The 61,651-nt window shown below is 28.0% G+C and overlaps 6 protein-coding genes across 10 annotated transcripts; 2 read left to right on the top strand and 4 right to left on the bottom strand.

Moving 5' to 3' along the window:
* Positions 1–6,459: 6,459 nt before the first annotated feature.
* Positions 6,460–8,232, bottom strand: LOC113851144 (protein STAY-GREEN 1, chloroplastic-like). The gene is made up of 4 exons (XM_027481623.1): positions 8,031–8,232; positions 7,726–7,899; positions 6,608–6,673; positions 6,460–6,549 (listed from the first exon to the last, which is right to left on the bottom strand). The coding sequence occupies exons 1-4, from the start codon at positions 8,136–8,138 to the stop codon at positions 6,460–6,462; spliced, it is 438 nt and encodes a 145-aa protein (XP_027337424.1). The 5' UTR covers positions 8,139–8,232.
* Positions 8,233–12,845: 4,613 nt separating this feature from the next.
* On the bottom strand, positions 12,846–22,457 carry LOC113849384 (agamous-like MADS-box protein AGL14). Of its 2 annotated transcripts, none has more exons than XM_027479266.1 (8): positions 21,968–22,457; positions 21,639–21,871; positions 17,796–17,886; positions 15,127–15,188; positions 14,930–15,029; positions 13,605–13,646; positions 13,466–13,507; positions 12,846–13,250 (listed from the first exon to the last, which is right to left on the bottom strand). In XM_027479266.1, exons 2-8 carry the CDS (start codon positions 21,818–21,820, stop codon positions 13,131–13,133), a joined length of 639 nt encoding a protein of 212 aa, XP_027335067.1. In that variant the 5' UTR covers positions 21,821–21,871; positions 21,968–22,457; the 3' UTR covers positions 12,846–13,130. The 2 variants fall into 2 exon arrangements, with proteins under 2 accessions (XP_027335067.1, XP_027335068.1); XM_027479267.1 differs by having other exon boundaries at positions 12,939–13,250; positions 17,796–17,877.
* Positions 22,458–28,813: 6,356 nt separating this feature from the next.
* LOC113849933 (homeobox protein HD1-like) lies at positions 28,814–33,560 on the top strand. Of its 2 annotated transcripts, XM_027480190.1 has the most exons (7): positions 28,814–29,110; positions 29,219–29,339; positions 32,075–32,265; positions 32,377–32,508; positions 33,062–33,198; positions 33,297–33,339; positions 33,524–33,560. In XM_027480190.1, the coding sequence occupies exons 1-6, from the start codon at positions 28,814–28,816 to the stop codon at positions 33,310–33,312; spliced, it is 894 nt and encodes a 297-aa protein (XP_027335991.1). In that variant the 3' UTR covers positions 33,313–33,339; positions 33,524–33,560. The 2 variants fall into 2 exon arrangements, with proteins under 2 accessions (XP_027335991.1, XP_027335990.1); XM_027480189.1 differs by lacking the exon at positions 33,524–33,560 and having other exon boundaries at positions 33,297–33,379.
* Positions 33,561–35,149: 1,589 nt separating this feature from the next.
* Positions 35,150–37,127, top strand: LOC113850199 (bifunctional dTDP-4-dehydrorhamnose 3,5-epimerase/dTDP-4-dehydrorhamnose reductase). Its single transcript, XM_027480617.1, has 2 exons — positions 35,150–35,745; positions 35,845–37,127. The coding sequence occupies exons 1-2, from the start codon at positions 35,293–35,295 to the stop codon at positions 36,292–36,294; spliced, it is 903 nt and encodes a 300-aa protein (XP_027336418.1). The 5' UTR covers positions 35,150–35,292; the 3' UTR covers positions 36,295–37,127.
* Positions 37,128–41,785: 4,658 nt separating this feature from the next.
* On the bottom strand, positions 41,786–43,169 carry LOC113850198 (transcription factor TCP9-like). The gene has a single exon (XM_027480616.1). It carries the CDS (start codon positions 42,991–42,993, stop codon positions 41,992–41,994), a length of 1,002 nt encoding a protein of 333 aa, XP_027336417.1. The 5' UTR covers positions 42,994–43,169; the 3' UTR covers positions 41,786–41,991.
* A 3,425-nt stretch (positions 43,170–46,594) lies between these two features.
* Positions 46,595–52,042, bottom strand: LOC113849108 (hydroxymethylglutaryl-CoA synthase-like). Of its 3 annotated transcripts, none has more exons than XM_027478739.1 (13): positions 51,954–52,042; positions 51,750–51,853; positions 50,938–51,044; positions 49,929–50,061; positions 49,369–49,512; positions 49,020–49,178; positions 48,699–48,772; positions 48,544–48,619; positions 48,367–48,422; positions 48,195–48,282; positions 47,860–48,000; positions 47,616–47,765; positions 46,595–47,020 (listed from the first exon to the last, which is right to left on the bottom strand). In XM_027478739.1, exons 2-13 carry the CDS (start codon positions 51,810–51,812, stop codon positions 46,808–46,810), a joined length of 1,404 nt encoding a protein of 467 aa, XP_027334540.1. In that variant the 5' UTR covers positions 51,813–51,853; positions 51,954–52,042; the 3' UTR covers positions 46,595–46,807. The 3 variants fall into 3 exon arrangements, with proteins under 3 accessions (XP_027334540.1, XP_027334541.1, XP_027334539.1); XM_027478740.1 differs by having other exon boundaries at positions 51,750–51,846; positions 51,954–51,963; XM_027478738.1 differs by lacking the exon at positions 51,954–52,042 and having other exon boundaries at positions 51,750–51,882.
* Between the last annotated feature and the right edge of the window lie 9,609 nt (positions 52,043–61,651).

The raw sequence follows: 61,651 nt of genomic DNA, 5'->3' as shown, positions 1-61,651 counted from the left end.
GATGTTTTATAAGCCATTTTGTTAATTTTATACCAACAAATATTTATATAGTATATATAAATTAATACATAAATTGATGATTTAATTTTTAAATTTTACTTTTATTTGTTGATTTATCTAAATATTTGTCAATTATTATAATTTTAAATATACGTTTACAATTTTTAAAAAAATTTATGACAATTATTTTCAACCAACAACTATATGACACTATAACATTAATATAGTATCAAATAATATATTAATTAAAGTGAAAATTGAAATACATAATTATATAGTACATATAAATTGATAAATAAAATGATAATTTAATTTAAATTGATACTTTTATTTGCTAATTTATATAACTTATTATAATTTTAAATATATATTTATAATTATTTTAATTTAAAAAATAAAACTAACAAATATATGTAAATTTAACTACATTATAACATTTATATAGCGTCAAATAAATTCTTAACTACACTATAAATTAAAATACTTAATTATATATTTCATATAAATTGAATAATAAAATTATAATTTATTTTCTATTTTTATTTGTTTTTCTTTATGTAAATTATTATTATTTATTTTTATTTTTATTATATATTCATGATTCTATTTTTAAATTTTGTTATTTATAAAAATATTTTGAACTAACAAAATTAAATGTAATATAATTTTATATTTTTTATATTAACATTTTTTATTCAACGGTACTGCTTTTATATTTTCTGTTATACTAACTTTATTTTTTCCATGTCTATCATATCTTAATAAAAAAATTGACTGCAATTTGATATTAAATGTTATATTTAATAAATATTATATATTTTAATAATTATAATTATTATTTATTGATTAAATATATATTTTTTAGTATCCTGGATAATATGTAAGCAATCTTAGAATCATTATTTTCCAATAATATTTTAAATAAATTACTTTGGTATGGTTTTTTTTCTAACTATGACTTACTTAAAAATATCATTCTTTCTTTTTAATCATAATAAAAATTTACAGTATATTATGTTAAAAATACAAAATACAATATAAAATTATAATAAAATAAAGTTTTATTATAATAATTAAGTATAAGATTTAACAAAAATAATTTTATTTTTTAATGAATTTATATAACTTATCAATCATTTATATATAACTTAAATTACTTTAACTTATGACAACTTATATTCAAGCACATGATCAATTTAAATATATCAATGTAATTCATTTAAAAATAAAACAATTTATGTATAAGTTAAAAATCGTTTCATTTTACATGATTCATATATTAAAAAAATAATTATATATTTTGTCTTTATAAAAGTGTTACTTTTGAAATAAGTTTTTAAAATTTTTTGTTAGAATTCGGTCACTAACTTATTTAAAATATTAAACTTTTGATTTTGTTATCAATTCCTTTTTATTAAGTAATCATAGATAATGGATATCCAACTTACATTATTAGTGGGTCATTATTATTTTTAAAAATTTTATTATTTAAAATTTATATTTACAAAAAAAAGTCCATAATAATTTTATTATTTAAAAAATTATATTTGCAAAAAAATATATTTCTTTTTTAACTTCTCTACACACCCTTTCAATCACAATTTTCTCTAAAAAAAAAAAAAAAACCCATAATAATTTGTTACATAAAAGATAGCCAAACACATTGGTTCAAATTGGAGAATGTAGGTAGTATTTGTCTGTTAGGTAGTTGTTTTTGTTCGTTGCTCACATCATTTTCTGAATTCCAAGTTTGGGTGGAATATTACCATGTAAATTATTGTTCAAGTCTGTTAAGCCCTGTGTATGTTGGATATTTTCTTTGAAGTGATTAGTGAAGTCTGCTTTTTCTTGAATTAAACGGTGTTGTTCTTCCAAATCTTTAATATCCATAGCTTAATTGCGCCAAGAGGTAGAAATTCTGAGGTTGCATTTTAGCCATGCTAGGATTTTTGAAACTATAATAACAAATGAAACCTTTTCACCAATCACGTCTTGAATCCTGCCACTTATTACATGGAGAATGGAGATATTGCCAATGGCAATGTCGATCCTGAGCAGAGAACTACCCAAAAAAATAATAAAATTGCATTTTGGAGATATGTACTAAGCAACGAAGAAGTTTCCAAACATCTACACTACTTTTGGCTGGAACAATTTGTTCTATGCAATGTATTCTCCTTCCCTCTTATTCTAAGTGGGCTTGAAGAGAAATTTGGATAGAAGAAAGAAGAAAGAGAAGTTGAACAATAATAATATATGACATTAAAAGAAAGGAAACAAAAGGAATAATAAAACTTGGAATAGAAGTCTACACTTGAAGCACAGACTAAAAAGAAGATTATGAATACAAGACACAACTAGGAAAAAAAACTACTTAAACTTGAGGGATGATATCAAGGTAACATAAAGTCTCACAATAATAAGTTACCAACAAATCAAAGGATAAATTAAAAAAGAAGATATTGATTATAAATAACCTAAAACAGTAAATAAGTAGCCTATTTAAACTTGTAGTTTAATTATTCTTTCTTACTTTTGGATCAATTTTATATTCAAAATATTTGTAAACACTAAATTTTAAAAAATAAAAAAGAATAATACAAATACTAAAAGTCATTTGTTTAATAGATATAATATAACATTTTTTTTTATCTTTAGTGATGTGTGGTATAATTGAAAATTAATACATTAATTTCAAATATAAAAAATCTAAGCTAAGGTGCGATGGTATAAAATATAATTTATATTATTAGAACTTTTAATTTAACATGATTTTAAAATTAAATTATTTAATCAAAAGTTATTAAACAATATAAGAGTATAACTTATATTGATATAATTTAATTTAATTTATCTCTTAATTAGTTATTTTAAACAAATAAACTACTTAAATCGGTAATTTAAGAACAGTTATAAAATATAAATAAATCTTAATTGATTTGATATTTAATGAAGTTATATCTAAATTATCTTTATTTAAATTTTATTTCTAATAACTTTTTATTTTTGGTATATGAGTTAGTAAGTCCATTCAATTTTTAAAATAAAAAGAGAAATCTCCTTCAAATTAGTGACCAAAATTCATTTATTTTTCATTAAAATACTAAATGACTTCTTAATTTTTATAGTTTGACTTTGACATTTAAAAGAACTTTTGATGAATAAACAAGGTAAGCTATTGCTATACAATTATACGATAGTTTATTCTATTCTATCTTATTTTTGTATGTTTATTGATTTACAAGATAAAAAATTTATTTAACTGAGTTATAATATCCTATCATTGTAGTTTTAATTTTTATCCTAAAGAGAGAGATGGTTTAGAGAATATCAGCATAGATTTTTATTACATTATTCACATTTTATGCCCTTTATTTTAAGTATTTTGTTAAAAAATTATATGAACATTTTTTAATAAAAAACATTTTAAAAATATTATTTTAACTTTTGAGAAGGTATATTTAAAAAATTATAAAAATATTTAATCATTCTATAAAATAAATTTTTATAATTTTATGTTCTAATTATACTTTATTATTTAAAAATTTTAATTATAAAGAATTGAATAAAATTATAGAAATTTTATATCAAATTATAATATTATTTTTGGTAAAGAGTAACAAAAAATATAAAGATAAATTACAGAATATATAATGTCAAATTTTAATATTACATGTATGTAAAAATATTTTTTAATTTTTAATATATATTTAAAAAATTTAAAATATATTAAAAAATTATATCAACTTTGATGAAAGAGTAATGTTTTCATTTAAATATAATCTATATATTATTATATTATTATTATTATCTTAATAATTAAAAAATAATATAATATTATCTATTTTATTATTATGATAAACATCAAATATAAGATAGGATAAAATTTTATTATTGTTTTATTATATTTTATTAATTAATTTATTTATCATATAATTTCTCATCTTATCATTTTCACCAAAAGATATTTAATATTAATAAAAATATTAAATTATTTTAAAGTAATTTTGAAGCAAATTTTAAAGAATTTATTTTTTATATAATTAAAAGTATTAAATAATAATTAATTTTATAATTAACATAATTTAATTATTTTTACTTATATTTGAGATTAGAAGGTGTATATAATAATTTTTAAATTAATGACATCATTACTAAAAAATAGTAAATTCATAAAAAAGAAAAATATATATCATATAAATAAAATAAAAATTAGATATGAGCTTTGTTTGTTAGTAAAAATTTTTTGCTCAAAACCTGATGAAACGTACGTGGCTTTATGTTAATTAATAATACTTTAGTTCAAAATTTAAAAACAAACTAAATATTTGATAGAAATTACAGGCTTATTTATTTTTTAATATTTTTTAAAAAATAAATTTTTAAAAAAAAATTAAAATTTTTTTTACTGTCACATGAGTACTTATTTTATCTACTGTACAAATAAAATTGATTTTTTTGTTTTTAATAAAAACAAAATTTCATAATTGTAATACATGTTATTTATTTACTAATTTTTATATGATATATAAAAAAATTATAAAATTATCCCACGTATTATGCTGAAAATAAGTTACTTTAAAAATGTTAAATACAAAAGTAATTATTAATAATTATCTTATAAGTATAATATTAATAGGTCGAACTAGTATAACATGCTACGAATCTTATAAATTTTATCAGATAATAATACATGACACAATAATATAATTTTGTTTATGTTAAAGATAAAATTTAATTAAAAAATTAAAAAAATAAATAGATTTAATCTATACCGGCAGATAAAACAGGTGTTTACATAATAAAAAAACTATAGACACAAAGATATATTTTTAAAAAGTATTATTTAAAAAAAAAAAATAAGCCGAAATCACTGATGCATTGTGAAAATCGTTTCTTATTATTTAGAATTTACTTATAATTATTGTCGGTGGCATTCGTACAATCTGTTGGGATTTTTCAAAAGGTTCGCTTTGTTGTCCCAAATTTGATACGACGTGTCGTTGATCATCGGTAGTCATCGTAATCATGAGTGGTTTGCACTTCGCATTTCTGTATGTTTCTTCGATGTTATTAATATTCATCAATTCTTTGTGATCGAACTCCAAGCTTTTAGTATATATATATATATATATAAAATTCAACAAAATGAATTTTAAGATTGCTTTTTATTGTATTATTGATATTATTATTTTTACCAATTAATATAATAATAATAATTAAAAATAAAATTTTAATATACATTATTCAATTAAAATATTTTTATGAAAAACTTTTCAGTACATAATTTTGATATTGGTAAGCGTTACATATGCATTATCAGGTTTTTTTTTATCTTTATATAATATTTAAAAGTAATATATACCAAAATATAAATTTTTAAATAAAATTATAGAAATATGAAAATTTAAAATTAATGCAGTAAAAATATTAAACAACTAAAAAATATATAAATATTTAAAATACTAAAATTCTCCATCGATAATTTTTTTTAAAATTATTAAAAATTGTCATTTGCAATATAAACAAATATTTTTCTAAAATACCAAAAATTACCGTTAATAATATTTGTTTGAAAATTATCATCGGTAATTTTTGAAATTTTGTTATATTCTTTAGTATTTAAAAATTTTTCATATAAAAAAGAAAAAAGAGCTAGCCGTATTATCATTCTTGAACTTTTGACAAAATTACAACAGTATAAGAGCCCAACTGTAATTGTTTGTCCAATCATATATACAAATATGGATTTAATTGAAATATACTGTAATATTATTAAATATTATTAATTTTATGATAAGTAATTTAAAAATTATATTAATTTTATAATTAATTTAAAAATTGTTAACCTTACCCTAAAAGTGAAGATAAATAATTAATAATAGTAAAAATTTATTAAAAAAACATTTTATACTTTAATAATTCAATACAATAAATGTTTTTTTTATTAAAAAAAGTTCTTTATAGAGACTTAAAAAAGCTTAAAAGTGGAGGTTAACAAAACTCTTTAATTAATAATATAAAAATTATTACACTCAGAATTATTACGTTTAACTCTAAAAATATTACTTCTATTTAGTTATTTTTAATCGAATCGATAAGTACGAAACATGGTGATAAAACCAATACAATGCTGCATCTTCTTGTGAAACTTACCAAATGAGATAATTTGATTTTTTGCAGCAATGAAAAATTATTCTGCAGGCATGTAATTAAGAGTCAGGATGAACAGACTGCATTTTAGTTATAATCTTTGAATTAGTGGAAATTGAAACCATCTCTTCAATTAACCCTGCTGAATCTAAGTGGAGAAAGAATCTATAAATTAACTTTAGTTTGATAAAAAGATAACAATTTTAATCAGTGTTGACAAAATATATTATTTCATTATTAATATTTTAATTTTAAAGCATAATTAATTTTATATAATATCTAATCAATGCTTTAGAATACGCATCCTCATGTTGAGGATGAACACGCATCCTTCAGTGGGCCCCAACATTCTTCGAAGAGATTTTCATCGCCTTGAATGAAGAAGGCCTTCAACACCTGTACATGAATTGGTGATTTAGTTTCAATCATTCATTTTCAATTCCAAGTTGCTTACCACTGGAAGTTCCTTGCAGAAGATGACCTCCACTGATATGGCAGTGAACATGGAGACACATTTTTCCTTTCATTTTTCCGCAAAGATGAAAATATAGTTGCAAAGGAAAAGGCTGACTGAAATGGCAAGGAACAATCCTTTTATACTCTAATAATATAATCACTCATTGGACATTTTTTATTAGAAATAACAGAATCAACTATTAAAACAATGAGCTTCTACTTTTCTGCTGAAATAAAAGTAAACTTGTTTTATCCAACATGATAAAATTTAAAGCCCAAATTAGGTCAAGAAATTTATTTTGACAGCTCTATATTTTATTTTTCAAATTTTTTTTTATATCACATCAATCATCATATTTACTATTTTTCTCTTCTATTTTAAAAATACATTACAATTAAGTTCTCTAATATTGTAAAAGTTTGAAATAATTAAAATTTTAAATGAAATTTGTTTAGAATATCACAAGAATAATGCAAATGAATAAATAATAAAATAAATTATAATTTCATATTCATAACATAAATATGTTTTCTAACTTTTTGTAATAAAAATATGAATTATTAATAAGATGGAACGATACTGATTCTTTTAAAAATATTTATTAATAATTAAATAGTAAAAAATACAATTATGTTTTATTGATTTACTTATTAATATTTCAGATGATCAAATTGTTATTGAATTATTTATTACAAAAAAAAAATCCTAGTTATTGGTAATTATTTATTAATAATATTTTTATTGTTTATTTTCTTCTATTATTGTAATATTATCTTAAAATTTTAATCGTCTAAAAGTGAATATTCCCACTTTTTTACTATCCAAAATGTATTCAATTGCAGTGTATGAAAATAGAAACGAGTTTGTATAATTTTTAGAAATAAAAAAGAACTTTATGTATTAAACCAAAATATGAAAAGGGTATTTTTGTCAATTTCAAAAAATGAATTTGAGTTTATCATATTTATAAAATAGAAAAAATTTGTGTATGATTTACAAATTTAAGGAGGCTTAGTTTGTGTAAAAGTACAAAATAAAAGTGATTTAAAAGTAGTTTATTTTATATATATATATATATTTTATGGACAAACATTGAAAAATCATAGAATATATACCTGAGAGTTGTTTATGGTGTGGGAGATGGCAAGAGTGATTTTAGAGGTGATATCACAATGGGTTAGCGTGTAAGTCCTTGGAAGATCTGCAGGGTGTTTCATTTCGCTCACTCCTAAGAATAAAACCTTCAACTTTGATGCTTCAAAGATAGCTGGCCCGAACAACCTTGCAACCTGATCCAACCACACCCACGTAGGTGACAAAAACAAAAACAACATTAACCATTGTTCATTCACAGCACATTCTCTAGTCTCTCCCTAATGTACTTCATTTCTAATTAAAACGGGAGGAAAAGATGACGTACAGGGACAACTGTTTGGTTTTTCTTTCTATGCGTAGAAGGAGAGACATGGTGCCCCAAAAGTGAAAGCTTAAACTTAGAGGGAACGAAAGCAGTTGTTAGAGTAGACATGTTTGATCATCCAAAGTCCAAATAATATGCTGTGGTCCTTCAAAGATGGAATGGTTACTTTGAAGACACCAGAGAAGAGTCTCTAAGCTTGTTGGTGCTACTTTGAAGACACCAAAGAAGAGTCTCACGCGTCAGCTACAATTGCAAAGCGTAAAATGGTAGAGCCACGTTGGAGTGTTTTATAGACGCGTGTAGTAGTGTCTTAACCTTTCCCCAATGATTCCGAATCTCGTTGCCTGTAAATTAGGTATCTCTTTAATTACGTCATTTGAAAGAAACAAAATACAATCAAGCATTTTTAATTAATATTTATTATTTTTATAATATTTAATAAATTTTAGTTAATAATAAAGAGTGTGTTAAAAAATATATACCATTAATATTCTTAATTTAAAAATATTCAACCTATTCACTTTAAAATTTTAAAAATTAAGATTATAATATATTTAAAATTAATTAAAAATATATTTTCCTTATCATAATATTCTCAAAGGTGAAGTAAAAATATATAGTTTTGTTTGTTTCTTTTAAAAATAATTCCTATAATTTTTTTGTTCACTAATGGTAACGGATCGATAAGCTTATTTGTTCTAGCTTTTATAAATATCTTAATAATTTTATCTTTTTATATAAATTCTCCGAATTATTAAATAAAATAATATTAAAGATATTTTATATTTTTCAGATAATATATGAATATACTTTATTTAATACTTGTTTCGAATAATATCATTTTAATGTTTTAGATATCCCTTGGTGTGGTCCATTCGATGAGTATCCCTGAAATTTATTTTGCAAATTGTAAGGAGAAGGTCTTGTGGTCTCCTCGTCGCCGTAGGTGCAAGCAAATACACACAATTTGCATGCCTCCCATGTGCACCAAATCACCAACCGCTTTGTCCTTTTTAAAATATAAAGGATTTTTTTTTAAAATTTAATTAATACTTTTTTTAAGATAAATTATAAAATTAATTTTTTTAAAACTAATTTTTTGTCTGAATGAATATCGCCGCGTGATAAAAGTTTCATTAATAACAAAAGATTATTATTGTTTTTTAAATAAGAAATGCCACCAAAACTGTGAAATAATTTGCCATAAAATTGGTAAAACTAAATCAAAGTTTTGTCATGAGTAAAACAAAATATACAGAAAGATAATACGTACCAATGTTGCAAAAGTATCACCATAGGAAGTGCAATAGTCAACAAAATTTGAAAAAATAAAATAAAATTAAAATAATCAGCTGAGAAGCTTTTGAACACATGACAACATAGTTCGTGTATCACACAACTGTTTCGTTACAACAGTAACAAACTTTGTTGGTTTGATGATACATACCTAAGTAAACAGTAACCTTCTGCGTCCTTTTTTCTCTCCTCTTTCCCTCCTCTCTCTTTTTCATCATCCTGATATTCAATGTTATTTTTCTCTTTATTTATTTATTTATTTTTAAGATTTGTGAAGCACAGAGCTGATTTATGATAATTTTTGTCAATTTTTAAGAATTTATTTAAATTATTAATCATTTTATATATATACTTTTAGATGTTATTTTTGTTTATTATTTTAATTTAAAAAAATAAAAATCTAATTTTATAATTTGTTAACTATCGTATGTTAATAATTACGTGACTTTTTTTTTTGTGAATGTCAATGTTAGAAAGTGTATTATAGCAAAGATTATTAACAAATTTAAATTTTTAAAATTTAATTTAGATTGTATTTATATTTAAGAAATTTATTAAATTAAAAAATAGGTTGTAATATAGTTTATTAATATGTAATTTGTATAATGTTGTAAAAGGTTGTTAGAAAAATTAGAATTTATTGATATATATACATATTGCATAATTTTATTAGTATAGTGTTAAAAATTACTTAATAGTAAAATTATAGGGGGTTAAAAAAATTGTATAACAACAATTAATTATATTTAGTTTAATTGTATTAATTTCTATTGACAGAAATTTATAATTTATTATGCATCGTATGTAAATTTTAAATGTTATTATTTAAGAATAATTTATATTAATAGATTTGTTAATAATTTTATTTTTTAATTAAGATGATGTAGTATTTTTTTGTATGTAAAGTATGTAGACTGATATTTGTATTAATATGATGTTAAAAATAAATATTTTTAAATTAGATAATTATTTGTACGTAATGTATGTATACATCATTTGTTTTATTAATTTTAATATCAAATAAAATATTCATTAAATATATTTTTTAAACAAAAAAAGTAGGAGATATAATTTTTAACTTAAAAATATAAATTTATATGATAAATTTATTTGTATGTCGAGAATATTTGATATAATTAATTGTAATGAAATAATTTATTTATTTTTTGTTAATAATAAAAGAATTTATTTATATGTAAGATAAGTAAATATATAAATTATCACAACCTAAGTTGATATTTGTATAATAATTATGTTAAAAAATTCAATAATAATTTGTATGTAATTTATGTAAATATAAAAATTATTTTAAGTAAGTTGATATTTGTATTAATTATTATGTTAAAAATTTAATTTTTTTAACTAAGATGTAATAATAATTTGTATGTATATATAAATTTTTGTAATTTATTTTAATATCAAATAATTTTTTTATATAACTTAATAACAGTTCTATTAGTTTGTTATTGATATGCACTTTAGTACAATTAATATTTTTATTTTTTATATCTTTAAAGTTGTGTAATGTTTAATATTTTCATTAATTAAAAAATATAAAATTAAGTTTTAAATAATTTTTTAATATTTTAAAATTTAATACTCACTTTATCTTAATCATTTTGTAATTTTCTTTGAAACTAATTTTTTATTTTTATATAAATTCTATCCTTATAATATACAATAATAACAATTCTACTTATAATATATTTTTACAAATAAAAAGCATTAATTCAACAAATTTTTAATTTAAATTCCAACAAAAATCTATTTATTTCCTAAATAAATATATTATTTACATATTTAATTTAAATTGAACTAACAATAATTAATTAACCTTGTTGTAGTATTTCAAAAATTCTTCTTCCAAAATTTTCAAATGATAAAAAGGATATACTTACATTAAATAACCAGAGAGTAAAAGAGAAATTGCAAAAGTTTGGCCACAGTTTTGACTATACACGTTACGAATCACATTTCCTATGGTGAAACATAGCCAATTGTTATTAAGTTTTGCACTTTTAACGACAAAACTTGCCAAATCATTCCACGTATCTTCACCCTGAATGTTTTCCGTGCTAATAGCAAAACTTTGTCTACTATTTTAATTTTTTTGCAAAAATTATACCTATTTGACACTTGAAAGTTGAAACAATCTTATAATTTTGCCTTATTTACGACAATACTTATTTAATAATAATAATAATAATAATAAATTTTGTTAAAAATATTAGTGAAATTTTCATCACGTGGTCAGATTCACCTTAATTTGAACAGAAAATTAGTTTAAAAAAAATATATTTAGTAATTTATTTTTAAAAAATTAATAATTAAATGAAAAAGGCAAATATAAAATGTGATGCTATAATTTTTTTTTTCATACAAAGAATACTCGTTTTTTAGTCCGAACGAGAGGAAGTGGAAAACAATAGTACGGCTTTTGCATATGACACAAAATATGAACCTACTCCCTAGCTCTCTTTAGCTTAATGGTTAAGCTATCAATGAGGAACAACAATTTTTAATCTATTATAAAATTATTTTACTTTTATTTAAAGTTTATCCATCACAGATTTCGGAATATAAAATTATATATTAAATTTAAATTCTTATTCTTAAATATGAATATATTTAATATTATTCAATTTTTATTGTGTCATAATTATTTTTTATATTAAGTATCTCACCTTTATTATTTGTATTTACTTGAATATAATATATATATATATATATATATATTATAAATATGACAATTTAATTTTAATTTAAAAATTGTCCTTTTTAATACTTTGTAATAATATGATGTACATTTACTTATATCATATCAATAATTATTTTAAAATCACAAGTGAAGTGACGTATCATGTTTAAAAATATCACACCACTAATAAATAATAATAGATTTAGTGTGGTACGTTTCCCAAGACTAAATTAGTATTTTATGACATTAATATGCATTAGTTTTCGAACAATACTATTCATAACATCAAATGAATTGGCTTTGGACACGCTAATATGGCTTTTGTCCTTTTGTTTTTATATATGCATAACATAACTCCCTGATAATTAGGCAAATATAAGTTTTCATGTATGTGCATTTTGCTGTAAATCAAATAATAGTGAGTGTAAAGAAAAAGCTGTAAGTCTGGTAAGCTCTTATACACCCAATTCCATATTGTTGGACACTCTACACTAACGTTCATCCACAAGACACGACCAAAGAGAAATCATTATATTACTTAAATAACAGCTAAACTACTTTGCTAGCATAAGCATTGGTTGAAGTATTGTTCCTAGATAAAGAACGAATTTCATTTTGAAAAACTAGACATCCTATTATTACAAACCAGTGAAATTGTTAGAAAGGATCAAGATTTCCAGTGTTAGCTACAACTAAAGTAAAGCAATTGTTGGTACCAAGGAAGGGGACCATTTTCAAAGGTTTTCAGTATTTGGGTCTTCAAGTAAATTAATTTGTGTTCAATCAACTGCCGAACACTTCCTAACTATTTGTTTCCCATTGTTTTAGTCCATTTCGACAATGCGGAGGTTAACACCACCTTTTGGCCAAATCAAAAGTTCAAAACTGAAATAGTACTCTAGCAAACAGCTTTGGAATATGACTATAACATAAATTATTTAAGTATGACTCAAAACCGTTGTAATTTGTGAGGTACAACATATATCTTAGTCAGACATGAACGACCTAAGAGAAACGAGTGAGCATTCATGTGGGGACTTTATTAACTTTGAAACTATAGATTATGGTATTTATTTATGAGCACAATGTGTTGAAGGTTTCAACTCTTACGGCATTCGTCTCTCAGGTCGACCTATGAATAACTCCGTCTCCACCTCTTCTCCCCTCTTTTCTGTTACGAGTTCCACATCTTGAATACTGAAAGAACGCTGTCGTTCAATCTGACACTATAATAATGAAATGATGTCGGAAATTATCCGTGAATCAAGATGATAAAAAAAACTTCGAATCAAGATGGAAAAAAAAGTGTTAACCTTTTAATTAGTTAGGTTATAGCAGCATATTATGATAAGAGTTCATGAGATGATTTGTATTTGATACTTAATACGACAAATAAAGGAGGTGCACCATAGGAATGTAAAGAATGAAGCAAGATAATAACCTGCTGGCGTAAGCGTTTATTTTCTTCTAGTAGGAACTTTTCCTGAAGTCGGCCGCCAAAAGAACATGTCAATTCTAATAAGAAATCTAAAATAATTAAGGAAAGAAATGCATTCAGTCATCGAAGTAACAAACAATACCTCTTCCTTTAGCTTCTCGATTCGCTGCCTGAACAATTGATTCTGAGTACAGGTAACACCGAGTTCTTCAACGTTAGGTGTCATGCTTATTCATTCATACTTATCAAAGATCATAATGTCATAATTAGGTTGTTCTATAGTGTTAGATGCTCTGCTCGTTATATTGAAGAAATGATTTTATGGGGAAATTAATATCATGCAACGATGCAAAGGAATATTGAATATTAATAAACATAAAAGTTTAAATTATTACAAAGAAACTTACTTAAAAAGAGTGGTAATTAAATTTCACCTTATAAACAAAAATTTACTAATGAATTGAATTTAGTAATGACTGTTAGTTTGTTTATGCCCATTGTGTGGTTTGTGAAGATATTAAAAAAATTGTGAATGACTATAGCTTGAATGGTCATTTGAAGAGTGGTGGGTTTGGGCTTTCAATTGGAGAAGAAAAATACTTTTGGGGGACGAAAAATCTAATGGTAGAATTTCAGCACAAATTGTAAATGGCTTCTTTGAATGGTCATAAGATGAATGGATATGGTAGCTTGAGCCTTCTGGAGTTTTCTCCTCCTAGTCGGCATATTCATATATGGCTATGTAAACTGGACACTATTTTAGAATCTGAGTCCTATAGAAGATGATTTCTTTTTTAAAAAAATTATTTTGGAAAAATCCAACATAAAAGTTTTGGCATGTTGGTCACTTCGGCTTTTAGGTAACCATGAGTAATCTTAAAAAAAATGACCCAATTAATTGAACAAGTCCACTGGATTTAGACGAAATCGTATATTAGTCGCGGTTCTGTACAAGGGTGGAGAATTCTTTGTCCCTTTCTTTCTCAGATTGGTTCATCAATTCCATTGAGGCTGATTTGCAATTACAGGTGTTGTGCTTTGTAATATTGTTAGATCTTTGGATAGGTTAAAGTACCTCTTATATTCTTATCAATATATTTTGGCTATCAAGATAAATAAATAAAAGTACCATATGCAAATAAATTTTCACATTAGTTGTTTTAAAAAAGATGAGACAACAATTTCTTAAAAAATGTCAGATGAATTTAGTCTTGCAACCTTTCAATGAACATCAACTTAGTTCATTGGTGTCTCTTTGAACATCAATATAAGCCATGTTATTTGTTGATGAATATAAATTTAGTATGATCTTTCGTAACATTTAAACTTTTGTATATAAATATTCTTTTTTTAACGTGTTGTTAACTGAGTTTTCCTTCATTTAAACCAAATATATTTCAATCTTCAAAAACAATCCGGTACTTGTCTTAGTCAGAAACACTGAAAAATTATGTTATTAAAGTGTACCTTTCTTGCCCTAATTTTGTTTAAGCTGCGTTCGAGCTGGTTCTCTAGCTGCTGTAATTCGTCCAAACTGCATGTATCCAATTCTTCCCCCAAAAGCTTCCTACAATACGTGAGAATCTCCAATGTTGAGAATAATCATTCATGTGCTTCTCTCAATATCAATCAGAATGAAACCGGTGAAAGTCAGTTCCGAAAACCTTTTAGAAACTTCTAGGTGCTCTAACTTCTTTACCATGCTGATGTCTCCGTCTTTTACATGCTGCATGTAAACACAGGAAAAAAAAAGGAAACAAATTTGATTTCCTTCACCAATAAGAAATCAATTAAATTATACGTTCAGAAGAACCAAACGTGATTCTAGTGTTAATTTTTCTTCTCTTCCATTGCTTCTAAAATTTCTTAGATGTCTCTTGTCTTGTTGGATAAATATATTCGTGCATCAGTCCAGAACGATTGAGAGTTATGTCTTGATGAAAACACAAAAACTTCACGAGAACAAACTGAAATAGGATGTACATAATTTGGGGTATAAATACGTAAAATTTTGACTTCCAAAATTATTAGTGTAAATAAGCGTAATATTGCTTAAAAACCTAGGACTTTTTGTTCCATGCATTGTTGTTTTCAACAATATAAAAAGAACTCCATAAAACAAAAGGATATGGATATGAGAATACACCAAAAAAAAAAAAAAGCTAAATTTTACAATTGAGAAAATCTTTGGGAAAAAGAACTTGAATTTATGCACACAAAAATGTGAGCCATATGCAGAAAGCTTAAATAGATTTTTTCTTCAATTAAGTCAGAAAAGACTCATTCATCGGCAACTGATTCAGAAAAATAGAGCTCAAAGTGACAGGAGGTCCTGTCTTTTATTAATTTGGAATGGTAGCTTTGGTCCGTACATCGCGGAAGGCTCTCTTACTATAATGCCATTGCCGCTTTAGATAGAGTAGCAGGAAGGGAGGACTTCATACCCGGCAATCTCCATTGGCTTGGTTTTAGTGAGTTCAAGAGATGAGGATTAATCCGGTGATAATGAAAATAGGATTTTTTTTATCACAAATTTCTTTATATAGAGTAGAGCTAGAAAATTTAAATTCAAATATAGATTAGAAGTCGTGTGTGCGTGCATGTGTGGATATCTGAGAACCAGAGCATACAAATCTTTGGAATTCAATTAAGTGAAGAAATCTTGGACTCGTAATCTCATCGTCCAATCAGCTTTTTCTATCAAATAGACAAATTATAGATTTATTTATATACATTATTAATGAGATAGTAGATTATGCAGAAGGAAAGGAGCATATGATTTATAAAGTTGATTTCGTAAAAGCATGTGATTAAACTAATTCGAGTTTCACAAAATATGCTTGAACGACTTGAATTCTGAGAAAATTGGATGGATAGGATGAAAAGCTTGGAAGTTGTTTGGTTTCATTTTTTTTTCTGCTTTTATTTTTATTAACAAAATTGTAAATTTGTTTTTTACTGAATTTCTTACTTTAAAAAATTTGTACAAGAAATAATAATAAAATTATATTTTATATCAATATTTAAAAATAGAATAAAAATGAGGTGACTATTTTATAATTTTAAATAAAAACATAAAATGTTTTCTTAACTAAACAGACCATTGTCTAGCAGCTTTAGTACATGGGAGCTCAACAAATGAATTTCAAGTGTATAGAGCTAAGGAGAACATTTAAGTCCCTTTCTGTTCGTAATCGTGGAAAAAGGTTTAAGCGAATTAATCAGGATTCCGATATCACTTCTTCATTAGGCTGATGGTATCTCGCGGATTGGCGAGGGAACTCAAGAAAACTTGTGTTCAATGAGGTACTATAAATTGATTTCTGGCCTGAAAATAATGTTCACAAGAGCAGTGGAAAAGAGGTAAATGTAAATTGGGATTTATTATCAGAAACAGATAACTTTCTTAAAGGTAAATAAGGAGATATTCTTTTTAAATATTTGTCCCTCAATAGAAGCCAAACCAAGAAAGTTGAGTACCTGGAATCCTATTGTCGAATGGTTAGATGAGCAACCTATACGCACGAAAGATCGACCTACTATTTAAGGGAAGGATATGTAATACTACTCAAGTCTGTTTCTTATAATTTGTTTGTATTCTTTCTATCTTTTCTTAAAGCTCTTTAAAATGTTGTAAAAGTTCTCACATGAATCCGAAAATCTTTACTAAATATGGGAAGGTAAGGATGAGTCAAAGAAGATAACATGGGTGAAATGGCTGGATGAAGTATGTAGAATAAAAAATAAGGAGAGCTTGAAATTAAAAAATTGGGAAGTTGGAACTTGGAACTATTCAACCTCAGTCTTTTGGACAAATGAAAATGCAGACTGATCGGAAAAGGATATATACCTTGTGCATGGAGGAGAGTATTGCTAGCTAGGTATGGGATATATAATTTAAGTGGGATCTCATGAATAAAATAGTTAGAGAACTCATAATGAATCATCTATATGGTGGAAAGACTTGCATAATATTGAGAGCAACAAATTCTCTTCTGTTGGTTGGTTAAATCTAGGGTTGAAAGAGGAGGAAATGGAAGGAATATTCCTTTTTTGGCATGAGATAGGTCAAAAACGATAAATTGAGTTTATAACATGTTTAATATTTCAGAAAATGAGAATGGAGTTTGGAAAGGGATTGAGTATAATGCTGGAACTTTAAATGGAGGTGCCCCTTTTATACAACAAATGAACGTCTTGAGAATCCATTGTACAACCATAATGCAGTACATAATCCCAACAATATCGCTGACAGATACTCGATAAAACAAATTATGCATATATAGATAGATAGATAAATAGATATATGTCTGTATGAATGTGAAGGGCTAACCTGTGTATTTTCCTGGATTCCTTTAGTGCTGAGACCCAGGTCCTTGATTTTCCTTTGATAGCGTTCAACTGTTTTGTTTATACTGAAGTATCTCCAATAGACAAGAGCATTACAGTTTCTTAGGCAACACTGATTTTATACGACAAAGTGATTTTCACTTATTTATATGACAAGGTTTGAATTCAATAAGTATCGACTTAATTGATTTGTCAAAGCAATATATGACAGAATATTGAAGCATGAATAATCTGGGAAGTGAAGCACATTTCACAAGAAAATAGTATTAATTGCTGATTTTTTGGGCATATATTTTTTGTGTTTTGAGATACAAATTAAGAGGGATACTTTAGCCCTTTCTGAATCCATCATAAATCTTAATAATGAATTCTAGACTCAGATCTTTAAACAAACGAAAATGTCATGTTAAATATCCTATCACAAACTCTTATGATGAGGGGAAAAAAAACTTCTGTAAGAAAGTAATTTAAATTTAAATAACATATTAGAATAAATTGCACGAACTATCTAGATATTTATGTTAAATTATAAGTTAATCCGCCTCCGCCTCTAACTATTAAATTTTAAGTCATTTTACTTAAGTGACATAATCTTAATTTATTCCACACGACTAAAAAATAATACATCTCACTTCTTAAGAATATATCCTTTCATTTACTAAAAAACTTGACACGGCCGAATGTCCATGCCTCCCTTTTATTCCTATAAATTTCATATTTAAAATAAAAATGTTAAATGTATTAAATGAATGGCACTTCATGCAATATTAAAGTCACTTAAAAAAATCCACTTCTATTACTTTTTATTTTCCTAATTTATTACTTTCCAAAAATGTTAGTCACCTGTATATACTCATTCTACTGCTTTAAAAACTGTAAATGTGAATAAATTTAGTCTTTAACTTTATAAAAAATTTATTTTAATTCTGTTTACTTCATCAAGATACGAAGGATCGATCTATACCTCAAAAGTATGTCCATTGACAAACTGAATCCACCGAAAGAAGTACTTGGTTTTTATTTTTATTTTCATTGGCAGCTAGAGGTTAATGAAGATTTTGTAAAAACAAGTACAGAAACTGCAACAAATAAAAACATTGGAAGAGGTTTCCAGTACAATGCACAAGTGAAGCAGGGACATTTGTTCAGACTTTTTAAACAGATAATATAGTCATCGATTGCACAAGAGAATGATGCCTTGGGTTTCTGTAACTACAGTTCACACTTTAAACAATAATTTGACGGACAAATACAAAAGGAAAAGCTCCATTGTATAGGCAGAAAGGTTTTCAATGCATAGTAATCCCAAGATTTGGACATATTTAACCACCACTAACAAGAACCAATAGGAGATACCCGTGCCGGGGGAAGAGAAACAATTCTTTTAAGATGTAGTGAAAAAAGAGAAACAGGTTTTAATATAGTAGTGATTCCTGATAAATCTAGGTCCGGCACTTATTTTGAGATTTCAAGTTGGTTGTACTATGCTCAACTGCGTCCTACCGTCAAACAACAATTGTTCTGAAAAGAAATACTCCCTTTATTTATATTAGAAATTTTCGTTTGAAGTAATATATATTTTTAAAAATATTATTACTTATACAAATTATTATAATAAAATAACTTCTTAAGTATAAATAAGAATATTAAAAAAATATCTTTCTGATTAAAATGACAAATATTATAAAAGAAATCAAAACTTCCAGAAAGACCGCTAATCTGAAATAGAGGGAATGTAATGTTACCAATAAGAAACTACATTGCATTATTTTTGTCAATGTAATTAATATAATATTAGATATTTGTCATTATATATAATGTTATAAGTAATTATTTTTATCTATTTTACTTTCTATTATACACACACGTATATATATATATACACACACATATAAAAAAAATATTCTCTAACAAAAACAACTATGAAAAAAGTGAAAACATATTCCCATGTTCATGGGGTAATTCCAACTAAAGCATATTGAATGCTAGTCACTGTGCAGTCCGAGGCTCTATGACAAATGGTCAAAAGAAATGATAATGCTATGTTTGGACAAAGAATAAAATAGATAGAAAAAGAGAAAAAGTGATAAAAAAAATTAATATATTATTTAAATAAATAAATATAAAAAATTATTCACTAATTTAGATGAGTAAAAAAATGTAAATTATATAAAAATTTTACAATAATAATTTAATTAAATAAAATGAAACTTTTTAATATAACATAATTTCTCAATACATTTTTAAATTTTTCATATTATATTAAAAATTATTTAGCATTAAAATTAACTTCAATAAAAAAAGAAAAATCACGAACGCCTATGGCCAAAATCACAGCTAGCTAGTGAGAAATTATACTTGTGGGGCACACAGCATTATTTTTTTTCTACCTCTACTATTTGACAAAGGATCCAAACAATTGAAAAAAAGCACAATTTTTACTCTAAAATCACTGCTGTCAATTTATACCATCTCTAAATTAGTGCATCCAACCAAACTATAAGGTTATATTTACCCCGGCCCCCTTCTTTTTCTTAAGGTGTAGGGTGGCAATAAAGTTGGATTTATAATGGGTTCTATACTTGACAATAAGTTATATGCGTATGTCTGTAATCATGAACAATCTAAAGTAGATGAATGGGTTCCCTTGCTTAAGACCAAATAAGTAAAATAATACATTTCAATTATAATAATTTTCTTCAATTTGTTATTTAGTAGTTAATACACACCCACAAACGAATTTAAAGATAAATTTTGTCATCTATATTTGATTTGTACTTTGTTCACCTGAGAGGAATGCTTTTCAAGGTGTTGATAAATTTGCTTTTATATTTGAAAACAAATCTGATTGAGTTTGTGGGTTATTTTTTACTAATGTTGATGAGATTTTTAGCCAACTAAAAAGATGTTTATAACGCAATTTAGCCTCTGATAAATATATACTTGTGTTAATAGCATTTTTTCAAACTAAATATAAAACAAATGCTTTTATACTACCAAATCCTTCTTGTTTTAACAAACCATTCGCACCTAAAGTAGAAAAATGTGATTCGTTAATCCGCGATATTGGAGGACAACTTATGTTCAAGGACGAGTATCTTACAAAATAAATGTACCAAAATAATCCAAATGAAATAAAATTTAATATATACAGATGGATATAGAAAAGTAGATGCACACACCACCCTTAACCCAGTTTATTATAGCTATTACTTTCATTTCAGTTTTCTTAATTCACCTCGTATCCTTTGACAATTCATTGAACTTATCTTCTTCCATTATTTATGTAGGAAATTTTTTTGGTAACATTGTAATAGCTACAAGTCACTTCCTCTTCAGTCAGGAGACGGGCCCTTATGCCATATCTAACAATCGATTATCTTGTATAATTATTTCTTTTACAGCTCTTTCTCTTCAAAATTGATATTCAACGCATATAAATACATATATAGGACAACGAATTTCCCTCCTACATTATAATATTCCTTGAATACCAACACAAAGTAAACACGCAAACCAGGTAAGTGATCCATTGAGATTCATTTATTTTTAAAGGACAGCAATCTTAAGAAGATCAATCCCAACACTGACAATGGCTGAGCTTTATGGTACGAGCCTACGAAACTAAATAACTTTACACATACACACACAGTACAGGCATAATTACAAGGGAAAATCTTCATCTCTATTGCTCAAGATATGATTAATACATGAGTTGGCAGAAAAGGATTCTTTAAACATTGAAATAGTACATGAATTAAATTGCAGGTAATCAAGTACAGATTATAGATTAACAAGTTTGGGGTTTAGCTTGTGAACAACATACCTTGAACTGGAGAACTCATAGAGCTTCCCTCTAGTGGAGAAGATGATGAGTGCGACTTCAGCATCACACAACACTGAAAGCTCAAAGGCTTTCTTAAGCAACCCATTCCTTCTCTTCGAGAAAGTTACTTGCCTGCTTGTCTCGTTTTCGATGCGTTTCATCTGAGTTTTTCCCCTCACCATCTTCACCGATGTATAAATTCTTTGGATGAAGATCCGAAAAGAAAACGAGATCTAGATAACCAAGGATTAGAACACAAGTGGGCAAAGCCTATATGTGTTTCCAAAAATAGAAAGTAAAAATACTCAAAAGAAAGTAAGAAGCCAAACCTGACAAAATTTTAATCTGGAAGAAAACAATGGAATCTTTTGTTTATCTCTGCCCTCAGAGAGTAGACCCAACTCTCAAGGAAGTAATTGTAGCCTTGCTCTCTCACAGAAACCCTAGAACAGTTTTCCCAAGAAAGAAACAGGAGAGAGAGAGAGAGAGAGAGAGAGAGAGAGAGACAGAGGTATCAGTGATTGATTGATTGCTTGCCAGTTCCACCTATATGACCTAGCTTCTTCTTTGGTCTATATTATTATACTTTATAATGATAAAAATGGAGGATATATCCCAGCAAAAATATTTGAAAAATGATGATAATGGAAAGTCATAAACTAAAAAGGGTAGAGTCAATAGAAAAGAAATGAATCATTTTCTTTTTCTTTTTTGGGTAAAAGCCCAAGAAAAAAGAAATTAACCCTTTCCCAAATTGAGAAAACTGGGAATAAATGCTCCCAACGCACGTGAATCCACGTTATTCGGCCACTCATCCATCTAAAGATTAAAGAAAGAGGCTTGTTTACTCGTTGGAGGCACAAAACCTCAGTGCCATTGTGTAGCCTCGTGACACGTGGATTGGACACCGACAACCCGTGCTTCCGGTGACATTTACTCGGACAGGGCCAAGCGCACAATGGTAAACAGCAAACAACCCTGTTCGTTGCCAGTTATTTTCAGACAAAATAGTCACAAATGGGTTCCAAGTATGCAAGTACAATGAAATTGCAAAATTTTTGTAAACTTTTTAACCTATAAAGTCTGACAAAGTTTATAAATAAGAAAAATATTTGGATATGTTCAGCGTGTCTATACTTAAAAAATAATAAACAAATATTGACATTATTTGAATATTCAAAAACATTTTTTAAACATATATTCAATGGCTGATAGAATTTTAATATAATATATCAATAATATTAAATACTCTAATTGTAATAAAAATATTATGTATTTAATATGAGTGGATTTTCATATATTAAAAAATAAATTAGAAATATTTAAATATTCGTGTTGGATGTTCCGTACGAGGGGTGGAAACACGTAGACATTTTCGTACAAAGAGCAATTAAGAGTGTGGCGAACAAGACAGTGCCAGCACATCAAGTGGGACCAGACATGTTCCACGCGATGTCACGTGTCACCAGCATGCGGATGAGGAAGAAGCCTCGTTCTTATTAGTGTCCAATTAGTAGGACGAGTCCTCCCATTTGCTTTATTCACTCATTTTATACTTCCAAGTTTGCTTTTCCATCGGTGCTGCCGCAAAATCGGCGTTGAAATCTGCAAGCCAGATGCTGATTTTGCTTTTCTGCAAGTGGGAACCACATTCCCCCTTCACTCTCCAAATTAACTTTTTTTAATAATTATTTGATCAACACTATTCTTTCACATATCTCACGGTTAGTTTCTTCTCTTTTGTTACTGCAAAATGCTAGTTTTGACATACGTAGGTTCATTTTCAGTTGTTTGAATCTAAATCGAAATATATTAATCCTAGGTCTCTAACAATTCGCAAACCTTATAAGGATATATGTAGGATCATATATTACATTTATTTGGGTTTTGTAAAATTAAGATCTAAACTTGTTAAATAGTTAAATAAAAAAATAAATGAGACTGGAGCAAATAACTTATATTCTTAATATTAATACAATTCCTAGTCCAAAAATATTTGGAAAGGAGGTTCTCTATGTTCATATCTTCTGTGTGCATGCAGTCCCATGTGCATATGTATGTGGTAAAATTGAGGAAGCACAATTTTTAAACACCAGGAAAAACCAATTCAATCAATGGCAAAATTGACTGAGTTGGTATTCTCTCATTTGTCTTTTTTTCTAATAAAAAATAAATTTAGTAAAAAAAAATCTCAGCTTCATCCTCTCTCTCAATGGGATGTATATTCCTTTCTCCAAATTTGACTCCTATTTCTCTCCCTCATAATGGGCCTGCCAGTTGGAGGGTTGAACAAATGCCACTATTGAGGATAAGGATAATGTTTGTATGGTTCAAACTTTCTGGCATGTCCGAAGAAATCTCTTGTTATCTCGTAACATTGGACACAATAACGTTCTGTTTATGCTAATTGTTACTTTTGAAGTTCCTATATGGATAATTGGGTATGATTAAGACGACGTGAACAATTGTCGTTCAAGAATATTTCATTTTACTGCCACTACTTCTTCCTCTGTCTCCAATTGGGCCAAGAGAGATTGTCGTTCAAGAATTTGGGGCTGATTTGCTTCATTATCCGTCTCTTTCAAGTAAAACACAGTGTTTGGGTAACAAGGATGGGTTGCTACAGTTCTGGCTCTTGTGGCTTGGGTTCGTCTGGACCGACGATATTCTATTGTTCTGTTCCGCCGTCATGTTCTTAGCTAGACACGTCCAAGAATAAGATGAAAAAAAAAAGTCCAAGGATACTCTCCCAAGGGTTTATCTAGCTTCTACGCCTAAACTTTTACTTATTACACCACTTTTAACATTTCTTTTTGTTTTTTACCTAAAACGCCTTTATATTTAGGGAGGTCGATTTAGGCCAAGCACAGAGGGGTCTACCACATAATCCACTTAAAATGGTATGTTGAGCTAAAAGTACTCGTTGACTCGTTTTACTTACTCCGTATTAACTTTCAAAATAGAGCTATTTGCATGTTGAAATAGGCCAACAAGTTAGTTCATTTTTTAAAGAAAATATAATCATTTATTAATTGAATATTAATTTTTATTAATTTAAAGTATTTATTAAATAATTTTTTAATTTTTTTCTAGTTTATGCTATTTTTGACAAATCAACCCATTAATATGAATTCATTTTTATTTTTTTTTATATGCCAGCCTATTATTAAATTAATTGGACTAGAAAATATAGTCCGTTTTAAAAAAATGGGATGAGTTAAGCCATCCAATTTTGTAACGAACTTTTAGCAAGATAGACAGGCTAACTCACTTTCATATCCCCTATGTTTTTACTGTATTTGAATGATAGCATTACGAAAATATACCAGGGCTTAGGTTTTAAACATACATTGTAAAAAAAAATTATTAGAAAGTAATTTCACATAATTTTGAAAACTAAAATAATTTAAACAGCATAACTGCTCTTTCTAAAGTATGAACGGATAATCTAAATTTTGAAATTTCTTTTTTATACATTCTTTATTAAAAATTAAAATTAATTTATTGTTATATTTAAACTTAAATTTATATTTTTCAAATTTAAATTTCATCTACAAATTAAAACTAATTTTTTATCTCGTTAAAATTTAAAATTTATATATTATGTTAACTAAATAGTTTACATTTAAATAAATTAAATATTAATAAATAAAAAATATATTAAAATAAAAATAAGTTTCATTATCAATATAGAAATATATATATATATATATATATATATATATATAATGAAAAGAAAAATATTTATAAAATGAATCAATCTTATTAACGTAAAAAAATAAAAAAATATTCATGACACTATTATGAATTGAAGCACATGTATGTTTATAAATTAGAATAAATATTATAATTTTTTTTTAATTTTTAATTTTTAAAAATAATTGATATCTAAATATTTTTTAAAGGTGACTTTAAAAACTTGATAATACTCGCTTAAAGTAATTAATACCTAGCTACTATTTAAAAGTACTAATCATTCTTAAAAATTATTGATAAAGAATAATTACATATTAATTATTTTTAGTAAGTGATTATATTATTTTACTTTGTCGTAACACTTTTAAGACAGACAAACGACATTCTTATTATAATTTTTAATTTAAAAAAATCATTTTTATGGATGTATACAAAAAAAGCAAATTTTGTTCTCTTTTCTTTCAACTTTCCTCTAAATTTGTGTCCGAAATGCTTCAATCTTTCTTAAAATAATGAAAATCAATGCCCAATCCACTTCATACACCTTTCCTAGTTGTGTGATTTTGATTTTTTTTTAAATAAACACAAAAGTTATATTACATATATTATAAGACAAAAATTAATAATAAATAATTAAATATATAATAGTGATATATATATATATATATATATATATACATACATACATGTAGATATGTATATATATGAGTTTTTAATTAAAAATTTATATTAAAACTATAAAATATACGAAAAATTTATGAAGTTTCCGATTTAAACTGATTATTATCCAATTATAAATGATTTTAAGCGATTCTTAATCGATTATTTGTTCAAATGATTTTCTAGTTTGATTCAACTAGTTACCTGACCGATTCTCAGTTGAATTGGTCGATTCAATCCAATTTTAGCATTCATGCCATAAATTACAATGGATAGTTTGATAAAAAAATCTTAAAAGAAATAATTATTCTCTTGAAGCTCTTATAGGATGCTGAGTAAAAGAATAAATTTTCTCTTAAGTAAAATTAGGATATATTTAGAAGATTTTTTTAGGGATTTTTTTTTATATTTATGAGTATGATTTGTGATTAAAAAATAGTTTTTTAATAAGCTTCAGAATAAATTTCGTCACAAACTCTTACGTGATATTCAAGGATTTATAAAATAAATGTTTAATTAAATCATTTACCTAAACACATTTTTCATTAATTAAACACACATAGATAAACCATTATATATATATAAGGCATGAGTTTCTACGATTCATCTGAGGTTAAAAACATGCATTTATTTTAAAAATAATGATTAGCATATGCTAACTAACATATTATTTCAGTCCATCATTTTTCTAAATCATGGTTAGTCTTTTGTCATTTTTACACAGTACACACATATTCTTACTTGATCATATGATAATGTGAGAGGTATAAGACATAAATGATAACAATAAGTATTTTTCTTCTTTTAAAAAAGATTCCAAATTCGTCCCAAGGTAATAACGTCAGTAAGCTTCGAATACTGATTTGATAACCAGAGCATGGAAATTAGTAACCAAAATAAATGAATATATATATCGAATAATCGAAGAGTATGAAAAAATTGAAAACCATGACACCACCAGCAAGTGAGATGAAACATTGACAGCTCAACTATCTGAAAAACTATCAAACTACATATCATTATCTTCTTTTATTAGTGCTGTACTGGTGCATCCCATCTGGTTGAAATTTCCTTTCCTTTTTATGCATTTTGTTGAGCGCATTCGTTGAAACTGAAAAACGTGTAAATATTTTCTTTTTCGGTGCAACTAATAATCAAGAAATTAAGTGGTTATCAAGTTTGTCCTCAATGTTCATAGATTACCCATAATATATGCTTCATGCTAAACCTAATCTTAAAGTCTATTTATTCGCACTTCAAAAAATAAACTCTACTAATTTGTTTTGAATGACAATACTCTACAATTACATCGTCATGACTTCATATAGTTGGTAATAATAACTATGAACTAATTAAAATACTATGGTATACTCAATTTTGGATCTCTTAAAATGCGTGACCAAAAACAAATCAACATATTTTTAGATGAATCCCCTAATTAATACCCACAATTCTAAAGTATTCCTTTGATAGAAATAGGGTACCACATAACCAAAAACGAAAAAGCTATACCACATCAATAAATTGATCGCTAAGTTAATACTTATCGTTAGCTTCTTGATGGTTTTTAATGAAACGAAAACTGTTCTTTAAGCCAACAATAGAAAATTATATTAAAGACCGTCATGTAAGGTCCTATATTTATACGTAAAAAAAAGTTGAATTTAATCTATAAAATGTTAAGTAGATACGCTCTTATTACTTTTTGAAGCAAAATGTTGATACATTAGACTATTTTTAACGGGAGTGTTGCTTGAAAATAAATATTTATTGCATAATGAATGATTTATAATGGGAATGAAAGAAAAAATAATAATTAAAAAGAGAAAGTGCAATAGTTACGTATAAAAAGAGATACTGTAACACTTAAATAAACATTGAAGTATAATAAAATCAATATATAAAACAAATTCACACTTAAAAAAAATATATTATTAAAATAATAACTATCAGTGAATAATTGAGCACTTTCAAAATAAAAATCATCAAACACGGAACCATGAAATTTACGAGCTAGAAATACTATAAGTATGAAGTGAGGAAATTATAAATTGAAAGCTCCCTACATAAACAATATTACCTGCTCGTACTACAATTACAATGTGAAGAAGCTCAATTACGTTAAAAACTTTATTTTACACACTGAAGCATGCTATGCAAATATCCATTCCTCTTTTTTTGGGGGGGGGGGGGGGGGGGGGGCTCCCATCCTTTTTAGAATAAAATATATATATTTTTATAAAATTAGAAACAAAACAAACAATTTAAAAAATGAGTAATTATATTTTATTGAACAAGGACTGGTGCAAGAATTTACCCTAAGGGTATGGCACTGCACAATTATTAATCCAAAAGCTCTAACAGTATGATGGAAAAAAAAAAGAAAAAGAAAAATAGAAGTTGTGAGGTCTGAGAAGTAGCTTTATCATGTCCTTTTCACAGCCTCGCTTCAATCCTCTTTCATAGTAATAACTCTGCAGCGTAAACTTCTCTGTTGCTCTGTCGCTCTCTCTCTCTCTTTCTCCCAAATCCGAACAAAACAGAACTCCAATACCCTTCTCTTGTCTCTCCCACACGCATACTAATTTAAATGTTTTCGCTTCCTCCCTCTACCATCAGAAAGTGGAGTCTCAGATCCCTATAAACACGCCGAAAACGATTCACACAATTAAGTCCTAGGCCTTGCCTTGCCCTTAGCTCACCCTCTCAGAATCAAATCATTTCATAGAGTGGTCCTCATTCCCATTCACCTTTTCCCCTAATAACCCCCCCCCCCCCCCCCCCACCCCTCCTTCACACCCCCCAGTGTGCGAGTGGAAATGCAAGAACCGGGGTTGGGAATGGGAATGGGAATGATAAGCGGAGAAATGTCATTGTCAGGAGGCGGCGACCACCACCACCATCACCGTCAAGTGAAGGCAGAGATAGCCACTCACCCTCTTTATGACCAGCTTCTCGCTGCACACGTGTCCTGCCTCCGCGTCGCCACTCCCATTGACCACTTGCCACTCATCGACGCTCAGTTATCTCAATCCCAACATCTCCTACGCTCTTATGCCTCTCACCATTCCCTTTCCCTCTCACCCCATGACCGACAAGAACTTGACAACTTCATGGTACGCATTTTCCACGTCTTATCATTTTTCTATAATGTAATAGAAGGATTAAAAACTATTAATTATAGAAAATGTTGTAATTACTGTTTTGATTAATTGTTTCTGCAGTCACAGTATTTGATTGTGTTGTGTACGTTCAAAGAGCAGCTTCAGCAACATGTCAGAGTGCACGCCGTGGAGGCTGTCATGGCCTGCCGTGATATTGAAAGTACCTTGCAAGCTCTAACCGGTACACTCTTCACCACAATGCTTTCTTTCATTCCTCTCGGCCGTAAATTAATTTTCATTCCTTCGAATTTATTCGTTTTTTCAATCTGTTTGCTTTAATTATGCGAACATGGGAAGGGATCACTCGATTTATAACATCACTGCTGTATTAATTAAAAAGCAAATAGTAAAATCGTTAGGTATGTGAACTATTTCTGGTATTAGGTTCGTTTTCTTTCAGTTATTTCTTTCTTGTCTCTGAAGCGATTTAGGAGAAAGGAAAGAAGCTGTGTGATATCATTTACAGATATTTCTTTATGCTATATCAATTGTTTATTTTATAACACTCCGTGTTAGGACAAAAAACTGTACAAAATATTTATATAAATACAATTTATCGTAAATGGCAATATAAAGGGTTGGTTAGTTTGGGGAAGAGTGGTAGTATCTCCCACCATGCCATCCTCACCAACCTCATATGCCGCAACTGGTTATCTTTGTTCCAAAAATCGATCTCATATTTATTACTATAAAACTTTTAGATTTATCTTTGGTAATATATCATTGTCGCTTATCTAGACGTTTGTAATTTACTGACTCAGTTAATAATTAATAGAATTTTAAAATACATATATAAATTTAAAAAGATGGTTTTTAAAAAAATATTTTATTGATAATAAGAGTATTTTATATAAAAATATTTTAAATAGAAGTAATAATCGATACATGAAAGTGATAATAGATATTATCCATTTTTTTTATAGCATGTTTGTTTTTAAAATGTTGGATTAGATTATATATAAATATTCTTTTACTTTTTTAATTCATACACGCCACAGCCACATGACAAGTTAGTTTTAAGTGTAAAAAAAAAGTTCCTATAAAACAAAACTGAATTTTAACCTTCTCTTTTTCTTCACAAAACTTCCAATTTAACCTGATACTTTAGCTATTATGAAATATTCAAGAATATTTCCATTTTTCTTCTTAAACTCTCAGTACTACATTTATTTAGACTTGTACTAAATTGAGTAAGTTGTGAACTTATTTAAGAGTATAAAGTTTCTCATGACCTATTTTATTCATTTGCAAAACTTAAGTACAAAATCTTACTTATGTAATCATTAACAAATCATATGAACTCAAAAATATTAAATTTAAAATGTCTGTTTTTTTTAATTAATATATTTATTAATAATTATAAAAATATCTTCAATTTAAATATGTTTTTGGTTTCTATTAAATTACTAAACTTCACTTTTAGTCTCTATAATAATTATTATTTTTACTCCATAATTAATATAAACTATTCAAAATTTGTCCCTGTCATTATTTAATATTTTTATTTTTTGATTTAACTATTAGAACTTCATATCATCATATTATTCAAAAAATTTAAATATATTTTTAATTTATATAAATTATTGAAATTTACTTTAAATTTTTATAGAAAATTTACTTTAATCTTTACTTAATTTAAGCATAAAAGATTTCAAAATCACCGAACTTGTTTACCTTTGTCTCCGTAAAATCCTTGGTTCCCTCGACCGTCTCACCATTGCTTGCAACTCCATGTTACTCTCTTCATCTACCATCACTACCAAACTCCAGACAAAGTTCTTTATCGAGGTTGCGTTTGGAATTCTCAAATCCATGTGGGGACGGATGTTCATGGCTTGGAACAAAGTCAAATGCTGAATTGACGTCGAATTGGAGCGAGAAGCCGACAAAAGACATTTCCAAATTAGCGTTGGCACTACCTCTATCCTTGAAGTGTTAAACCTCATTTTCACTCTGCTCTTCAACCCTTTAACCTTGAATGCCTTGAAAATGAACCATCTTGGTGTGAATTTCACTGCAGAGACCATGTTTACGGAATCTAACATTAACTAGGAACTAAAATTTCCTTTTGTATTAGGGACTAAAAGTGAATAAATTTTAATAATTTTATAAATATCTTATCTTTTAATTATTTTACCTTCTTGTTTGTTTTCGCTTTTTTCATTTGGAAAATTCTAAAAAGTAAGAAACAAAATAGAACTGTATGCCACTTTTTTATAATCATGAATTAAAATATTCTAGCCGATAACAACACTATTTTGGTTGGCCAGATGAATGACATTTTGTGAATTGTAATTAAAATTAGATTATTACCCCGTCATTTTGTGCGGTTAGTTTTTGGTGATTTTAGATTCCTACAGAACTCACCTTAAATAATTAGAATGCTTACTATTTTTAAGCATTGAAATGATTATGATTGGTCCTAGGGTTATCATCGCAACTTCTGGTTTAACCGCACGTGTATAGCAAGGAAACATACATAACACACGTATTTGTAAATATACGTAAAATATAAGGAATTTTTTAAAAACAATTTGAAAAAGGAGAGGTCTAGTAGATAATAAATTATTATTATATTATTCACTATTATTTTATTAATGATTTATAAGTATCTCATATTTAAAATAAGTTGAAACAACTTGAATATTGATTTATGAAAGTAAGAAAAAGCACAAATCGCATTTAAATCAGTAATTAGGTGAAAATATTTATTTAATTTAATATTTAAAAAATCTGTGATACAAAATAAAAAAGACAAGTATTCTATATTTTAATATGAGGAATAAATAAGTATGAAATTCTACTTAAAATAAACTTTTTATGTAAGTATTCATAAAAAGAAAAAAAGAAAAAAAAATTTATGCATAAATTTAAATTCATTTATCTAATTAAGGAGATTGGCTATTTGTAATTCAGGTGTCAGTTTGGGAGAAGGAACAGGTGCAACAATGTCAGATGATGAAGATGAGATGCAAATGGATGTGTCTTTAGACCAGTCTAGCGCTGAAGGGCATGACATGATGGGATTCGGTCCCTTACTTCCTACAGAATCTGAAAGGTCACTGATGGAAAGAGTTCGTCAGGAACTTAAGATTGAGCTCAAGCAGGTCATTCTTTCAAGTCAATAATCAATATGTTAGCTGTTCCTGCAAGTGTTTCATTAACTTCTTTTTATTCTTCCTTGGCGTTGAATCACAAACCAGAATTAGTATATGCAGGGTTTTAAGTCAAGAATTGAAGATGTTAGGGAGGAAATATTAAGGAAACGAAGGGCTGGGAAATTACCAGGTGACACAACATCGGTTTTGAAGGCCTGGTGGCAGCAACATGCCAAGTGGCCCTACCCAACTGTAAGTAAATCATTTTCTGCATGCGTGAACAGTTGGTCAATCATTTTGCAAGCCAATCAACAAATTTTTGACTCTTATGGTGCATTTGTTTTCTCAGTTTATTTAATATATTTTTAAACGATGTCGTAAAATTATTGATGAAATTTATTAGAATAAGTTAAAATCAACTTATTTTAATAAGTTATACTAGATATAGCCTATGAGAAAGGCTAAAAAATGAGTGTATTCTATTTTCTATAAATTGTTCATGAGATCTTCCAAACAAATCCTATATGTTTCATTAAAAATTCTCGCAACTTATTTACTGTGTTTGTGTGAAAGAGAAAACAAAACTAGCTTGTAAATATTCTCACATACATATTCAGAAAAACATCTTTCTGGTTAGTTAACAAGACAGATAAAATTATATCATTTATGCTTGACAGTTGCACGTCTTTGATATTATTGATATGGTGCAAAACCAAAAAGGTTTTAGCACGTGACACACTGATCATCTGATGATATAATACCCTCTTGCTGAATTAGTTTGTGGCTAAAATTGTTGTTCTTTCAGGAAGATGACAAGGCAAAACTTGTGGAGGAGACAGGATTGCAGCTGAAGCAAATCAATAATTGGTTCATCAACCAAAGGAAACGCAACTGGCACAGCAACTCTCAATCGGTTACTTCTCTGAAGTCCAAGCGCAAGAGGTAGAAAGATTTTGTTCTTACTTGATTGGAACAGAAAGCAATATCTATACATAAATATATGGACTTTTAATTACTTTTTATATGCTGATTGCTGACAGAGAGTATTCCCACTAAGGATTCCAGTCTGGTGCTGAGATATAGGTGACGCTATAACCTATGATGGGTTTAAAAAAAATGCTGCCTGTAAATTCTTCGATTATATTACGGATGCATACTTTTCTTCTGGTGGTGCTTGCCTCCATTTCTTTCAAGTGTTATTTATATGTAAATTGTTTGCTATGATTTGACTGGCTGTAGAAGTATTATATTACGGACTGGGGGAGAGGGACTGTGGGAGGGGTGTTCTCCTTCAAAGTAAAAATGGTGATACACCATGAAAATGCAGGGTTAGATACATGCTATGTTCTTCAGCCGCCGTATCTCAACTTTACGATCGATTATCGAATGCAGAGTTTTTAACTGTCACGGTTGTTATTTTATCAATGTTTTAAATTAGAATTAGAACTAAAATTACAATAGTTATTTTAAGTTCTTTCACTGAACCTATGCTGCGATATTTTTCATTTTTTAATTGAAACTTCACTTTTGTTTTTCTTCTATATTTAAAGTATTTTTCTTTTATAATTTTCTCACATTTTGACCTTTCATTTTTCTATTTTTTTAAATGACAATAAAAATGTATTTTTTGAAATTTAAAGTACTTTACTAATTACATATATTAATTTTAAAGAAAATAATATATAAATTAATAAAAAGTCATTTTGAGTTCCATTACTTTTTTATTCATAAATTTTATTAACTGTTTATGTTAGCCTTATAAATGAGTGTTCTGAAGACATTTATTATTATGCTTCTTTTTTTTGTGTGTCTATATATATATATATATATATATATATATATATATATATATATATATATAATAAAAGAGTAAGATATTTATAATTTTTATAAGAGTTTAATTTTGGTGCAATGTAAGTGTAAAGATTTTTTACACTGTCAATCAGAAAAAATCTATCATAAGTATGATTTGTTTATTAATTATTGTAGATATTACTTCACAGATTTTTTATATATATAATTTATGATTTGATGACAGTGTAGGTGTTGTTCTTTAATAAAATTATATTTTTAACTTAATAATTCACAGTAAAAGTTGATATTAAAATTTTGTGTTAATCATCAAAACAAAAATTTAGTTTTAATTATAAAAAAATACTAAAACTGCTTGAGCACGCCACTTAAAATTTTGCATGAATATGTATATTTAAGACATCATATCAATTTGGTTTGGGGTAGTTAAGTGCGGACCATGTTGAATTGGGCCGAAACATAGCTTCGTTAGCAAATTTTGACCCAACTCGATTCTATGCAAATTATGGACTATTCCAATTAGCCCACCTTTTATTTACCTTTTCATTTATCAAAGCTTAAGATAAAAAATTGTTTCCAATTAAAATTTGGTGAAATCACAATATTTTTATCTTACATAACATTTAGGATTCAATGAAATGTAAGGGATACATCATTTGAATATTTGATAATTTTTTATGAAATACAATTTATTAATAAATTTTCACATCAACTATTATTAAATAGATTAATCTTACATTTTATATAAAAAAAAATTAAACGATACAAGTATATAAATTTTTCACATAACGTTAACGAATCATGAATTTTTAAAAACTGATACCTTATTAAAGCCTTAACTTAACATTCAACTCAGCAGCATATCCAAATAAAAAGAAAAAGAAAGAGAAAAAATGGACTGGAAGTTTGATATTGACTCTTTTGACTGCAAGTTTTTGATATTTGCTAACAGTAGTCAGAGATGTTACAGGGCAATTTTGCAAATATGACTTGGGTTGTAAAATGAAAATGGAATATTGTATTGTATTGTGTATTACGTGGCATATTTAGAGAGCGAAAGCGAAGGAGAAAAGACATCGTGTAACTGTCATTATAACTGTACATGTAATTGTGGTTGCTTTGAGAGGGGCAGAAGCAGAGAAGAGTGAGAAAGAAGAGAAGAGGCAGAGATCTAGCAATAGCAATAGCAAAATCATATCCTCTTCCCTCTCACTCCCTTCAATCATGGGCTTCCCATCCAACGGCGCCTCGGCCGACAAGCCTCTCAACTTCCTCATATACGGCCGCACGGGCTGGATTGGGGGCCTCCTCGGCACCCTCTGCAAAGCCCAAGGGATCCAATTCCAATACGGCTCGGGCCGCCTCGAAAACCGTGCCTCGCTTGAAAACGACATAGCTGAGGTAAAGCCCACCCACGTGTTCAACGCCGCGGGAGTGACGGGCCGCCCCAACGTCGACTGGTGCGAATCCCACAAGGTTGAAACCATCCGAACCAACGTGGCTGGGACCCTCACACTCGCCGACGTGTGCCACGACAAGGGCCTCATCCTCATCAACTACGCCACTGGTTGCATCTTCGAGTACGATTCCGCTCACCCCCTCGGATCCGGAATCGGTTTCAAGGAAGAAGACTCTCCCAATTTCACCGGTTCCTTCTACTCCAAGACCAAAGCCATGGTAATCCCTTTTGCAATCTCCAAATGCCAATTTCTTAAATCTTGTTCTCCGATTTAATTGTTTATTTAAATTTTAATTTAGATCTTATTTATGTGACAGGTAGAGGATCTGTTAAGGAACTACGATAATGTATGCACGTTGCGGGTTAGAATGCCTATTTCGTCTGATTTATCGAACCCGCGCAATTTCATCACAAAGATCACTCGATATGAGAAGGTTGTGGATATTCCGAATTCGATGACTATATTGGATGAACTTCTTCCTATCTCCATTGAGATGGCGAAGAGAAATCTGACTGGGATCTGGAACTTCACCAACCCTGGAGTGGTTAGTCACAATGAAATATTGGAGATGTATAGAGATTATGTTGACCCTAACTTCACTTGGAAGAACTTCACTCTTGAGGAACAGGCGAAGGTGATTGTTGCTCCCAGAAGCAACAATGAACTTGACGCCTCCAAATTGAAGGAGGAGTTTCCAGAACTGTTGTCTATCAAGGACTCGCTCGTTCAGTATGTCTTCAAGCCAAATCAGAAGGTCAAAGGTTAAGTATAAAGGTTATAATTTTTACTATTCCCATTCTCCTCATTATTTTCAGTTTGTGTGGATGAAGCTGTGTAGATGTTACTCTGAGTTCGTATCCGGGTACGTGTATTTTATTTTTATGTTGTATCTTACTGAGTCAGTGATTGAATAAATTAGTTGCAAGTTCGTTAGATACGACGAGTTTTTTGTATGCTGTCTCTCTTTTATCATGTTTAAATGCTTTTGAGGTTGAGGCTTGAGCTCCTTTGCATTCTCACTTACCATCAAGTGAGTATTGATTGATATAGTAAAGCTGTCAACTTAACATAGTAAACTAGTCTTTTTACATGTACTTGAATCATAAGATATTTTAAGAGAGTGAACAATGATCTAGTAGGATTGGTACTAACTGCTTGGTTGACTGCAACACGCATGCACTTGAGTAAGTAGGGTGACCAAGAGGAACGATGCCACTGCCTTTAAAAGTACAAAAACGATACTGCAGGTGAAATAACACGTTCGTTAATTGTTCTCTTATTTTCTGTCATCCTAGTTTTATTTTATTTTTCAATAATCAAATTCAAGCCTTGTATTTTCTTTACGACCCTAACTTAAGCTTCAAGTATTAAACTTGACTCAACTCGTTGCCTAAGAGACAACAAAGACGTTTGAGAAAGGTGTAACATAGTTATTCAGTGGTGATTTTAGCTGGAATGCATGCATCTTTATTTGTAATTTTTCTTTAGTAGCAGTATGAACCCCCGCCCCTCCCCGCTTTTCTTTCCAGAGCAGTGCACATAAACCAAATGGATTTATTAAATATCGTTTATTATTATTATATTTTGTGCTCTTCCTGCGGAACATTTTTCTTCCCAACCAATTAAAGACTAAAAATATAAGAATTGGGTAGACCAATATGTAGTTTTGAAGTTATTAATGAGAGAAAATTGAGAAATATTATTTTCAAAGACAGACAAATTTGTACAAAGGTGTTCTGTTTGTTTATATAAAATGGTGGACAATATAACTAATTAACTTCCGATTATCATAACTGAATTAAGTTAACCCAACTCATTTTTCGAACCGTAATACTCTCCCTCAAGTTGGGAGGAACAAATTGAGCACTGCCATCTTGAATAATAGAGGCTGAAACGAAGTCTTTAGCAAAGGCTTGGTTAATAGGTCAACTAGCTAATGCTGTGTCTTGACATGAACCAATCGAAAGCTGTCGTTATTGATCTTTTCCCTGGCAAGATGGAACATCAAGCTCAATATATTTGGTTCTTTCATAGAAAGTAGGATTAATGCAATATAAACGGTAGCCTGATTGTCAAAATAGATAATTGCAAGATTAGGTGAGATCTTGAAATCAGAAAGCAAAAAGTGGTTCATACTCAACATCAACTGAGGAACAACTAATGGTTGTTTGCTCTTTAGACTTCTATGAAACCAGTGACTCTCCAGTGAATACACAGTGCGTTAAAGTTGACTTTCGAGTATATATGAGCATGCTGCTCAATCAAAATCTGCATAGACTTGAAGGTCAATGACAAATTATTTAAGGAGATTCACATGGACTTCCTCGAGGACATTTAAGTGTTATTGTTTGAGTATGTGAGAAGCTGCGAAACAACCATCAAACTAGGTCCATTGAAATTATAACGAAATCATGGGTTAGATGCATCATCCATGATGAACTAATGCAGAAAGAACAGAGGAAGAATATGAGAAATCAGAGGCATAGCATGGAAGAATCTCGTGATATCGTATTGAATGAGAAAAAAATTGAGAAATATTATTTCTGAGATAAAATTGTATAGAAGTGTTTTATTTACGTAAAATGATGAAGAACGCAATTGATTAATTAACATCTAATCCCACAACAGAATTAAGGCTTTTGTTTTTTTGGGTCAAGCAAATCAGAATTAAGTAAACAAACTGTTTTTCTTTTTTTTTGTCAAAGTCAACACATATTTAACAGTACTGCAAGTAAATATTTTTTGGGGGGATCAAAGTACTATTAGTAATTTATCTACGAGAGAAGCCCAACATAAGGCTTCAAGATGGAAGATGGCCCATCAGTTGGCCCGCTTTGATGAAGCTACGTCTAGACCCATTAGTAAACACTAACGTAGCATATCTTCCAGCGTCTGCAAAATCATCATATTTGTCCCTTTGCCACCGCATTTTTCCTTTGAGTCGTTGACATTGCTTCTGTCATACAATAATATTGGAGATTACATCAGTGGAATAAAAATAAAAATGTTTGGGTGCTTGACTTTGGAGTTTAGAATTTGGATATTCCTGGGAATATTTTTTTTATGCATAACTAGCAGGTATAAGATTGATTTGACAGAAAATTTGACGTTGAAGTTAGTATATATTAAATTTAATTTGATGACACAATATTGTCCTGTATGTTATTGTGTTATACGTCTATATTCATTTTTTGTATTTTTAATAATATTAATTAGAATAAAACATTATTTCAATCATTCTAAATTTATTTTTATTAAATTTATTTTTTAAAATAATATGTATTACTATTTAATAATGATATGAAATATATTTAACCATGTCAAAGCATAACATCATAATACCATTGAATAATAAGACTCGTTAAAAGTTTAAACTAACATTCTTTTTAAATAATAAAATCAAATGAAATTATACTTATGAAGATTAAAAACATATTTAAAATTTCTAATTATTTAATATTTATAAAATTTGAAAGATTAAATTACGATAAAACAAATAGTAAAAGAAACACACTGATTTAATGTAGTCAATGATGAAATAACTAAACTATCGTGTTTCCTTTTCACTATTGTTCTAATATTTTTATTATGAATAAAATATGTATCGTGTAGGTCGATTACAAAATTAATATTTGAAGTATCTATTTTTATGATATTAATTAGATTTCATTTTAAGCTTAAAGGCTCTCTAACGTATGGACATTTGCTTCCACGTAACCTCTTCCATCTATAGCATGTCATTTATCTGATTATGTTTTATTCGGACAAAAACTTCCAATGACGAGGGATTTTCATTTTAGGTCTTGAAGTTGCTTATTTTTGCTCTTCTAACATGGACAAAAGTGTTTCGATTGTAACTGGATTCTAAGAGTATTTGTGGTTCTAATTTGATTAATTTTGCGATGAAAACTATTTTAATTAATTATAAATAAAACTTGTAGTTTTATTTGATTGGATTTTAAAATAATATTAAAATGGAATAATTCAAACTAATATTTTATGATTTAAATTTTATCAATGTTTTCTGTTTCATTATTTATTTAAGGGACATGATTTTAATTTTTAGTAATTAATTATTTAAGAGACATGATTTAAAAAAATAGTAATATATATACATTATTACACGAGCATTTATTTATTTGTCATACATTTACTCATTAGTATTATTATACCTTTATAAATGATTAACAATTAGTGTAATAAACAATTGATTTTAAATAAAATATAAGATAATGCAATTAAAATTTCAAAATACAATATATTAATTATTTTCAATTTTTTTAATATTTATAATTTAGTTAAAAATTTACAAAAAGAACCGGAACAAACTTTATATTTTTATAATTGAGGATAGGAAGCATGAGTAATCGAACTTGTAACCCGGGATTAAAAAATTTATATTTTATAAAAATATATACATAGATTTGTCACTACATTCTTAAATCTTTAAGACATTTTTTTTAATGTAAGAGTGTTTTAATCTTCAATTAAGAATGAAAATGTCTATTATCACACCTTATTATATATTGTTATCCCTTTTAGTTTTAGTTTTTGAAATATCCTCAATTATAAAGTCATGCTAAACTAATGGTCTATTATCACCGTTTTGTCTTAAATTTTAAATTAATAATTATACTAATTAAAATATAAAGCTCAATTAAAATTAAGTTGAAGATATTTTCTTTTACTAAAATTAATATATTATTATTTATTATTATCGACTCTGTGGATCAACTTATGGACGTTATTTTAACTTAATAATATATTTTATAACACAATCAGTAAAAACATATATTTTGTGAGTGACAAAGTGAATTGATATTATCTGTACAATGTTAGTGAAAATCTTGACATTGTTTTGTGGAGTGGAAGAGCTCATGCTAATACAAATTATGTACAATGTATACTTTGGAGTTCTGGATTTTCATTTGTTTTATATCCTCTGCGTTTTCATCATGATTTTTTAGTGTGACTGTTATTAGTCCATTTAGTATATACGATATGCTGCTGTTACAAAACAAATGAACCATAAAAGGGTTCTGGTAAAAAAAATTCTTTCGAAAATATTGTTCAGTATTTTTCGTATTTTAATACAAAAATTATCTCACGTTTAAGGGTTATTTATTACTTTGTGTAGAATAGAAAACATAAAAAAATAACCTTACAATTATTTGCCAAATCAACTGGTTAGTACTATAATTTATCCCAATTAATTATTATAATACACAATTTATCATTTTTAAAAGACTATTATTTTATGATATTTTATATGGTTTCTTTGTGTTTAAGAGGGCATTTAATATCCTTTGTATGTGAGCAAATAACTTATAAAACGTATAGACACGTATGTAAGTTTTAAATACATGCATTTTGTTTGAAATTATATCAATATACAATTAGATTTATTGAAGTTTAAATTATTATTTAAGTTGTTTCATTTAGCAAAAAGATTAAAAATTAAACTTATTTAAACTTACAGTTTTAATCTTTGTAAATTTTTATTCAAATAAAATCCATTGAAATTTCTGTTAAAAAATTGAACTCTAATAGAAAAAAAAACATCGTAGTTTATCTTCCGTCAAATAACAGTCTATCTCTTCTCATGTTTTTAGTAGCCATAACATACTAAATCTTCCGTTGACTATGTTCAATTTGAGTTAGGCGAAAGATTCTGCATAAGAACTAACCTCGAAGGTCTGCAACTTCAACAGTACTTTTCATTGTCGACGCTGAATATAGAATTGAAGAGCAAAGTTCAAAGTTGCAAATACTATACAAACTCTAGAGTACCAATAGTTGTGATGGCGACCACATACCAATTATCACAATATACTTAAAAGTAAAATATTTTAAAAATGCATTTAAAGATTGGAGTGTTGAAAGCTTTTAGAAGAATAGAAACTTTATTTACCAGTAACAGTCTACTAAACGGAGTCTTGCAAGAGTCGCATGAGAGAAAAAAAAATGTTTAGTTTAATTGTTTACTTTTTAAATTTCATAAACGATCATTAATGTGAATGACCATGTTTGTTTAACTTTCATAAACGATTAAAAAGGGAAAAATATAAGAAAAAGTGTGAAAATAAAAAGCTAATTTAAAGGAAGCATGCTGTGAAAGAAAAGAAAGCGTAGAAGGAGAAGATGGGGGAAAGGGAATGGGAATGGGCCCCACTAGGGAAACAAGCGTGTTAGTTCCGAATTTCGATCAAAATGGGATGGGACGTTATGGACACACACCCTCACCACACGTGGATCAATAAATCCAAACACTTAACTCATTCCTAAACTTTCCATTAACAATCAGAGAGGAGCTCAATGTAATTTAAATTACAACGCAAACAAACATGGATTGTGATTATTTGCACATCTTTACATTTATTCAATTCAAGACAAATGAAAAAAACAACTCCAAGTCGTGGATTGTCATCTTTCTCATCGATTGGAAGTTTGAGCATGTTGACTATTAAGTCCCAGTCCCGGAGCGACCCATCAACTGCAACTCTTGCTTATCGTAAATTTGCAAAGAAAAATCCCTCAACATTTTAACCTTACTACCATCGTTAGGAACGCCACAATCCCCACTCTTAACACTCGGTGCCATGCTATTGCTACACTCAGTTCCCACCTTAGCCCCCACGCTGCTCGACGTGCCACTGCAACTCGCCCAAGTTTCTCCAACATTCCTCGTTCCCACCAGAGGTAATATGGGCCGCCCCGCCACGTTCAATACCGACGGAGACAAGGCCCATATCTGAGGTTGCTGGTTCGACGGGCCCGTAACACCGCCCTGTGGGATCATCCACAGACTATTAGCGGGGACCACCATACTCGGGTTACCCACCGCCCAAACTGGCACCAGACCTTGCGGAACTTGAACCGGGGCCAGACCCGACGACTGCGAAACGGCGTCGCTTACATCCACGAACTCGCTGCTGGAAGGCCGTTTCCGCTTCTTGTTCGACGCTTCCTCGGTTTGGTTCTGGTTCGCGGTAGACGAGGTCGTTGGGATTTTCAGAGCGCCTCCGACTGAGACCGCGATCGCCGGAACTGTGCCGGTTCCGGTGGCCTCGATGATTGCCTGTTCGGAGTGTTCGAGAAGCCACCGGACGGTTTCACCGTCGGATTTGTGGCCTAACTCTCGAGTCAGCTGAAAGATCCGAGCAGCGCATGTGGCGGGTATTCGGATCCTGCGGCCACGGCCTTCAACTTTTGTGTGGCGGTCCTTGGTGGAGGAACGCCTGGGGGGTTTGCCCGGCACGGTAACTGGAAGCTGCATGGGCGCGGGAACGATCCCCATTGGGTCTGAATCGGTTGGTTCCTCCTTCAGTGGGAAGAGTTGAACTCCATTGATGTTGTTGTTGGTATCGGAAGGGTCTGCGTCGCTGGTGCTGAGATCCGTTGTTACTCCGTCGTCGTCTTGATGATCCATCTCATGTTGTTCCTCATACGACGCCATTTTGGTCATTCTCAATTGCAAGATAATGCTATGGAAGATGGCCCCCACCCAACGGAAACAGTTCTATTTTGATTTGGAATCGGAGCTGATTTCTTTTATTAAAATTAAAAATAAATATAATAAAATAGTAAATGTGTTTGGGCTGAGTGAAATTGAAGGAGGTGTGTTGGGTGAACACCAAAGTGCATCACAGCAAAGGAATGTTAATGTGATGATATATAAATAATGTGATAATAAAAGATGAAATTATGTGATCCAGAATCCCTGTTACGTGTAACTTTGATGACTCGATGTATTTATCAATTTTTAAAACGGAAGTAGTTCACTATTTGTACCATTAACCTTTTTTAATAATAGGAATTTTGGAGGTTGTGAGGTGGGGACGGGTATAAATCTGCAAGTGGGAAACTTATCCTTATCATCGGACGATTGTGATTTCATCAAATGGGTGAAGCACCTCCAGCTATACGCTCGTGCCACGTGTCCAGACTGCCTTCCTGGGCTCCACCATTTGTCATTCTTCATCTTATTCCTGGACCACTCCGGCAGCTGCTCTCATTTCTTGACCAATCAGCACAGACGATGATGTCAGGGACACCTGCAAAAGTTCGCCTTTCTGCCTCAATAAATGGTTTTTATTGGTAGGCACCACCAATTTATGGTGGTCCATACACCATCAGAGGCTTTTTTTTTTTCTTAAATAGGGTTAATGAAAAACATAATTCTCAATTTAGAACTATCTAAAAACAAATTTTGTTTAGGATAAAGAATAATACGTGGAACAAGTGTCGTAAAATATTATGTTGACATTATTTTAATTTTTTCAATTACAAGTGTTATCAAAATAAATATTAATACTAACTATATGTATTGCGATGGTTAATAGAACAAAATTTGAAAATTTATCAACAGTTGAGATCGAAACATGTGAAGCACCCTAAAGTATTAGATGACTCAGATTTGATTTTTGTGTTAGTATTGTTCTAGCCGACAATGTGTGTTAGCACTGCCAGGCCCCACTCACATCGTAATTGGTTCACGTGGCTTGACTTCTGAACTGTTACCTGTTTCGCCTCTCTTTTCAAACTTTTTTTTTTTTACGTTGTTGATGACATGTACTTAACATGCAGAATAATATCTTCATCAACTGTGTAGTTTTTATTTTATTTTTTTTGTATGAACTAAAATTTATAAAATTAATTTAAAAATTATATTACTACTAGATAATTTTAATTTTATATGTACTTTTTTTTTAAATATCTTAAAAATAATTTCACATTCTATCTTAATAAAATTTTTATTTTTTTAACATTATATTCTCATTTATTTCGTACACTATTTCATTTTAATATAAAATAATCATAATTTCAATCATTTTATATATTAAAATTTTAATAAAAAAATAATAAAAATAAATTAACTACTTAAACAAACACTAATAAAAAAAATTAAAAATAAATTAAATTAAAAGACATCTATATTTATATATTAAATATTACACTTATATTTAATAAATTTTATCCACAACACTATAAATATTCATATTAATAATAATAATATAATTTAAATTTTAATATTTCTAACCTGAAATCTCTTAGTTGCTTTTATAAATTAAATTTCTCCCATTCTGCAGAAAGTACACACTCAATTCAGATATATAGACTTCGTATTAGATAAAAACCTATAATTAAAGAAGTATATTAGTTTTTTAAACTACAAAGTAAAAGAGTGTTTAACTGCATGGAGCACGAGTTTATTGGCCAATACACAGGTGTCAAAAATTAATAAACTAACACATAAGTTACACTCTTCTCAGCCAACATCTAAGTGTTTAAAAAATTATTTATTGACGTAATTAATACATAGCAACGAATTAAGTAACTGATGATTTTTACCCATCCAACACTTTAATAATTAATTATTTGTGTAGCCAATTATTAAGCCAACACTAATAATAAAAAAATAAAAATTAAATACATTTTATTATTCTCATCTAAGAGAATATCTTTTTTTAATAGAGAATTACTTTTTACATTAACCCAATTTAGGCCAAAAAGTCCACTACGAAAAAAGTCAAAAATTTTATAAAAAGATGTTATATTTCACTATTTTATTTTTTTTATTTCCCCACTTTGTTGTTGGATGATAACTAGAGATTTAGATCACCACTGGAATTTGAATTATTAAAGAAGTAACTTAATTTCCAACTCTACCAAGTTATAATGTTAGATTTAAAATGGTTCATAAAATTCAATTTATATATATTTATTATATTTAAACATGCTATTCTTATCAGATTTTTCAAGCATATTTCTAGTAAATGAAATTTAGTTTAGGCATACATATTATAATCCAAATTTAGCTACGTGTTTGCAAATGCTTAAATTTGAAGAATAGTCCTTTATTATTCAAAACATTCCTAAAAAAACAATAAAAATAAATAATTATTTTTTCAGAATAAATTAAACAAATACACATCTAAATTTACTTAGAATAAAATTAATGCTAAAAGAGAGAGGACATAAATTTAGAGTAAACGGAAGAAGAAAAAAAGATGGTACTAAAATTCCTCTTCATATTTTTGTCTCCCCTCTCCAGTACTTAAAAATTTGGAGAAAATAAAGTAGTCTACAACTTGGGACTATATTAGTTAAATTACTTAATAAATGTATTATGTTAGCGTTATTGATAGTGGATTTTTGATATTAGAGGCGCATATTTGATAAAATTAACACCTATCAAAGCATACGGTTATTTTAACTCTTATCCCTTCAATTAATACATATTTATAGGTAAAATTATAAATCACTTACATTTTATTCTTTTCTTCCTTTGAAAAACTTTGTCCCTCTCCTCTTGAACTAATAAGAGTCTTGTTTCCCTTCCCTCCCTTCTCCGATAAAATCGTTTTCCTCGCTCTCTATTCTTTGAACCAGACATAATAATAAACAATAAGCTATAAATAAAAATGCAGTAAGGAAAACAATGTACAAAGCTGTAGAAAGAGCCATAAAGTGCTAAAAATAAAGAATAGAGAGGAAAGTGAGTACTTATGTTTTCTATAAATGCGTCCAAGATCCTTATAATGTACTATTAATTTGATATTTATGGGTCAAAAGTATTCGTTAATCCCACTAAATTTATCTGTTATGTTACCTCATCAGTTAAATTGTGTTCAGAAAAAACAATTAATTGGCTAACAATGCCAACTTACCAAGCACGTCTAAAGTGAATCTTTATCTTACCTTGGACATGCTCATTACTTCAATTCTGCACCTTCCACCCTCAAATTGAAACCGCCTGATTTGGTTCTAATCCTTGTTCATAAGACTATAGGAAAACAGTTACTTAGCTGCTCTCTACCCTTTTATTTGGTCAAATTTTGCATAGCTTCCAAATTCTCTGGCAGTAACTAATGTCTTTTACTGTGATAATCTGAACCCCAATATCCTGACTTCGATACTCCAAATTACTGTATTGAACTTTTAGGCTAACAAAAATAAATTGGCTATTGGCTTCCCTGGTTCGAGTGAAAAAAAATACCCAACTATTAGTGTCGTAAATGTATGTGTAAACTGCAAACCGGCTCTGATAAATTATTTATACTTGAAGAGTTATCATATTCAAAGCATAATTGCTAGAAAAAATATAGATAAATTATTTAGACTTAAGAGTCACTACATCCAAAAATATTTGAACGAACAGGATGAATTTAAGTAATCTTCCCTTAAGAATAAACTAATGCAAACAAGAACAGCTTTCTAAATGCTAAAGCACAGTTGACGTCCAGACTTCTACCCATTACACTTTATCTAATTTAACATCAGTGACCATTGGATATTGAACCGTTTTCTGCATGAGTCAAACCACTTTCACTAGCTTTCTTTGCATAGAATCTCCTATACATGGAGTCAACTTCAGTGAGATAGAATGTGCCTGGAGGTAAAAGGCTAGTCTCCTTGCTTGTTACAAACTCCTTTGCACCATACCTATGTTCCATTAACTTCATGATTTCAACAAATTTCTCTGGAGGAAACTGCATAAAAATTGCGCCCATCAAAGTCTATTCAATTGTAAATACCCCGAAAAGGTTTCTGTTTTCAGCATCTTGTTGGAACATTAAAACAATATAGTAATTCAAAAGGCTGCTGAACTTTAATCGCTTACACATAATTATTTTATAAGTATCAATCCTCAAGCCAAGATTTAGGGCATTTAAAGAGATAAACATAGCAAGTCGTCAAAATTTCTTGAGATACACTAATGGGGAGAGGAAAAAAAGAAAACAGAATTTTTCCGAAAAAAAATAAAATTTGTATCCCCGTCAATTGAGAAACTTGTCAATAAAATATCAAAATTTTTAATGTGTATCCAAGGACTCATTCAATAAAAAATAAAGTAAATTTTAATTGAAAATTATAGTATTTAAAATTACTAATGCACTGGACCTGTTTTCAATAGAAGCTTATATATATAAATCCTTATTGTGTAACTAATCAAATATTTATAGAGAAGACTCTTAAAGAAGATGCATTCACATATTGTTGGAGCATGCAGCTACATTCAAAATAATTCTTATGTCCGACAACAAACGTGGACTGTTTGTTTTAAAGACTCTTAAAGATAAATACCTCATGCCTGGACTTCAATTTTCCAGCAACATCCATCACTTCAGAAATGTTAGACAAGCTAAATGGATGTTGACCATCACGTAATTGCAAAGAGAACATTGTGGAAGTTAAGCCACTTCCATAAGAGAATAACATCACCCTTTTACCTGCCTGAAAATTGTAAAATACTAATATTTATCCAAAAGCATGAAACTTTTTTGAGAAGCTGCTTATATTTGACAAAGATAGTGTTCAGAACATTCACCAATGTGTTATATTTGTTGTGAATAAGTGAAATAAAAGCTGCATAAAGTGATGCAGTGTACATGTTGCCAACTTGTTTTGGTACCAAAGTGGTTGGTTGCACCTTTTCATCATATTGAGCTTTTGCTACTTGCTGGGATGCCTGTGAATCAATAATACTTCATACCATCAGCAAAAGTTTCAATTTGTCTATTTCTTTCATAGAATTACATAAATGTGAAATTACATCATTGCTCTTCAACCTGGAGGAAAAAAGGAAAAGAAAGAAGTACTAAAAGAAACAAGATACTATTGATTTTACTCTGCAAACTATACTTAAGAGCTCTGCTCTCAGACCTTTTCCAGATCCCGGCTTTGATAGCTCTCATCACCAGATAATTGCGCAAAAGGTTCCAACTTTTCTTTGGCAACCTCATCCACAGAACTGTAATCATAAAATTTTAAACACCAATACATGAAACAATTAAAATTAAAAAAAGATTACAGAGAATGGAAAAATAGAAAGAACCTGGGATTATTCAAGAAGTCATTGAACACCAAACGAGCAAAACTTTTCTGCACAAGCTGCAAAAACTCAAAGTATTAAAGAGATAACAAACAGACAAAAAGTACATGCGTAGACATCAATTAAGGTAGATACAATAGGAGTGCAGATATTAAATGAGATCCTTATAACGTAAACTACCTTGTTATAAGGAGAGTGAAATACAAAGTATTCAGCATCAGAAAGAGAAAACTGCTTTCCATTGAGTTTCTCATATCTGTAAAAGGCAATGTGAATAGGGCTTGGTTGATATTTATAAAAATTTCAGAAAAGCTATACTAACAGTACAAGCTTACTTGTGACTGAGATGTTTATAGCAAGAATCAAGGGCCATAAGGTAACAAGTTTGAGAAAGCTTCCCATCAACAACCTATAACACATAAACCATGTGGATTTTTTTTAATTGACAATTTGAAATGATCTCATGGGTTATGAGTCAAAACTCGAAAGTAAAGAATGGAAACAGTCAAATGCTATCCTACATATCTCTATCTCAAACTGAGAGTTGAAAGGATTGCTTTGATCAACGCATCAGTGAGGGACAAAAATGGAAGCTAGTTTTCAAATATAAGATTCCTATTCTCTGAACAGAAATGTAACGAGACTGAACAGCTTACTGGATATTCACTGGCAAGATTAGGCTTGTAAAAATCATAGGCATGAGACATATGACTTGCTCTCAGTTTGCTTTCAAAAGCAATGGGAGCATCAGGACCAATTAGCATGGCAATAGCAGCAGCTCCGCCAGTAGGCCTAGCAGGACCTTCAGCATAGACCTGAGAAAGGAACTCATAAGTGACACAAGCTCTGGTTGAGACTGACTCCAAATGTATGACGGAATCTAGGATATGCATCTTTGAGTTCATTACTTGTAGTTGTTTGCATAATTGCACCTTTAAAAGGGTGTGCAAAACATTTTTTGTTACTGAATATAGTCCAAAGGCAATAATATGGAAATGATCTTACAGCACTGTCAGTGCAGACAACAAGTCCATAGCGTCCATCCCAGGAGCTGCTCTCCACCCAATTGACACAATTGAACAAAGCAGCCGTGCCTCCATAGCATGCATTAGTTGAATCAACACCCTCGATATCAGTATTTCCATGCTTCTGCTTGTTTCAGACAAACAAATGAATACTGTATTCAGAAGCTACAGAAATAGATAATTTGATCAACAAAGTTATCAACAGAACCAAAGCATTCTGATGATTAACAATAGAGACATACTTATGATATCTAAGGCCGTGAAACATTACTTAATGACATTACAGTGAAGAAGACTAGTATCTGATCTGGGTAGATAATCAAGATGAGAATAGCCGAACTAGATGTTTAACACTTTAGCTGTGCTCTCTGTTTGATATACACAACATTGACTGCTGAAGAGCTCCAATCCAACATTATATACTTGAAACTAAGGTTGAATCACCCATATACATAGTTAGGTATTTATATCAGTTGAGTTTTTAAACTACCATCACATAGTGAAGAAAGTCAACCTACTATGACGAAGAATCATCTATACCTCAAAGATCTGCATCAGGAAAGTCTTGATGGACTTGCTTTTGTCTATCACAGTCTCACTTCCCACTTCTAGACGACCAATTTGTTTAGGATCAATCCCATACTTCTCAAGAAGGGAAGTAACCACTGTCAAACTGAAAATGCATGAGTTAGTTTTCCACATCAAACTCCTACGGAACATTTAACACGAAAGAAGCAAACAGTGTAATATATCAAGCTGGCCTTGGTGATGTCTAGTGTCATGCAAGCAGTATAGGGTGAAAACATCAAGAACACAAGACTCTGCATGATTAAAATAATAATCTGACATTGAAATATTTGTTGAGTATAATGCAATAAACCCATCTCTTCCCTATAGTTTAAAATGATTAATGATGAAATGAACATGGGCTCAGGTGTTACATTTCCCCGAAGACATTTGGTAGGTATCATGGATGGTATTTCTCATATTTCATCAATTATTAAAACTCTGCATAATTAAAACTCTTTTTTAAAAATGTAAACAAACATGCTCTAATTCTCACATTTCTTTAACTGACTCCACAAACCATTAAAAGTTACTTCAGCATTTACAGAGTTATCATACCCGAAGAAATATAAACATCACTCAGAAGCAGGCAGAGGGAGAGGAAGGACACGGGTAGCCATGGTTCCCCAACTTCTTTTTTTTTTCTTCTTGTATTATGTACTCCTTTATGTATTCAGTAGATGGACCCCATTATATGAATTAAAATTTTAAACCCTTCAGAGTTATCAGAAAAATTGGTGCAAATAATCTTTTCCAATTTATAAATCTTTTACCCATAGCAAAAAAGAAAAAGTAAAACAAGGAAAAGAAAGAGGCTCGTTTCTTCACTTTATACATGTTCTCTGTATCTCATCAAACTAAATTTCAGGCTTAGCGTGCAGCAACAATGAATATATTCAGTGGCAAGTCCAAACATATTGGTTTCTACTATCTACAATTGCATGAATATAACTACAAAGATTATCAAATCCAAAGTAGAAACCTCATTGAGATGACATCTTCCAAATCAGTACAAAATGCCATGCATTCTTGTCCAAGTCCAATAGTATACTTGCCTTTACTGGCACCATCATGCTCCTCCAGTGCTTCCTGCATGTATGCATAAGTGAAAAAAGATAAAACATTACTAAAAAATGGAAAAGATTAAAGTATAAGCCATAATATAACAATGACATGAGAGAGAGCTCGGATAATTTTAAGCCATAATACTAATCCACAATAATAAGCTCTGTTCACTCCTTTCCACTTTCCTCCTCGTGTCTGTAAATGGAGGAGGAACGGTACACGCCATAATTTGGATGCAGTTTAAGGTGGATCTCATAATTTTCCCATAGAAAAATTGAGTTATGTCATAAAACACAATATTCGAAAGCTGGAGATCATGCTTTTGATTATGGCCATAGTCCGTTTCAGTAGTGATATTTTTTAAACAAAATAGCATAGATTTTTACTTTTAATGTATTTGACTTCTAAATTCTAAACACACTTAAACACTTTAAATATTGTAAACGCAAACTTTATGTTTCCGATCTTCAATCACGCAAAAAAAAAAAAAAAAAAAAAAAAAAAAAACCCGAAAACTAAATCCCCGCCGAGCTCTTTCATGTGCCGAACTCAAGTTTCCGCAGCAGTTTTCTCATTTGTTTGTTCGGTCGTTTTAAAAAAACAGCATTAATTAGCAAAAACAAACTCGTTTGTTGTCGCTGCTCTGCAATTCGTGGGATTTTCCGAACAAGAAGAGAAAAGTCAAATTAAGAAGGAAACGAAAGTGGATTTAGAGAGAGAAGTGGTGACCTGTTGAACACAGGTGGAAGGGAAGTAGATGTCAATAGCGAGAATCCCCACATTCGTTGCCATCTCAGTTAGCGGTTCCAAAGATCCAATAGCCCCTCTGCTCTCTATGCAAAAGATGAGAGAGAGAGAGGGTTTAGTTAAGGGAAGAGCCTTACGTGCATATGTTAATATATATTGATTTTGAAGGAAGAAGCGAACACTTACCAAAGCAAACCAAAGGTTGTTCTGCGAGGTAGTTTTGTCCTTTTCATTAACCCCCAAAGTAAATGCAGACCTCGTGAGCTTTGCAACTGATGCACAATTGGTTCCTTCCCTATCCTTTTTCACCTTTATTTTTTCTTTATTTACATCCTCATGCCATTGCTCCGCAAGCCGCACACCTACTCAGATTCATCGCTCTCCGTTATTGACGGAGTTGTATACACATGTTCAACACTAGAACCACATTCGCTGCCTCAGTTAACTTCTCATTCTAACTCATTTAACGTCCTGCTTTTTCTCCATACCAATTTAACTATGGTATATTTTACCCGCTTTTATTTACTTTTATGTCAATTTTGAAACGGTTTTTCTTAAATTATTGAGAAAATAATAAATTTAAAATGTAATATTTAATGTTGTAAATACATCTAACCGTTATTTTTTTATGTTATTTATTTTCAATGACTTTTAAAAAAGTAACTTTCTTTAGAGGTTAAAATTAAAAAAATAATTACAAATATAATTTAAATTTATGTTTTAGTTAAAAATTTATTAATTTTTTAATCCATACTCTTAAAAAATTGTTATAAGAACTTTTCTTTTCTTTTCTTTTCTTTTTACTTTTTTAATCTTTTAATTAACGGAAGTAATTTTCAAGAGCGTATACTGTGTATGAATGTGTGTGCGCATGTAGCCAAATATCTTTATTTTTCTTTAGTGGGGACAAGTAGAACTGGTCATGCTTAGGAAGCATGTCAAACAATCCGTCTTTCACATCATTATTGTCCTATGATTTTCTCTTTTTTTGACCCAAAGTAATCACGCTTGTTTTAATAATATGTAATTTTGTTATAATGTATAGATCGAATAATTTAATTATTAGACTGTATATAACATTATATATATATATATATATGTATATAATTTTTCACACTGAATATTAAATTTAGACATTTATATTACTTAAATTTTAAACACTCAATTTAATTATTTATTTGAAATTTCTTATTAAGTAGATTAATTTAATAAAATTTTATTTAAAAATTAATAAATATTATATTACATTACTTAATTTTATTTTTGATTTATTTTAATTATCTCACTTTAATTTTCTTCAAAATACATGACAATCATAAATTATAAAATAAATATTTTTATAAAATTAAGAATGAATAAATAATTTTTAACATTTTAAAAACTAAAATACATAATTTATAAATTTTGAGAATTAACTAACAAATTTACTCCTATATATATTATTTATTTAAATTACAAAAAATATTAAATGAATTATGATGTTATTACTTATTTATTAATTAAATTTATTTTAAAGTTTAAATATAATTTTTTGTCCCTATACGTGATACTATTTTTTTAATTTGATACTTGCTTGAAAAAGTAGGTTCATTTGTCCTTGTAAAAAAATTATTTTATTTTTAGTCCTTATATAAAGGTGTTAGTAGGGAACTAGGCAAAAAATCTTATTATGAATATCCAATCCTCAATTAAAGTGAAACGATTTTCTAAATCAATAAATGTTTTTGATTATATTGGTTTTGCAAATTTAATTTTTAAAATTAAGAGTATGTTTGTTTATATCTTTTTAGAAATTTTTTTAAAATAATTTTTTTATTTTAAAAAGAGAATTTTTTTAAAAAAAATGCAAACAATATGCTCTAAATCTTCGTTTATCAAAACTTAGTGTGACAGCTAAAGTTAATAATAGGAAAAAATTTGAGAAAAAAAAGTAAAAAATTGATTTAGAGCCATGACCTTCTTTTGACCTTTTACCTCAAGATCGGGTTAGCAATTTCATAATCTTCTATTCACCTTTTCCCTTCAAGGTTAGCAAATTTTCCATTTCTTAACTCATTCTTATTCCAATTCCATCCACCTTTTTGTGATATTTTTCATCCCTTTTTTCAATCAACCATACCCTACTTCTTTGTCTTTTGATATTTTAAGGATAATAAGAGGTTTATTTATTTATTTTGTATAAAAAGAAAATTAAGAAAAAACTAAATTCTCAAATGAGCAACAATAGATGAATCACTAAATAATAATGAGATATTCTAAGAGGAGGATCATTTGAAAAATAAAATTGAGTATTCTAATCAATACCTATATTGTCAATACTATTCATACAAAAATTTGTTTCTATGAGCACATGAATAAGATAAACATCATGATTAATTACAAGAAAAAAAATTCTGAGTTATTTTAATAATTGAAGCACATAGATGGTAGGTAAAAAAACTATCATCAATGAGTTGAATGGCATGAAAATAATTAAAGTAACAAATAACATGAGAAATGAAAAGATCTCAAAAAATACTAAAACCATAATTATGATAATCAATTTTGAAAGAAGTTATCATTACCTACCAATACTACAATTATGAAGACGATGCAAAGCATCATTTTAATCTTTATGACATCTCCAAAAACAAAGCAGTTGAAAAGATTTAAAATTTGGTGAAGGAAATTACAAGAAATCAAATCCTATACTAATAACCTGAGGATAAATTTTAAAATTTTCTATGTATTTAAAATTTCCTAAACCAATTCTAAGAAAAGATAATTGAAAAAAAAAAATCAATTATATCCAACCTTAACTAGTAAGGATATGGTGTCAGACTAGGCACTCAATAGCATAAATCTTTCTAAAGAATACTAGTATAAAACATGTTAAAAATTTAATTTATGTTATCCCACATATTTTTTATATACAACTCCAATTCATGAATATGAAGAAAATAAATATTTAATCAAGGGTTTATGATTAACAATGAATGCAACATTTCCTTAACCATATTTTATGGGGTTCAAAGAGGATTGTGTTCCCTTATTTAGCAAAAGGGGGAGTTTGTTTGATGTCATTTGTTAGATTGCGCTTCCAAACCCTTTTTTATTCATATGCATGCTGGTTTATTTGAGGTGATTTGTTACACTTGTAACTTACAATTCGTTGATATTGGTATAAACTAGGGGTGATTTATTGAACAAAGCTTTGGAACTAAAACAATCAAATGGTGAAGAAAGGGACTCAGCTTAACGTGTTTAAGTGCACTGCTCTTTTGTTAAAATTTAAGATCTAAAAAGATGAGTTTGCATTAAGATTTTTTGAAAAATAAGAGTGGGAGAATGCAAGTCAAATATTTGCACAAAATTTGAAAAATTAATAAAAAATTTTGAGGAATCAAAGTATGCAATTGTTTCCCATATATTATTACTTGAAACATCCTTTTACCTATGTTTAATTTTTTTTTAATTTTATATTTTTAATAAAAATTATAAAAACTCGTAAACATTCGTGGATATGTCTTAAAAAAATAGTACTCGCTCATATATTGATTTGGATGCAAAACTTATATTTATGGATTTAGATCCTTTAAAGTTTTGGCAAAATCTGCAATCATCTAAATTTGCTTAAGCTAATATGATAAAAAATAATTTTTATTAAAACTAAAAAAATTTGTTTAATCTAAATTTTAAAATTTTAGTTTTTTCTTTTTTAAATTACATAAAATTTGATGATTTTTATTATTAAAAACTACTTAATTACTAAAAATACTTATATATATATATATATATATATATATATATATATATATATATATATATCATCTCACCACACATTTTAAATATATTGTCTTTAACGTGCTACTTATAAAAAGTATTAATGAGATAGAATCATTTGAAATTTAATTAAATTGTTAAGAATAATAATAAGGATAATAGAAATGATGACTTTGATAAACTCAGTATTACGTGATCTAAAATCTTTAGATTTTTGTAGTATGACCTAAAGTATGATCACATAATCTTGTATAAAATTTTCTAAATTTTTTCATAGTCTAGAGAGGAAGAAAATAATTTTTTTTTTAATTTTAGCTTAAACAATTTTTTTGTACTTAATCAAAAGTTACTTTTCAGTAAGTTAGTTTTATTGAATTTTTTTAATTTAAAAAATTACTTTTTTTATCAATTTAAGTAAATTTTTTTTGCACAAACGGATTTGGACTCCATTTCTTGCTAAAACTACTGAGAATCCAAATCTTATATTTACTATCGTACCTCGATGTTCCATTGAGGGAGGAGTTAGAAAAATTTGTTGAAGAAACATATAAAAATGAAAACTTAAATTAATATGTTAAACTTAATTATTAATAAAGAAAATGTTTAAATTCATTAATATTATTAATGAAAATGCACTTAGTTATTCCCAAAAAGAGAATGTCATATATTATAGAATGATTTTTTTTATGCTTACAATCTTCTTAATTATTAAATAAAAGTATTAAATATTTTTAAGATAATAAATATATAAAATTTTTATTTTTTATTTTATTTATAAAAATTAAGAATATAACAAAACTCTACATTTTTATGTAAGCAAAATATAAAGGGGTTGGTAATTTTTAAATTTTACATTCATGCTTCGGCGAAACAAAAACTAATTTTCAATCAAGCTGCTTGTTTTATTAGCATTAAAAGAACAACAATTTAAGTCCATATAACATATAATAATTTAAACATTCTTTTATTAGTTATTAGTAATTTAAGAATTAACTCCCTAAATACGTTTAATCTTTTTAAAAAAATAAAGTAAATAATGATAACTAATAACATGTTTGATTTTTATTTTAAAAACAATTTTCTATTTTTAAAAATATAATATGATATAAGTAATTTTAAAACAGAAATTAAACATTTTTTTATGATTCTTAAACTATAATTTATTTATTTATTTTGCTAATCAAAGGGGCAAAAAGCCCAACAAACAAACAAAAGTTAAGGAGCTCCTCTAAGAGTCTAAATACCAATGGCATCAAGGCCAAAGAAAGATTGTAAGGCCAAAGGAGCTATCTCTAACGAAATAAAAGGAACAAGCTCTTCTAAACCTAATTTAACTAATTTGTCAGTACAAAAGTTAGTTTTCTCTACAAACATGAGTAAACTTAACAGAACGAATAGATTTCAACATATGTCTAATGCTATTAATCAAGCCAAACAGAGGATAGAAATACATTTGAAGATTAGTAATAAGCAAGATAACTTCTTTTGAATCACTTTCAATCTACACCGTGTGAAAACCTTTATGCACGACTAATTGGATACCCAGCAAAATGCCATTTAATTCAACAACAAGCGGAGTGTAGAAATTAATAGTAGAATAGAAACCAGAAAAAAAATAGCTATGACAGTCTCTCACAATCCCACCACAAGCAACAGATCTAGAATTAACAAAGACAACACTATCTATATTGAGTTTAACCTAATTAGAGAACCACGAAGTATAATTTTTTATATGGAGAAGCACGAAGTTAATTTTTTAATTTATAATAACTCAAATCAAATTAAACTAGTGACAAATATAAATATATTACATATTAAAAGGAGAATTTAAAACTTTTATATGGCGAAGCACGACGCCACTGATAATAAGGTTGTTTAATTTAAAGTTAGAAAAAATAAGGTACTCAAATTATTCATTTTAGCTTGTTAAACCTAAATGAGTTTTAACATGTTCAGTAAAATATCTCAAATTTTGATTTGAATTTATAAAAGTACTGTCTATAATTGACAATTTTTTAATTTTTTTTTGCAAGTTTAACATGTATCAAGTTCGATCAACTAAAAATAAAAAAATTTGTTTAACGTAAACTCTAAATTCAAAATTTTACCTTACAATCTATCGGATAGATTTGAACTATTTCATTTGAACTCTCTTATTTTACTAATTTTTACCACCCAATTTATTTATATATCTTAGCAAATAAAGTAAAAACACAGATTTAGGCCAGGTTATTTAATTTCAATTCAAATCAACATTTTAGATATAATAATTATTTTTGGCTTATATTTGAGTCGGAGAGTATATATTAAGAAAACATTTGTACTGTGAGAGTAAGAGAAACAAAATTTAATCATTAAATATCATCATAAATGAATAATTATGATTAAAATCTATAAATTAATTATCATTAATTACTAATTTGATTTTTAAATCTTATAATAATGACAATCTACATATTTATGCATATAGATTCACATGTCTTTACATTTCTTTTTCTCAAGTGTAAAAGCTTCTCTCACGAATTATTTATACATGTGTGTCATGAAAAAATAATTTTTTTATGTAAATAAGATGAATAATTATAATTAAAATATATAAGTTATGTAAATTCTAACGCAACCTTTTATAATAATTATAAAACTTCTTAAGTTTTATAACAATTATAATTGATGTATAATTATACAATCTAAAACGCCACCTAGGTTTTATAAGTAATGGGTGGACTAAGTCATTTGTACTACTAGACAGCTAGCTCACAATCAAGATTGCAATTAAGTTTCCCTGAAGTGGCGATGGATTTAATTTATTTTGCACCTAATATGTTGTAGGTCCAACTTTTAAATACGTGATTAATACACCTACATTAAATAAATATTCAGCAGCCAAATTAAATACATAAGATGTGTGTGGACTTCCAAAATCATTCACAATCTGAATATTCATGTACTGTAGCATTAATGATTTTTTAATATGTCTATAGTACTTAATATAATTTTTTATTTATCAATAAGGAGGGCTGTTCTGACGATTATCTCTAAAAGGAATTTCAAAATGACACTTTTATAGTGAATAAAAAAAATATTCATTATAATTTTATTTGAAAGATAACTTTTAATTTTTCAAAATATAAAGTTACTCATTGAAATATTATATTAATTTTTTTTCGTTGAAGCAATAGTTCCTTAAATTGCCAACTTTATTTACACAAGCAAAATAATTTTTAAATATAATTAAAGATTGTTTTGCTTATGCAGCTAATTAATTAGTTCAAACATAACACTTAAAGTTGTGTGAATTTAGGATAATGATTAGTATATGTTAGTATGCATGAACGAGTCTTAGGAAAATAAGTAAATTTTGATATATACAAAACTTATTTTTACGTTGAGATATTTATTTTTAGTTTTAATTTCATGAAACAATGAAATGTTTATATTCAATTTAGAGGAAGAAAAGTAGACTTAAAATAAAAATAATGCTAGCACAACGTTAACGACATTAGTTTCGATATTAAGCATGTTGTGTCTTGAAAAGAAAGATAAATTTTTGTCATTTCATTCTTAATAATGATTGAAACAATGTTAAGTTTAAAGATAAAATTTTCAATTGGTTGGTTACGATTTTATGAGGATTTTCTCTTTTTCTCTGTTATAATTTGTGAATATAAGAGATATTGAAATTGAGACGCAAGTATAAAATTCATCAATCTTTCGTGAAAATTTTTTCAATTTTATTTTTTCACTTCTTTTGTTTTTCCTACCATGTGTAGTTGACATTTCAGTCGAGGAAAGAGGGATATCAATCCTAAACCTTTTATGTAATCTAAATTCTTAGGTTAATTTCAAATTGTTTTCCTTTTAAAATGCTTATATTTGTTTTTAATGTTTCTATAAATTGGTCACTTGTAGTTGATTTTAGAACTTTTATTCACAATTGAAAATTTGGTTTAGAGGTTAGAATTAAAAAACAAAAGCAACATGATTGAAAGTGCTCTAGGAAGATACTAACAATAATGAGATTTTGTGAATTCTTGAACTTAATAGTTGCTTAGATTGGGAGTTTCTAAATAATTGATATCTTTATTTTGGAAGAGATTGTCTTTTAAGTATGATAGAAAATTTAATTTCAATTGCATATTTAAAACTTAAGCTAAATTGGAAATGTAGATAGCATGAATAGAGGATAAGGTGAACTCTAATCCTAACACTTTAGCATATTAATTCTTTCCATATTCCTCTGAGTTGATTGAGTTGATAAAATATTCAATTGTGTTATATATATATATATATATAATTTTTTTAAAAAATAGTTAATTATTATTATATAAAAATATTTTTCTAATTTTATTGGTGTTCAAAATAGTAACGAGTTAAGAAAAATTAATACTTAAAAGATAATCTTCATGAGAATGAACTTTATTATCATTTATTATTAAAATAATTATTCACCTATCACAAATTTATCAACATAACTTAACTACTTATTTAATAACCTTATTATATAATAATTTATGGTAAAAATTTTAGTAAAATAAATTAAAAATTTATTAGAACTATAAACTATTTTTATAATAGTTCTATAAAATCTTTTGAATGCTCTCTAAATTGTCTCATGTAATTGTTTATATTAGTTGGTGTATAATTTATATCTTGTATAATTAATAATTATAATAGAAAAATACTAAATTATTTGTAAAAAAAACTTTAACTTCATTAAAAATATTACTCTTCTTCTTCCCTATAAATATAGGCAAAACATAATTTATTTTGACAAATTTTAATTGATTCCTTATTTTTTTCCTTCATCCTCTTACTATTTTAAGAGATAACAAAGATATTCACAAACTCTTCCAACATCAAACCCATCACTTTATAGGTACTCTAACCATTACTTTACAAGTTTAAGATTTTGAATTTTGTCAATTAAGGCAATAATTTATTTTTTTTAAAAAAATATGTTAATGTAATGAATAATAAAATTGATAAGAAAGATTTACTATGTTTGAATGTTTTGAGAAGTATAAGAGAAGACATATAAACATGCTATTTGAAAAAGAAAAAGAAAATATTTTTACTAAAGTTAAAAAAAGAAAGAAATCAAATCATAAATACGTGAATGAGAGAAAAGGAAGAAGAAAACAAATAAAAAAAAGTCAAATGAAAGTTTCACTAGAATATACTATACTTTTGTTGTAATTTATAAAAAGAAAGAAAGCTTCACTAGAACTTATTTGTTTTTCGTCTTTAAAAATAATTTTTTTAAAATAAAATAAATTATATTTATTAACATAAATTTTAAATAATAATAATGTGAGAATAATAAATTAATTTTCTGTCATCTTGACAAATTAACACAAGGATTAAATCTTTATAATTTAAAAATATTAGAGACTAAATTAAAAAAAAAGAATTCATTCTAAAAAGTGTTACTTTTATTTAAATTTAAAATATAATTCAACCATATATTAATATAAATACTAATAAAATTGTTCGGAGGATGATTTTTCTCCTTCCACTATAATGGCACAGCTGTAATTCTGTATCAAAATTTGATTGCTTTCTTGTGTTTGGGATTTGAATGAAGCTAAATATTTTTGCTTAAACAAAGTGCAAAAACAATACTGTCTACAAAGTATTAGTTGACGCATAAAATACGGAAATCTTAGCTCTTATGCTTTTTTCTTTTTTAAAAATTTTAATTCCAAAAATAAACCTAATATTTATCAATGTTTCAGTAATCATAATATTTTAAGAAAATTTCAACGGTAATGTAATATTTAAGATGTCAATTTATTTATATAATATATAAATAATTCATTATTTATAAATTAATTTAAATGTGTAATTTTATTATAATACAACTTGTGTGATAGCACGGGGTTACTTATTAATTATATAAAAAATGAAAGCCTTTCACTCTGAATACAAATAGTCAAATAGATGCTCAAGAGTTAGACCAAATGTACAATCCTATAGGATATTTTTTATATTTTAGTAATAGAAGAAAATAGTGAGACACAAGCACCGAGTTACTTTTGGCTTATTGGTGTAGGAAGCATGATTTGTGAGCGTATAGGACCGGTGCAGAAGAGAGGAAGAAGATGATGATAAAACAATATGTA

The sequence above is a fragment of the Abrus precatorius genome, unplaced genomic scaffold, assembly GCF_003935025.1.
Source record: "Abrus precatorius isolate BTA unplaced genomic scaffold, Abrus_2018 Scaffold9, whole genome shotgun sequence".
Classification (NCBI taxonomy): domain Eukaryota; kingdom Viridiplantae; phylum Streptophyta; class Magnoliopsida; order Fabales; family Fabaceae; genus Abrus; species Abrus precatorius.
The sequence above is the reverse complement of the archived record's forward strand: the minus strand, read 5'-3'. Positions and strand labels throughout refer to the sequence as shown.

Bases quoted from the DNA above. Each gene is read 5' to 3' on its own strand.
- LOC113849384 (XM_027479266.1), bottom strand. From the start codon at position 21,820: ATGGTGAGGGGAAAAACTCAGATGAAACGCATCGAAAACGAGACAAGC. The intron at 13,647-14,929 runs GTACACTTTAAT...ACCTGTACTCAG, and splicing joins ACAAAATTAGGGCAAGAAAG to AATCAATTGTTCAGGCAGCG. The intron at 13,251-13,465 runs GTTATTATCTTG...TCATTATTATAG, and splicing joins ATAAACGCTTACGCCAGCAG to TGTCAGATTGAACGACAGCG.
- LOC113849108 (XM_027478739.1), bottom strand. From the start codon at position 51,812: ATGGCAACGAATGTGGGGATTCTCGCTATTGACATCTACTTCCCTTCC. The intron at 48,620-48,698 runs GTAAGCTTGTAC...TGCCTTTTACAG, and splicing joins TATAAACATCTCAGTCACAA to ATATGAGAAACTCAATGGAA. The intron at 48,001-48,194 runs GTCTGAGAGCAG...ATTGATTCACAG, and splicing joins AAAGCCGGGATCTGGAAAAG to GCATCCCAGCAAGTAGCAAA.
- LOC113849933 (XM_027480190.1), top strand. From the start codon at position 28,814: ATGCAAGAACCGGGGTTGGGAATGGGAATGGGAATGATAAGCGGAGAA. The intron at 29,340-32,074 runs GTACACTCTTCA...TTTGTAATTCAG, and splicing joins TACCTTGCAAGCTCTAACCG to GTGTCAGTTTGGGAGAAGGA. The intron at 32,509-33,061 runs GTAAGTAAATCA...TTGTTCTTTCAG, and splicing joins CCAAGTGGCCCTACCCAACT to GAAGATGACAAGGCAAAACT.
- LOC113850199 (XM_027480617.1), top strand. From the start codon at position 35,293: ATGGGCTTCCCATCCAACGGCGCCTCGGCCGACAAGCCTCTCAACTTC. The intron at 35,746-35,844 runs GTAATCCCTTTT...TTTATGTGACAG, and splicing joins ACTCCAAGACCAAAGCCATG to GTAGAGGATCTGTTAAGGAA.
- LOC113851144 (XM_027481623.1), bottom strand. From the start codon at position 8,138: ATGTCTACTCTAACAACTGCTTTCGTTCCCTCTAAGTTTAAGCTTTCA. The intron at 7,900-8,030 runs GTACGTCATCTT...TGGTTGGATCAG, and splicing joins AAAACCAAACAGTTGTCCCT to GTTGCAAGGTTGTTCGGGCC. The intron at 6,550-6,607 runs GTAAGCAACTTG...ATTCATGTACAG, and splicing joins TCTGCAAGGAACTTCCAGTG to GTGTTGAAGGCCTTCTTCAT.
- LOC113850198 (XM_027480616.1), bottom strand. From the start codon at position 42,993: ATGACCAAAATGGCGTCGTATGAGGAACAACATGAGATGGATCATCAA.